At 35.4% G+C, this 72089-nt stretch overlaps 4 protein-coding genes and 1 pseudogene across 5 annotated transcripts; 3 read left to right on the top strand and 2 right to left on the bottom strand.

The window, feature by feature from the left end:
- Positions 1 to 10928: 10928 nt before the first annotated feature.
- Positions 10929 to 13787, top strand: LOC108997764 (3-isopropylmalate dehydratase small subunit 1-like). The gene is made up of 2 exons (XM_018974144.2): positions 10929 to 11803; positions 13442 to 13787. Exon 1 carries the CDS (start codon positions 11004 to 11006, stop codon positions 11772 to 11774), a length of 771 nt encoding a protein of 256 aa, XP_018829689.1. The 5' UTR covers positions 10929 to 11003; the 3' UTR covers positions 11775 to 11803; positions 13442 to 13787.
- A 591-nt stretch (positions 13788 to 14378) lies between these two features.
- LOC108997763 (alpha-dioxygenase 2-like) lies at positions 14379 to 21074 on the bottom strand. The gene is made up of 10 exons (XM_018974143.2): positions 20911 to 21074; positions 20517 to 20777; positions 18915 to 19064; positions 18444 to 18580; positions 17456 to 17669; positions 16920 to 17065; positions 16502 to 16729; positions 15234 to 15436; positions 14886 to 15129; positions 14379 to 14641 (listed from the first exon to the last, which is right to left on the bottom strand). The coding sequence occupies exons 1-10, from the start codon at positions 21037 to 21039 to the stop codon at positions 14416 to 14418; spliced, it is 1938 nt and encodes a 645-aa protein (XP_018829688.1). The 5' UTR covers positions 21040 to 21074; the 3' UTR covers positions 14379 to 14415.
- An 8276-nt stretch (positions 21075 to 29350) lies between these two features.
- Positions 29351 to 32431, bottom strand: LOC108997770 (guanine nucleotide-binding protein subunit beta-like protein). The gene is made up of 2 exons (XM_018974149.2): positions 31390 to 32431; positions 29351 to 29714 (listed from the first exon to the last, which is right to left on the bottom strand). Exons 1-2 carry the CDS (start codon positions 32266 to 32268, stop codon positions 29613 to 29615), a joined length of 981 nt encoding a protein of 326 aa, XP_018829694.1. The 5' UTR covers positions 32269 to 32431; the 3' UTR covers positions 29351 to 29612.
- Positions 32432 to 42048: 9617 nt separating this feature from the next.
- LOC108997771 (peroxisome biogenesis protein 3-2-like) lies at positions 42049 to 48410 on the top strand. 2 transcript variants are annotated; one of them, XM_018974151.2, is made up of 8 exons: positions 42049 to 42188; positions 42412 to 42464; positions 42845 to 42997; positions 43122 to 43321; positions 43703 to 43833; positions 45939 to 46066; positions 46771 to 46998; positions 47726 to 48410. In XM_018974151.2, exons 2-8 carry the CDS (start codon positions 42451 to 42453, stop codon positions 47976 to 47978), a joined length of 1107 nt encoding a protein of 368 aa, XP_018829696.1. In that variant the 5' UTR covers positions 42049 to 42188; positions 42412 to 42450; the 3' UTR covers positions 47979 to 48410. The 2 variants fall into 2 exon arrangements, with proteins under 2 accessions (XP_018829696.1, XP_018829695.1); XM_018974150.2 differs by having other exon boundaries at positions 42049 to 42464.
- Positions 48411 to 49804: 1394 nt separating this feature from the next.
- Positions 49805 to 68392, top strand: LOC108997773 (annotated as a pseudogene).
- Positions 68393 to 72089: the final 3697 nt, after the last annotated feature.

Here is a 72089-nt window from a genome sequence, read left to right as displayed (position 1 = left end):
CTCCATGTGGTACAAGTTTTAATCTTCTTTAATTAATGTACAAGTATAATCATGAGTAATCTAAAATCTTACAATTGATATGCCACACAATGTTTAATGGTGCATGCAGGCATTTATGGGATATTTATAATTGATCACCCTCATGGATTGCATTTATGAGACAAAACAAGTATGCGTGTTTCCCTTTGTGACTTTCGGAGATTTTGCAGGTTATTTGAGACATTATGTAGCAAAGCTTGCATGAGTTTTAGAGATATGATACTAAAATATAGATAAGAATATTATCATTATATTAATGTCTGCTTCTGTAGTATTTCCTAGAAGTTAGTACATTTACTGTGGCTTTATTTTCTTACAATTCTCTACCAAAATGTGATACAGTGTCATTATTCCATTTTTACATTTTATGTTTAGTAAGAACATGGTGCCTATATGTGGGATCTCAAATATCTGCAATGACTTCATTCCTTCTTTTATAAGTACTAAATTACTATGTTATTTTTTATATTATTTTTTCGAATGTTAAGAAGGACAAGGGGTGCAATATATGGTTAGGGTCTAATAATTCAAGGTTTTTGGGGACTTGCTGGTACGTGGGCATGTGGTGATTTATTTGCTTTTTTTTTTTCATTTTACGAGTAAGGCTAGTCTAATAATTAACCCCATTGATATTTGTTCTCTAATTCTTTGAGTATGTATTCCAGAACTGATGATAGCTATTAAATTGTTGTTAGGTAAATTGACATTGGCTGCTAGTGCTGATGGTCCACATCCAATTCGGCCCCAAAAAAATGAAAAAGTAGCTCAACGTAGAAGTATATTATGTGGCTCCTTTAAAAGAGTGTCAGATATTGTTTGTTCTATAAGATATCTTTGGTTTTGTACATTGGTGCTATGAGCATGAAATAATAGCAATGATGGTAGAAAGGTTCATCAGAAAGAAACTTGTTGGTTGGTAGGCAGGTGCTGCTTGGTTTCTTTTGGTTTCACCTATTGTCAAGTTCTTAGCAATAACAACCCTATTAGTTATTTCAGGGGGCACTTACAAATTTTTTTTATGTTTATTTTTTGTGGAATTCATTTTGTAAGCTGCTAGTTTACTCAGTGAGATAATGCTTTTGTATATATAAAGATTCTTAACTCTATGAGGTAATTAATGTTGCACTGGAAATATCAAATAAAATAGTAGTAGTATTTTGGAGCGTAGACATCAACAATATGGCATGGGTTTTGTCGATATATGAAAAACAAGATGAAACTTATTTTCTACCAGTTTTGTTAAGGTTAAATCATCAAATTTTTATTCAAGCATAATTCAATTTTTATTCGAGCATGTATGGCTTCCAATTTTAAATTATTTTAATTTTAATTTTCATCCAATTTTGTCAGTGTATACATGATGGTATATATGTGCACCACTAGTAGCCAAACCAGGTTGTGCAAAAAATCATTTATAAATACAATTTGATCTAATAATAGAGAATGTTAACTTGTGACCCTAATATGAGGGTATACAGTAATTGTACTATACATAAATACATTATTTAACTACACGTGTGAATATGTACCCACAAAAATATGATGGTATATAGTAAGTCTCTAACATCATAATAAAAAAGTAATAACATATGAACAAATGATGGCTGGTGCTGACAGTTTTGGAAAGAGAATCAAAATGACAAAATTGATCTGCAAAATCTCACCGTCACCCCACTGGCGTGAGTTTTGAGAGACAGAAGCTGGACCTGTGTGGGAGAAGGAAAAATAAAAGCGCTAAAACCAAGTTTGCATTACCAATGTATGAAAATTGAAACATCTATCACGCCTCTAATGAGTACTAGCTAATAAAGACACATTGTTGAAGCCACACAACTGGCCTGAGATATTTCTTCTGGACAGTTCTCTTTCTAATTATCAAACTCTATTATACTTAGAAAAGTTGCACTCCGAAGTCAAGCTTCCACTTGCAAGCCTGTACAACTTGGTAGGCCTTCTTCTTACACTATCTTTTTACACATATTGTTGTTCAACTTCAGTGATGTTAAACCTCCATATGCAGTACTAGAGATCTCTGAGTTTAATTTGCTTACATTAGGAAAGTGTTTAGAGATTCTTGTGCACCATAAATGGTTCATTCAAAGAGAGAGAGAGGCAAAGGATGAGTTGGACCAAGGCCACGAGTGTTGCCTCCTATCGGACAACACTTGCAATCAAAAGCACCAACTTGGACTTTGCCTCCAGATGACTCCACTCAACCTCCAGATGTTGTAAGTTCAGAATTTTTGGCTCCCTGTAATTCTACAGATGTGAATACAACATCTGAGGGTAAGTACAATGTTTTTCTACTCGTTAAAATTTTCATAAACACATTAGGATACACATTTGATAGCATACTACATGACAATTTGAAGATTTCTATTGTTGGTATAGTACCAAACTCTAGTAAACGTGATATGAGTGTAACCAAAGAGATGGAGTTTAAAAGGTTGCGAAAGTATTGCAAGATACCACTAAAGATAAAAAATGGCAAGATAGGTCCATCATGCAACAATAGGATAGTCTACACAACAAGAGTGATGTGGATCGTCAAGCACCATGCAAAAATAAGGCATGTTGGCTAGAGTGTCGTCGACGTCAAGGAGAAAGATGAACTTATTGATCGTGTTCAAGTATGTTTTTTATCTTGAATTATTAAATGTAGAAGTTGATCCAAATGACAAAGATTATATAAATATAGAGTATAACGGTAGATGACACATTTTGCATGTTGTATATGACATGGGTTTTTAACTCAATCTAACATTTACCATTGCTTTGTCATGGTACATGAGTTTTTATCACAATCTTAGCAAATATAAATATGGAACATAGGTTTTTAACACAATCTTAACAAATTTAAATATGGTACAAGGCATTTTAACACAATGGAATTCGTAGGCTAATTTTGTGTTGGATTAGACTAAGAAAAATCATCGACGGACAGTCACAACTCAGCTATCTTGTGCATACAATGCATTTCATTACATGTTGCACCGGAAATATTTGAAATATGCAACACATGAAGAGGCAGTAGTTAATGGAGGTTTGATGGTAGAGCAGCCAGTTTGAGAGTGGTTCTGCAGTCGGTGGGTTAGTGATGAATTCAAGGTAAGCATTAATAATATGATATTGTAGGATTTATATATATATCTTGGTAAAAAGTGTTTTAATTTAAAAAAATGGCAACATCTGCATTAGAAGAAGATGATGTATAGAACATAGAGTCTTGGCAGTCGATGACATATCTTTTTAAATTCAGCAAGTGGTAAATGGCATGATGAGATTACTCTTAAAAACAGTGGGACTAGTTTATATTTAAGTTATAGAGCACCCTATTGATCGTCTGAAAACAAGAGCACCCCCTCCCCCACACACACACAGTGCCATAATGTTTTCTATTTTGTACAAAATAATTAAATGATGAGTTTTTAGCTAAAATAAATAAGGGAAAAAATATATTCTGTATAAAACAACTAAACTAAAAAGTTGTTTGTTTTGATGGCTTGATAACTTGATTTCGTGTTTTATTGTAGAAAATATACAATCAAAATAGAAAAAATAGGCGTAAACAAAGGGTTAACCACACAAGCAGAAGGATGTCATTTGTTGTATTAATGGAAAGAAGGGTATCAAAATTTTTTTCATATCCAAATTTGTTGTCAACAAAGTTTGCATTTTATTTGAAATGGGATGTGGTAAATTGATTGATTTGCCTATTTATGAATATTAGAAGGACAAGAATCTGATTGATTTTACAACGATGCGCATTGGTCAAATAAAAAGGACAAATTCATCACACAAACCATGAAAGAGAATTATGTGAGCACAACCTTATTTATGCATAAATAGTTGGCACTACTAGTGTTATTGTGAATTGTTTAGTGTATGGTATTGCGATATTGTGTTTTTGTCTCTAAGTCTTAGTTAAGAAATCATCATCCTTATATGCCCAATAAAGTACCAGCAAAAAGGTTACATGCTTAATTTAAGGATAGAATATTGTAAATTGTTTAGTAATATTCAAAATTGGTGAGCTGAATATATAAACCTGGCATTATTTTAGGATGAACTAGTTAGCTGATAGAACATAATAAGTATGAAACTTAAAAGCTAAGCCTATCAGAGCTTATAACATGGTAATGGTGAAAGTTCTTCATACCACAAAATCAGATGGTTGAAATGATGAATGCCAAAGAGCCAGAATGTCACACTAATGAAGCAGCAGCATCCATATTTAGAGAGGTTCTGGGACATAGGTCAAGTTATTCTAGAGAGTTAGGCCACTCTGTTATGCCCAAATCATCTATAGTTCTTGAAGTATCCAATAAGGAGTATGAACTCCTTGTTGAGGAAAATCAATAGAATAGGGAAAATGCAAAGTATTACCAAAATCGGATTAAAGAAATTGAAGGTGGTTTCGTGGCTATGAGGGACCATATGCGGGAGTATGAGCAACGTATAAACATTAGAATGTTAGAACTGGAGATAGAATTAGAGTCTCAGAGAGAGACTCAATCCACAGATCCTTAGCCACACTAATGTCAGCAGTTACTCATTTTGTATTTTGATCTACACTTTTGCTACACTTTTAATGAAGGTGTCATGGAGAGAATATTTGAAAGTAATATTTTATTCAACACAGCTAGGAATTCTTCTCTTGTTGGAGAGGGTAAAGAAAAAGAGGTAATTTGGTTTCTTGATCTTTTATAAATTCAGATTGTAGAAATTGCCTTGTATTTTCCTTTTCAGACAGCTCTCTCAATACTAGTTGATGATAAAAATACGTGTAAAAGGGAGGGATAGTTTCACTTAATTTGTGTATTTTGATTAGTGTTAATGTTTGATATGCTCTGTAAGCTACGTGAGGGTAGGCATGATTTGGTTGCACCAGAAATAATTGTAAAGAATTAAAAGAGTTACAGTTAGGGAATTTTTGGCCTCACATTCCTTATCATGTTAGGGAGGTTTTCTGGTCATGAATGGCATCAAAGTGAGCGTTGTTTGCTCAAAATAAAAGTGAGTTTCGATTGTTTTATGTTCAAATTGTTTGATTGATTTCTAAATTTTTAGGACAATCTGTTGTAGACTGTCAAAACTTAAGAGTTAAGATAATGTTAGTGAGATTTTCAGAGGATGCATGGTTTAACAACATCATTGAAGGCCTTATTAGTAATCTCAGATTGGATGATAAGGACCACGTGTTAATACACAAGGAGAAGTATGAGTGCTTGAAATAGGAAGAACACTATAACATTCAAAAGAGTTTCTAGGTTATCCATGAAAAACTATGTTGAGTGAGACTAAAAAATAGGCTATTAATGTAGGGTAGTAGGTGATCAAGTACACTAGCATGGCATCTGTGAATCTAATCTAAATATATATAGTGCACACCAAGAATGAATATTCATATCTTCTGTAAATAACTTATACTGATTGACCAGACTAAATATTCCCAAAATAGGGTTATTTTATTGCATGTTATTCAATTCCATGGATGGTAGGTAAATTGGCCATTGAATAAGCTAACAAGTTTTTGAACTAATAAGTTTTTTCTCATCTAAACTAACAATTACATGGGTGCTATTCATGTTTTTTGTTTAAATGGTTTTTTTGAACTAACAAGTTTTTTCTCATCTGAAAAATGTTCTAGTAACTAGAGATATGGTGTGATCAGCTTTTGGCCCATCATATGTTATAGTCGAAATGAAAAACTTACTACTATCATACACAAGTTTGTTCATGCTCCTACGATCAATACGACGTAAAGAAAATCTTAGGTTGAAATTTCAAAAATAATATAGATTAGGAAAACAACAAATTTTAGGCTTGTATATAATTGGATGTTGTATATAAATTGCAAAAACATATGAATTTGTACTAGAAATAAATCTCATGATGATAGATGAACCAATAAGAAGGTTCGGATCCAATATCCTCACGAGGATATTGGATCATATGAAGTACAATTGCAGTGAATAAAAAATGAAGCATTTTTGTAGTAGTTTGGCCATTGAAAGTACTTCTCCTACAGGATAGAACATTCAGTGCAGAGTTCGTTGTGATGTTAACAAGTTATTCTAGAAAATGGTTATGCATGTATGCATGCTATGGTTTGACTTTATGTCATTGTATATTGTAACAAGTCAATTCACCTTGTAAGGGTAGTGCTAATTTGGTTGTGTTCTAGCCAAGACCCCAACAACTCCTAGAAACTAAAGATTCTTCTGTGGAGTATGTATATGTAGAGATTTTGAGTACTGTTGGCATGTTGAAATAGCAAGTATTTAGCATTGTGGGAGTGTTAAATTGGTGAATGAACGTGAATGACTTTGACATATCAATTACTATATACATGTTTGACATGGTTAATTCAGTTTATATGTAGTATCGTGTCAAGTCTTCAATGCAATTAGGTTCTTTTGTATCATTGGTAGAATCGTGATATATGCAATTTAGTAGAATGATGACATATTTACACACACACACACATACATATATATATATATATGCATATGCAGTCATACATACAAGAATTATATAGATAAAATTCATTAGGATAGGGATAATGTGAAAACCTTATGTGCAAACCCAATAGAGATCTAGAAGTGAGAAATAGGGACCAATAAATTGTTAAGTGTCAAACCTTGAATGTTTATGGTGCCAAATTGAAAAGTAATTGTTCCAACCCTGCACTATGCTACTAATAATCACCTTGAATGTCGATTAGGGGGACATTTCTACATATCTACATATTTGCCAAATTGTGGGACAAATTGAGAGTGCCTAAAGTAGTTGATTCGGCAGCCCCTCAATTTTACGGCCAAACACCATTGTACACGATTAGCCACAATTGTATTTATGGCTTCTATTACGCCGAAAAAGGCATCCCCTTTTGCGCCGAAAAATCATGCCCAAAAACCCAATGAATTCGTTGCAATTTAAATTACTTTCGCTCGTACCTATTGCATTGCACTGTACTTGTTCAGCGATATGTTCGATGCCGTAAATGAGTTTTTCGAAGCTGAAACTTTTGGAATTTTTTCCGACGTGTGAGGAATCGCAGCTAACTTTCCCAGCGACTTTGAAATCACCGATACAAATCCTGTTGTGCGACGAAACAATTTAGTAGGTAGCACCACTGATCTTGCGGTGAGAAAATCAATCGGAATCATGGGATTTGCGACAAATACGTAAGCTGCTTTTTTGCAGCTAAAATCGACAAGAATGGCCTTGGGTTTTTATGAAGAATCGTTAAGGCGAAAAAATATGCTGATGTCAGGATGATTTCCTGGCAGTCTCCTTGTGCTCAATAAAATGTGGTAAAAGTTAATTTGCAACGATTTTGGGCCTTATTCCAATGACTTTAGACTACCCAAAACATAATATTTCTTTTAGTGAATGGCCTTAGATTTTTACTAGTAAAGCTTGTATTTCGAGCCACTAGTTGTCTTTTGCTGCTAGCTAGGAGTTTTCTTGTGAACTAGAAATACACTCTCACGTTGATTTCTCTTCTTTAGCCTAAGATCAACTCGTATGATCATGATATGGAAGCCTTTAAAGCATCAAAACTCATTTTAGAACCACTGGTAAAGATCAACAAATCATCAACAGATAAACTGTGAGACACATAATTGCAACCCCCCAAAACTGATTAAGGTGTAATAATTAGATTTTGTACAAGGTTACTAAGGTCCCTGCTCAATGGTTCTTCACTTAGCATGGAAATGAAGGATTACAAAGGGCCACATTGGCGCAATCTCTTACTCAAAGAGAAATAATCAGATTGAGTACCATTTACACAAATGGAAAACTTAGGCCCCATAAAGCAGTGTTGTAAAAGTGACACTAATTACAGCTGGACTGAACCCAAATCCACTAAGAACTATGTGTCAAATAACTTCAATCCACCCTATCAAAATCCTGGGTCATATCCAAAGTGTGGCATTACTTCTTTTTTGAGATAATATCAAATTAAGATTCTTAATTTGATATTTTATTCATATGATTATCAAATCAAATGAAGAAAATAAACCAAACAACTGCCTACGTCCTTACCTCAAGTTGTATTTTAATAAGGTTCAGTCACACTGCCTACGTCTTCACCTCAAGCTACTTCTTGAGGATTCTCAAATTCATTATTCAATCTCCTTTACATGGAGATAGAAACCTATTACACATTTGAGCAACACTGCTTCAAATAATTCGTGTAGAACACATTTTATACTTATAATTACCTTCCAAATGATGATTCAACTATTCTCCATATAGAACTCTTACTGCACTCATAAGGGTGACACAAACCTTTTTTAATTTATACAAGAGTTGATAGGGATTTGCTATTTCAAGTTTATACAAGAGCTTATATGGATTAGTTGTATAAACTAATCTTGTATTTTTATTTTCTAAAAGATTTTTTCTATTTTTGGATTTGCTATTAGAAGGCCTTTACACCACACATCATTCACATGTCATATTTTTATTTATAGAATTCAAAATTTTAAATTATTTTTTCAAATCAAATTATATCACGTGGATGGTATGTGGTGTAAAGAAAAATTTTATTCATAAGCTTCATACACTACACACCACCCTTTTTATGTTTTTTTTTTTCTCTTACCAAATGTGTGGTATATAGATGATGAGTAGAATAATTTAATTATTTTAAGAAGAATAAAAACAAAAAAAAATTATGGTGTGTGATATATGAAGCTTGTGAATAGTAATGCTTGTGGTATAAATGCCTTCAAAAAAAATTATTATTTGCTATTACTTATAACATTCATTGATATCACATGTTTAAATGGTTTAAATATATATATATATATATATATTTATCATATAAAAGGCATATTTAAAAAGGACATCCAGAATAAAGGGTAACCATATCAATTGACAATTAATATAGAACTATATATTCCAAAGAAAAAAGCATAGAAGTACTAAGTTACTAACACATTGGTTGTGCCACATTGTGCATTCTTTTAATCGCAAGGTGGGCTACTTTTTCATATCTAAGGGTGCAAATCGGTCGGTCCGATCTAGTCCGATGATAGATCGAACATTTTCGATCCATCATTTTCTTGGATCAGATTGGACCGAACACCCATAGGGACCCGTCGGTCTGCTCAGTCCAGCTCAATTATTTTTTTAGTTTTATTTTTATTTTTTTAAATCAATTAATAAAAAAATATTTAAAATACTAAATTAAAATTAAGTAACTTATTAATGTGAATTATGTAACTAACTCAATAAAAAAATATTTTATATGGTCAATGATAATAAATTATATGAAAATTACATTATTAATTTATATAATTATTGTATAATTAGCTAGTTGATATTATATATTAGTTAATTGATAGAATATTAACAAGTATTAATAACATATTTAAAATTTTATATTGTTAATGGTAATTGGTTATATGAAAATTACATAATAAATTGTACAATTATTATATAAATAATATATATAATATATTTTTTATTTTTATTTTTTATTCGGTCCAGTTCGAGGTGGGAAAACTCTAGACCGGGACTGAACCAAAACTTTTCAGTCCTCTAAAACATGGATCAAGACCGATAGATCTCAGTCTCAGTCCAGACCAAAACGACCTGTCCGGTCTGGACTGACCATGTATCACCCCTATTCATGACTAACATAGTAGTCCATTCTCATTTTTCTTGAATAACATTAATAAATAACCTTTTTAGATTTTTATTAAATAAATTTGTCTTCTAAGATTACTAATAATTATTACATCAATTTTTAAAAGAGTACTACTATATAGCAGCCCATACACCACATTGATCCTATCATTGTTTTTTCCTTCCATTTTTCCATTTTTTTCATATTCTCATTTGATAAATGATAGTTGCAGTTGTGAGTGTGCGAGCGCCGCGCAATCAATTTGAAAAAAGTAAATAAATACGATATTCATATAAAAAAATTAATTTTTTAATATTGGAGTACTCCACTCTTTTTTAAATCGACTGTACGGTACTTTCGCATTCCACGACTGTATATAGCATTACTTTTCTCATTTTCTCATCCACATCTCTGTCTCTCTCTCCTCTCAAGCTTTCCACTCTCTCTCTTGCTCTCTCTCTCTTTGAGGAGAAGGAACAGAGGGGGATCTCGATGAACAGATCTCGTGTTCGTCAAAAAGAGAGGACAAAGAAGGAATAGATGAAAGACAAAATTTTGTGTTCATCGAAGATGGGGAAGCCTAAACTTGAGAGAGGGAGAGAGTAGAATGGGGAGGAATGAGAGAAAATTGAAAGGGAAGGGGGAAGAAAAAAGTGAGAAAAGCTTGTGAATTTTCATTCTAAGGGAGACTTGTGACCTGGTATTTAGACTCGATTTTTTCCTTTGGTGTGCAATGTGTTGTTTCCGAACTGACTATTGAGCAGAATTTTTCTTTTACAAATACATGGAAAAAAATATGATTCATAAGTATACTTATGACGTTTAGAAAAAGAGCAGTGTTATACATATGTATTATTTAATGCACAATATTATATGTGCTGAATGACAATTCAATTTTATTAGTATTTTATTTTTTAATTTAAATTTCAAATTTTAGATTTTACATATGTTATAAATTTCAACATATCAATATATATAATTATGTAAATAAAATTGCAACTATAAGAAGCATTTTACTTATAAAAAATATGAGCGATGCAAGTGACAAGATAATTTTACAATTTTTTCTTAACATGTCTTAAGGGGTTATTTTCATAAAATAATGATAAAACTTTATTTTTGACAAAATACCCTATTTTATCATTATTTAAAATAAATATAAATAAATAAATCTTAGCTTCAAATCTCTTATGATGACGTGGCACATTCCGTACATAATACCATAAGTACCTGTTTGGTCCATGTGACACATTATTCTATCGCAAACTTCACTAACCCACTGTTCGTGACTCTGCTGGTTCTTTTGACCGGAATAGAAATGGCGGCCTCCCTGTCGTGCTCCCCAAACCCTACCTTAACCAGAGTCACCGTTTCTCCCAGATCCTCTCTCTCTCCCACTGTCCCTCACTTCCTCAAATTCCTCGCCACAACCCCATTCCACCCCTTTAGACCCCTCACCGCTCGTTCCCAAAGCTCCTCATTCTCCTTCGCCGCACCTCGAGCATCCGCCGCCGCCGACGACAAGTCATCCTCAACCTCCACCTCGTTCCATGGCATATGCTACGTCGTCGGTGACAACATCGACACCGACCAGATCATCCCCGCCGAGTACCTCACCCTCGTCCCCTCCAAGCCCGACGAGTACGAAAAACTCGGTTCCTACGCCCTCATCGGCCTTCCCGACTCCTATACCACTCGTTTCGTGGAACCCAACGAGACCAAGACGAAATACTCCATCGTCATCGGTGGCTACAACTTCGGCTGCGGCTCGTCCCGTGAGCATGCCCCCGTGGCGCTCGGCGCTGCTGGGGTCGCGGCTGTGGTGGCGGAATCCTACGCGCGCATCTTCTTCAGGAACTCGGTGGCCACGGGGGAGGTGTATCCTCTGGAATCCGAGGGGAGAATCTGTGAGGAGTGTAAGACCGGGGACACGTTGACTATTGAGCTCGCTGAGAGCCGTCTGATCAATCACACGACCGGCAAGGAGTACAGGTTGAAGCCGATTGGGGACGCCGGCCCCGTCATCGAAGCCGGTGGCATATTCGATTACGCCAGGAAGACCGGAATGATTCCCTCCATTTCGGCTTAGAATGGCCCGACAGTACGGTTCCACAAGAGGTAAAATTCATTATTCATGTGAATAATATTTGCTGGGATTGAGGTTGCACAATTTGGGGCCTTTTGCTTGCTGCATTCTTTTTCTTTATGTAGATTGTTAATTGGGATATTGTGTAAATACAAATAGATCGAATTGATGCAAGTTAGCGTGGCTTTAGGTATCGATATCATTTTTCCTTTTGGGTTTCTTGTTCTCATTTGTTTGCCATTTTTTATTTTCTCTTAATCATTAAGTTGTTTGGTAGGCTACATTTGCTTCTGATTTCTACATGTAAAGTTTATGAATTCATGTTGTAAGGTGGAGGAGTATGGATATGATTACTTCCTAGAGTGTGGTTTTGTTGTGTTTAGAAGCTATCCAATGACGTATTATATTTGAATATTCTTCTGATAAATTTCTAGTCTGTGGGATTTCAGTCATTAGTAAGTTTTATTCTGATATGATGTATATTATCAGTGGTACGGTTAGGATCGATGATACAATTTTTGTTTGGCTAGTTGATGAGAAGTTGGTTGGAGAGTGGTTTATCTGCTAATGTGATGGTTATTTGGACTGAAAGAAGCTATTATGATCACATCTCTTCCAGTTGATGCAAGAGTGTAAACTATGAGATATCACATTGGTTCTCTCCTTTTTCAGCGAGATATTTCTTCTCCATGTTTTATGTGCTCTCCCAGCTTTTAGCCGGTGGATGTCCTGCTTTGCTTGGATGTAAAAGTTATACTTTTTTTCATGGAAACTGTTGTGCTTGGTTTTTAATGCTTGGAGTATGAGATATAGAGTATACTTGAAAACCATTGTAGGTGGTAGATTTGAGATTATTTATTTCAATGATATGCTTTTCAGAGTGCGGAATATGTAATTAAAGTGATTGCCAAATGAATTTTTCGTGCTATGTTCAGTTTAGCATTCAAGGAACTTGTAGACCGGGGTTTACTCTGCAGGAGTGGGTCCGAAGGGTCCTACCTTGGAGAGGTTCCCTGACATAAAAAATAAAATAAAAAATCATTCAAGGAACTTGTGGGATCTTATTGGATGTAATTAAAGTGATTGCCAAATGAATTTTTTGGCTCAGAATTTCTCGATTGAAATATTTCTTTTGTTGAAATTTTCATAAACTTAGTTGGTCTCGGTTATGAAAGAGTAATGATACAGTCTTAGGGTGTGCAAGTCTCGCGCACTCCCTTTGAAAAAAACAAAAAAGTGGGGTCCACTGTTAAAAAAATGACCTTTTTCATGTGGATCCTAGATTTACCTACTTTTTTTTAAAGGGAGTGTGCAGGACTTGCACACCCTAGGACTACAAATATTATTGTTCGTCATGAAATTGGCTTAGAGATAAGGTTAATCTGTAGCTTCTGTAGTAGAACTATATTTGTTTGTCATAGTATCATTCCTTTTTTTGAAGAGAGATCTTCATGTATCCAGACTGCTGTATTTTAGATTCTCACTATTGAATTGCCTGTATATTGAACCCCAGATTATTAGAATTTAAATGTGAAAAAGAATAATAAAAATGATAGGATTTATTTATCAAAAAAAAAATATCCTTGTGCATTTCATTTATGTAGTAATAAAAATCAACTACAGATCCAAAAAAACTTATGTAGTAACAATTCTTTGTTTCTTGTTTTCAGGGCCTTTCTATGTATTGCATGTTGCTTGTAGCAAAGGTTATGATGTTCGCGGATCTTTTCTTCCTGATAATCAGACAGTAGAGCTGCTTTGTTCTTAGGAGTCTCTCAGTAATAAAGGACTATTCTTCCTGAAACAAGCTGTATCTTCGTGTTTTATGCCTGTTTTCACTCAGACTTGCAGCAGTTGATAGTGTAGTGTGCTATATATCTTATCTTCAACGAATATTGCTGTTATAGTTTTGATACATCCTCATAAAATCTTGGAATCTTTGTTTTAAGTTTCCTTATCTTAAATGCTCTGTAATCCCCTGCATTAATGTCAACATGGAATCCTGTTTCTCTTGAATTTTAGGACATACCATTTTCGTTTCTAAACATGGAAGCTGCCATCACCACCATTCCCTAAGGAGGTTGAAAGGCTCTACCACGATCAACTCTTGCTAGCTACAAGCTCCATTTGTTAAAAATATGAGATATATCTTGATAGCTGCACTGGAGACGTTAGACTTCACATACAATGAGTCTCTACAATAATTTGTAAAATGATAATATGCAGATATAGAAGCATTAGCATTTCATAACTTGATCCGTATCAATTAACCCATAGGGGTTAGCTCAAGCGGTAAGGGTCTTAGATTCGAACTATTGGGCGCAAGCAATTTTAAGGGGTCATGTTCTATTGGTGGGAAAAAAACAATGATATACTTGATCCGTGTGATGGGGATAACTTTAATCAGGTTAAAAGTTTATAATATCAATCAATCTCTTGATTTAGTACGTGTATTTTCATGTTTGACCTATAATCTTGATGGTCTATTCTTCTTTCCTATAATTCTTTTTTTCCTTTTCTAATACAAGAGTATAACAAGATTACCACCCTCGGGATTACTCGGGATGTTGTTCTCGGACATCTGGTGCCAATCCAAAAAATACAAGATTACCACTGCACATTGGAAATGCTAAATAGAACATCATTATGAAGCCGATCGTAAGTACAATGGTATATAGTTAGCCGGAGTTGGCATTGAATCCCACACTGAGAATGCACTGGAACACCTCATAAATTTTCTTGTCATTTCAGGGAAGTGCCGATCGATCACATCCTTCAAAGTCTCAGTCTTGTTAACCCAATCTAGACCTTTCTCTGTGTAAGTCTTGCAGTTGAAATTGGTTGTGAAAAAGCGATCAGCTTCTAGCCTCCTAACCAACATTATTGTACACAAGAAAAGCATGAAGTGTCTGACAACAAATCCGAAGTCTAATTTTGATCGAGCAAGAAATGGAGTATGAGAAGTGCTACTCATCAACCCCACATATGTCGTATAATTATTAAAAACTATTTACTATCTTTTACTTATATGTCAATCATTTGATGCTACGTCAGTAAATGACTAAAGAACGATGGTTAAAAGAATGGTAAATAACGCTTTTAGATGGAGTATACCTTGAAGCAATTAGTAGGAAGATGAAGAAAGCAGTCTCACTTATGGCAAATCCTCTGATCTTCTTCTCTGCATGCAAGCCAACCAGCAGATCAAGCTTCTCCATATCATCTCCATACAACTCACGGAGTGCATCAACAACATCATCATCGTCTGTCAAATCTTCCCACTTGCTAATAGGAATCAGTAGTAAGTTCCTCCTGAACTCATTGTACCTAGCAACTCCTCTCTCTCTATCTCTATAGACTAATCAATCATGCAATATTTATCAAGTTAGATCTAGCTATGTTTGTTGAGATATTAAAGAAAATGGAAACTATGTATAGAAAATGAAGAATGAGATGGATTACTTTCCATGGTTGCCATATCAACTGGATCTAGTCTATCTTCACCATTAATATCATGGGCTACTAGGTTTCTCATCCATGATGGATAGTTCCATAATGTGACTGCCCCACAAGCCTGATGACCCATTGATACCAACATTTGTTCCATTCCAATTCTTGATAGGCTTCTCTCTCCTTCACTACCCACCAATTTCCTCATAGGTACCCTGGAGTATCACACCAAGTCAAGTTAATCATGTACTGTTTCTGGCCTGGCAACATTCATTTTGTGTTACAGAACTGCTTTCCCTTTTCTCCCTTTTCTCCCTTATGTTTTCATTTTAAAAAAGAAACAGAAAATTAATTATACTTCTTTTTCCATTTAAATGATTAGGAAAAAGACTTTGCTATATACCATATCCTTATAGCATTTCTATCTCACTATGCTGACGTGACACTACTACTATAACTATTAGATCAATTCCTATATTTTAAAGAAAGATTAAAGGATCAACTGACAATGGCACCTCAATATGATAGGATTTAAGTGTAGAAGATAGCATTAGTCATTAAGAAAACCTAAATGACAATATTAACACAAAATACCAATACCACATGCCCTAAACAATTTACCTTAAGAGGGCAGGGGAGTAGATTATATCCACCCCAATAATTTTAATACCCTCACCTCCATTTAATATAATATATCTTAGTCTTATATTTATATATCAAAAAGGTTTTATAGATTTGAAAATCCTGAATCAGCACTGAGTTTCACCGAGTCTGAGTTCCTCCTACCTTGTGCTGCTCTCCTCCTCCTCCACCTCCAAATGACAGTATCTCTCTATGTGGCTTCTGGTTTTAAATGTGGCATGACACCGCCATGCACAAGTCTGTTTCCTTCTTTCTTCGTTTGGGCTTTGGGTTGATTTGGATTTCAATTTATGGGATGCTTTGGTTTCAATTTGGCTTTTGAATTTTCAGTTTTTAGGTGTATTCTTGATTTGGGTTTTGAATCTTCAATTTAGTTGGTGTGTTGTTGATTTGTCTTTCTTTCCTTCTTTCTCTCTCTCTCTCTCTCTCTCTCTCTCTCTCTCTCTCTCTCTCTGTGTGATCTCGTTGTTTGAGTGTATGTTTGAGTTGGGTTCAAATCTTCAATCTTTGCAGAATAATAATTCTACTGATTGGTTGAAAGCTCTTTTTTTTTCCAACTTTTTCTTTACAGCAAAATGCAAGAAAACCATTAAAGGTATAAAAGAAACTGCAATGTGAGAAGAGAAAAGAGGAAGTACTCTTCTAGTACAGGAGGGCATTTGTCCTCTGAAGTTGAAGATGTAATGTCCCTAAGGACAAAGTTTTCGGGTAGAAGTGAATGCATTCTGTAGACACTAACAAACTCTTCAGTCATTGAATAGGGAACACCATGATCTCTCGGCTTCTTAAGACCAACTAATCCACTCAGTATGGGTCCCAGAATATGTCCAAATAAATCCTTAAACTTCTTCCCCAAAAGTCCATACCTGCAAGGAAACATGCTTCATGTTTTGATTTCCACCAAATCTAAACTGAGAACGATTGCCACCAAAGTTGCACCAAACAGTACTCTCAAATTTGTTGGATTTCTTTTTTTTCTCACAACTTGCACAAACCTCTGTGATTACCATTACTTAAATAAAATAAAAGCCATATATTTTTAATTTATTATCTTACCAGTTGATCCTCATCCCTGCCAGAAGAGTATCTGTTTTCAAGAGTTCAACAGTCCAATCGATGGTGTGAATTTTAGCAATGACAGCTGAGGTCACCAATCTGGCATGCCTATACAGCTGCTCATCAACCAGATCAGGATAATGTACCTAAAAGCAAAGAGCAATCAACTAAATCACTAGTTAAACAATATATATTTCCATGTTAGAAAGTGCGTACATTATCAGATTGGTGATTCCATATGAAAAAAAAAAAAATTATGCAACAGAAATAAAGCATTTTGATCTTAAGAGCAGTAACATTGCAAGTTTTCTGAAAAATGTTGGTGTAAAACCAAGGACTGAAAGAGCAATGTTTTAAAAAGCTCTTTAAATGTGTCGTACAGTTGGTATGACTGAGAATGATAAAATCAAAGATGAAGAACGTCATTTCTCTTTGTAAAAATTAGATGTCGAAACTGTTCAAGTACATAAGTATCCACTTTCACCATGGGGAAAAAGGATCATAGAAGTTAAATGGAAACAAATTAGCATACGTACTTTTAGCATGTCACATATAGCATTGTGCTCTTTGACAAATAAGGCTTGTAGAAGAGAAAAGCCAGCCCAGCAATTTCGTACATCGCCTGAGATAGGAATACCTTTCTCATCATGCTGAAGAAGCCCATCTTCTGAGATCTTCAACTTTCCATCTTTGAATGTTCTCACCCTTTTCATGCCCTCATTGTTATTCCCATATATCACACTCCCATCCCTAATCATGTCAAAAGAACTCCACTTCTCTCAAAATGCATATATTCTTTTGCAATGGTTTGTTTTCTGCCAAACTAGAGGAGTTCCAGTTTGGCAGAAACTTGCCACAGAAGGTGAGTTCCAAATGTAATTGAAATAATTAGTTCTAGTTTTTTCATTGGTTCAAGTTTTTAGGACAAGTAATGATTTATAACTTGGTATCAAAACAAAGATCCTAAACTTGAGTCCTGACTCCATATTTTATTCTCATTTAATTATTTGAAATAAGTAAATTTATCTAATCCCATCAATTTTAGTTTTTGCATCATGTTTCCCGAAAATCTTAACGAGCGTGAAATCCTCCCTCTTCTCTTTTATGTTTTTTTCATTCTGCTTATTAACATGTTGAGCAAATTGGAACACATGATATGACATTGTTTACAAAGACAAGCTTCATTTGCAGTTCTATCTGTAATTAACTAAAAACTAAGTTTTTTCTTTGATAAATATTTTTAGTCAATTGCATATGGATAATTCCACCCAAATGCTTTGTTTGGTTGCTGAGGAAAGGGAGGAAAGAAAAGTAAACATTGGATCTTACATTCTTTGACGTGGAATTCCCAGTTTTCAAAAAAACTGTTCTCATTTTCTTCCATTTTCTATGCATGCAGGCAGAGCAAGGATCGAATGCAAACTCGTTCAAACTTGTTGAAGTAAGTTGTAAATTTGAGCAAGCACTCTTAATGGTGTGTTCATCACTGATAAGACTAACAGGAAATACTTCCAAATTACTTACCACCAAGGAGTCCTTGTATTCAAAGAGCCAATCTTTGGATGAGGCGAGCCTGTGGGAACTTTTTTGGTCTTAAAAAACTTGAATGAATTCAAGGGGCACTCACTTGAAATCTCTTGATCAAGAGCACTGATTTCCACCTGTTTAAAAGAATTATGAAACAATAATTTCTCTTGCTTAATTGATGAATATATGTGTCTAAACAGATTGTTATTTGTTTGAGCCACATGATGGCTGCCTCTCAATCCCGTAGTATCAAATGATTGACAGATAAGTAGAAAGTAATAAATAAGTACTGTTCAATCAATTAGATATCAATATATATATATATATACATCCTTATGTTGCAATATGATTGTTGAAAAAAAGTCCTCACTTCAGGCAGAGGAAGACCATAAAAAAAAATCTATATATGTTGCAATTTACTTGCTAGAAAGCAAGCATAGAATGAGATAATTTGGAGTCAAAACTAACCTGTTCAGTGTCCTCCAAATGATCAATCCAGTCATGAATCATGAACTGAATCCATGAGCAGGCTATCATGTTAAATTGATCTCCATTGTCAATGAATTCTTTCCTCGCCAAAAGCTTTGTGGCTACTACTGTTGGATGAGGCTCTAGCAGCTGTAGAGAAATAGATAGGAAGCATTTGTTACCATACAGTATAATTTCAAGTGAAGAAGATTAATACTATGTGTGCTTAAATAAATAAATAAAACTGTCATTTGTTTTGGAAAACTTAAAAGGGAAAGTAAATCTTGACGTCCAGTATCATTTTTTCCAAAACTTTGTCATCCAAATTATAATATGTATCAGCAATATCCATATTCAGTTATTATTTTTCAGAAATATATATGAATAATATTGGTTTAGACTAATTATTAGTTGTTAAGGTCGATAAAATCGGTATAATTTTATCGATTACATCATGATTGAGCATGTAAATTATCAAAAGAGTGATAATTTATTATGTAAAATTGAAGATTTTGTAGTTGAGTTTGTTAATAATATAACAATTTAGGGTAAAATTTTCTGAACACAAATGTCAACCTTTTTTTTTTTTTTTTTAAGGCGAGGTCAAAGCCTCTTATTATTAAAACTCCCTCACTGAGGTGGAGGAAAACCATAATTACACGATTCATCAAAACCAAAATTACATCAATGTCAAATATAAGAAATTCTCAATTTATCCATGCGAACTAAACCCCGAAGACTCCCTTGCACCGATTGATCATCACCAATAAAATCAGCTATTCTATCTTTAGAACCTTCTTTTGCTAAGAAATCTGCCACCATATTTACAACTTATATAATCATGAACTTCTGAACACACTTATAATGACAGTAATCAGTAGGAACTGTACTTGAGAGGCTGGGGATATATGCCAACTCACTCAAAAATATCAAAATATATATGTATGTATCTATGTATATGTATGCAGTATACTCACCCAAACGTGTGTGTTTATTTGTATTTGTTGTCCCTTTTTTAGCACCTTTCATTTAGGAGGGGGAAGGCCCTCATCAATGGTATACTGTGCTATCAAAATCATTAATAAACAGGTCAACTGCTGCACATAATCACTTTTTACTCAAATATTATAAATTGCTTGAAGGTGCTGGAATGCTATATATCTTTAGTGGGCGTGTTGATATGGATTCCCTTTAAAAGATGCCATCAATTAATGAGCAGTACTTCACAATGGAATATTGCAGGATTAACAGAAGATGGTAGATTAAGATGCCAAATTCAACACAGTTCGTGAATTTATAAGGAAGATAGATATACAACACAGTTTTTTTATTGATGGAGTATGTTAAGATCAGTTTGGGAAGAATTCTTGGGTTTCTAGGCCTTAGACAGAGAAAAGGGAATAGGGAAAGGACTTGTATCATGACTTATTCCTGAAGTGAAAGAACAAAGTAATCTTTGTTTGCTTGGCAAAACCTGAAGTTTTAGGTTCCTGTCATGTAGAATTACTACCAATAACTACTTTCATGCAAGACAGATCCCAATTCTAACATCACAAAAAGGTGGTTAGTAAATTTATAATTAGGATGCAACACATGACTTACCCCATATTGTGAAGTTGATGGAGGCATGTTCCGACCAAAAAAGGTTCCTTGGCTACCCACTGTGTCATCACTAGGGTGATTGCATGTTCCGTCTGCCGTCCGATAGGCGAATTCGTCGGCATCATATGTCCGGCCATTGGTTCCTCCGACATGCAACAGATTATAACGTTGGTGCAGGTGTCTTCTGATCCCTAAATAAGCAACTCCAAGAATTACCGGAAGTCTATGCCATATCCCCAGCTTGTCCACGAAATGCACAACCTAATATAGAAAACCATGAGTCAAAGTACTAATAAAAAGAGTATAATATCTCACATTACACACACACACACACACACATATATATATATAAGTGATTGATCAAACATATATGGGTTGAGACATTTGTACTGACATAGAACAAAAAAGAGTCTAGGAGGGTCATTTTGGCAACGAGATGCTGAAGTTGTGGGTGGATGAAGGGTGAAGAGAATAGACCAGAGAATGCCATAATGTGCAGAAAGAAAGGGAGACTTTCCTGCATTTTTTTGAGATCAATTAAACTGATCAGTTTGAAAGGACAATAATTGATCAGAGGAATAGGGAATATCTCATATATAAAGTTGCTGTACGTTGCACATGACCATGTAAAAGGGGTGCATGTAAAGCTGCCAAGCCAGCTACTATCTGAATAGCAGAAGACAAAAGTGTACAAATCGCGGCCCCAATATCCCTCCATTGATTAAAAGCTCCATGATGTTATATTGGATATATATACATATATATGTGTGTGTCACATTTTTTGGAACATATATATTTGGGATCATAGTAATCCAGCCCGGGAGTCCCTTTTTTGGGGATTGAATTGGGTTATTAAAATGGAATTTAAAAAAGAGCAATGTTAGTACAATTTTTATTATATAAGTCTAGTTAATTTTATCTTTAAATTTTTTAAAATTATAATAATATCCTTCTTAAAATGATACTTTTTTCTATTTAATGAATGGTTTTCACGTGCAGTTTCTGAGCGGGGATTGTAAATAGAATTTCTCTTTAAAAAAAAAATTTAGAATAAAAAATAAAGTTTATTTAAGATCATTAGTATCAGGAAGTGACAGAAATAAAAGAAAACAAATACAGAAAGAATAAGAAGAATAAGAAAAGAGAGAGAGAGATCAGAGAGTCATGCTTAAAAAGGAGTTGAAGTTTTATAAACTTCAGAAGTACATATTTCAAGTTAATATATGCACATTATATAGCAATGACATTGATAAATAAATAAATAATATCAAAATCTAAGTATAAAGCTTTTAGAGAAAAATTGATAATATAAAAAGTGGAAACTACGTATCTTCTTTTTGTTTTTATTTGTTGTGGAATTAAGGAAATTAATTAAGCAAATGCATATATTTTTATTCTCTAAAGTTCTCCTTCAAAATTGAAATTTTTCAATGTCAAAAAACTTTCTAGACAAATTTTAAAAATGAAAAATTAAATAATGTGTAAAAATCAACAAAGTAGGGTACGGAAGATATAAAACAAAATAAGAGAATTGAGAGAAAGAATATTGGTGTCATCACCTATTTCAATTACCTTGGATAGTATTGAGTTTAAATGAAATGAGTTGAGATGAAAGTTAAAAGTTGAATAAAATATTATTAGAATATTATTTTTTTAATATTATTATTATTTTAAAATTTGAAAAAGTTGATTTATTTATTATATTTTGTATAAAAATTTGTAAAAATTATAATGATCAATATAAGATGGGTTGAGTCCCTTTCAATCTAAACTAAGCTTAATTGGTTAGATTCAGGGTACTCAAATCTCTCCTCGATCCAGCCATCCCATTGCATAAAAATAAACCATAAAGCTAGATATCAAGAATATAGATGGAGGAAGAAATCAAGAAAAAATGGTAATAAATTTAGTATTTTTTAAAGTAAATTTAGAAACTAATATGTTTCATATGATACACTTATATTAAATTTAGTTTTACAATCTAACGCACTGCATCAAATTATATATGTCAGTTTGTAAATTTACTTTTATGAGATATTTTGTAGCTAAAACATTTCTCTTCATTAAATATAGTATTTACCTTTAGGAAAGGTTACATGCATGTATTAATATTCATTAAATACCCTTTTTGTATGCCAAAATTCATTCAAGATCGATCATTAATTCGTTACCCTTACCCGAACGTTACATGATGTACTGAAATTCATTAGTTTTAACTCTAATAATAAATTAAAGTATGTGTACGATTAATATTCAGCATTAATTGCTTCTATTCATTCACTTCAATCTATTTGAAGGTCATCGAGGAGTGCTAGATATTTGAAGGTCTTTAATTACACTGCACACTATTTATATAATATAATTTATTTTATAAAATTTAGATTTTTAAAATTTATATATCTTCTAAATATAATTATGCCACGTAAAAAGTGTGTAGCGTAAAAACTTTCAAATATAATCATTCATCGTCATAAAAAACTTCTAATTCTACAATCGAATTGCTGATCAAACACTCTAATTATCTTGTGGCGATGTTTATAAGTCAAATAAATTAAGACAAATTACAAACTATATTATATATTTATATGCTTAAATAGTTCATTGATAATTACCCTAAGAAGATTATTATTATTATTAAAGTCCCTATTATATCTACCTAGATAGCTAGCTACGTACGTACCTCGATCTCTTTCACTGTTGAGAATTTTCCATCTGCATTTTTCTATTTAATTTGTGCCATTAACGTCAATTGATAATAACATGAAACAGCATTAAAAAGTCAATGCAAACTCATGAAACGAGTTTAAACTTTAAGCTTGCTTTCATTTATGGATCGATCCGGAACAACGACGTTAATGAGTTCCTGATCTTATATTAATGTGTTATTTGCGTTAAAACTCATTTACTTTTCTGGATTTGAATCTTCTAGAGATCATCACGTTGAATCGATCGTTGATCTAGTACTGATCTACTAAACTCTAAAATTAAAGTTGGATAGAGATAATTAATACATAAAATAAGTTTCACGTCATTATTGGCCATGCATTAATAATATTGTTATTTGAAAAAATTACTCGATGGCTGTAAAATATTTATCTCTAATTAATTACTTAAAGACCTAAACTTTGGACAGAAACTACTCTAGGATATCTAAACCCAACTCCCAATTTATATCGGAGTGTACGTCCATGGTACTCATGCACCCTTTCTTTTTCATATCTTTGTTGACAATAGTCATGAAATACAATGCATATTTCTTTGTTTAGATTAAAAAAAAAAAAAAAAAAAAGATGAAAACAAAACATGAATGTCTAATTTTTTGTGGGAGAGAACCTGAGGTGACACGTTTATTTAGGCTCTGTCTCAATACATAAACGGATTTATCTCATTTCATCTCATCGTTATAATTTTATTAAATTTTACATAAAATATAATAAATTTTTAAAATTTTTTAAATTTAAAATAATATTAATATTAAAAAATAATTTTTATTTAATTTTTATCTAAAATCATCTCATTTTATTTTATCTCATCTCATTATCGAACGGAACATTAATTAATATTTAGAAAGGAATGTCCCTTTCAAAAAATCTGAAAATGACACTAGAGTTGCTGCTGCATTCTGTTCTTTGTTAATTTTACTGCAAGTAGCTGTACTTAATTATAATCTCTCTCCACAAATAACTTCATTGAGTTCCTTCGTGCTAATAAGTCAAAGATATAGTACTCTACCAAACACGCAAGAAAACCAAGCAAATCTGTTTGTTTATAATTCTAATTTCTAATATCAGGATATTTTAGAGCACGCTCTAATTATCCTAACTTTAGGGCCTAGAGCGAGCGATTCAAAAAAAAATAGGCCATAAAATATTTGTAAGACAAAATTAAATACTCAACAAATGTTTGATTCACTTTATAGGTCCATCTCTTTTTGGAGTCTCCAAACAATAAAATTCAAGCAAGAACTTTAAAGAATCTTGATCCAAAGTATAATATTTTAGACCCTTTTATGTCCCACCATAGTCACTGCAATATCATAACATGCAAGGAAAAACAGCTCATGCAGGATCAGAAATGTCAAGGGGGGCAAAACAGTATTACGTCTCGTTTGGATAGTGATATTAAATGAGATAATTTGTGAATAGTAATGAAATTATTTGAATTAAGATATTTTAAAGGATTTTAAAAAATGAGAGAGAAAAAATTAAATAAAAATATTATAAAGTTAAAATATTATTAAAATATTATTTTTGTTTTGAGATTTAAAAAAATTAAATTTTTTTTATATTTTATTTAAAAGTTTAAAAAATTTATAATGATTAAATAAAAAAATTAAAGATTTAAAATTAATAAATATTTATATTTGTGATATTTAAATATTTTAATTTATAATATTTAAATATTAAGATGAGATAAAGATTTTTAGGGGTGTGCAAAATTCCAAAAATTTCGACTCCGACTTCGTCGGAGTCATCGGAATTCGGAGTCGGAATTCGAAGTAGCTCCGAATATCTATTCGGAGTCGGAGTCGGAGTCGGAGCTCCAAGAAGCTCCGATTCCGACTCCGAAATTTTTTTTACTGTACACTTGCGCTCGAGCGAGGTGTCGAGCGCAAGTCGAGCACACGTTGTATTGAACATTGGCTCGAGCGACATGTCGAGCGGAAGTCGAGCGAACCTCTCTGGAAGAGTTCTGCTCGAGCGACAGGTCGAGCGGAAGTCGAGCGAACCTCTTCCAGAGAGGTTCGCTCGAGCGAAAGTCGAGCGGAAGTCGGAGCCCAGCCCTAAAGATTTTTACCGTCCAAACCAACCATGAAAGAAAGATTGATTCCGTAAAAACTTGGGAAAAGTGTGTTGGAAACTTCAAGGTTTCAATCGGTGCCAACCAAATGAATGATTGGCAAGCTTGGTCCCAATGCTTTCAGCCTGAAGAACGGGGCACAGACGAAGCTAGCTAGCTAGCTAGAGATCTCAAGCCCCTTCAAAGTCAATTACAGTTGGTTACCGTTAACACTATGTTTGTCCTGAGATTAATATAGATGCATAAAAATCTAGCTAAAAAATCAATCTCAAAGAAAAGGATTAAATGGCTAATAAATAAGAATAGAGAACTAATACTTTTAGAAAAAAAATAATGATATACATACAATCATTTACACAACTAAATATGTTTTAAATTATGAATATTTTTGTAATTTTTTAACGCATGAATGAGCGTTTAATTTAAAAAACACCATAATTTGATGGATGATTTTTTCTTTTTCTTTATTTTATTTTTTCTAAGAAATATGATGTCAATTTTTTTCAATCCTTCAACCTAAGCTAGTGGACTGTCTATTCAATTGTCGTTATAACAACTAGTAAAAAAAAAATAATGCTAGATATAAGTCTTAATTATACACGTTTTGAACAATCCTTTTGTAAAAATATGGTTTCCACCAAGAAAAAAGAATGAGTTTTTCACACTTTTTTTTTTATAATGGAGTTTATTTTTTTAAAGGGCTTGTGCGAAACTTGTGCATGGGTTGGTTTAAATTCAGAGATAAGATGAGATAGTTTTATGTGAAATATGAAAGTTGAAAAAATATTGTTAGATTATTATTTTTTTAATATGATTATTGTTTTGGGATTTCAAAATATTAAATTGAAATTTGATAAAGTTGAATTGTTTATTATATTTTGTAAGGAAATTTGATAAAATTGTAATAATGAGATGAGATGAAATACTTTCCGAATCCAAATGGAGCTTGAGTTTGTATATATCTTTTTTTCAAAGAGAAGTCCCGAAAATTAAAAAAAAAAAAGTCCAAGTAGCATGGGTTCATGGATGGTAAATGACCTTTTGATTCATAAGGGAGTGTGAGATATTTCTTGTGGGAGTGCCTTCGAGAGGATATGGTTGTCTTTTGGGACATCTGCTATCTAGTCAAGAGGATATATGGTTGTTATTAATAGCCATGATAAGTGAAACTCATCTCACTACTATTTATTATTATTCACAAATTTTACTACTCATCTCACTATCATTCTTATTGGGAGTTGCCTTTGAGTATTAATTAGATTGTTCATTTCGAGACTTTGAGCTTTTTCCACTGTCAATGGAGCTGGCTTTTGCTTATTCTACATTGGGTTTATGAGGGGGTAATCCCCAGGGCCGGGCAGGGCCTAGGGAGTAGGCCCGAGCCTAGGTCCAAGGGTAAGGTCTGGGCTGGGCTGAGTCAGCCCAGGAGGCTCAAGAAGAGAAGTAATCGGGCAAGGCACACTGACAAAAGGACAGGAGGTAAGGCATGACAGTTTGACACCATAACTGGCCAACAATCAGGGACATCCCCTATCCTTAACCCTGTTGTCCAGATAGCGTAGAAGGACAAACGTGTTTAACCAGGATCACACCACATTTAATGGAACAGAGACGGGCACGCCATGACAGGAGTTACGTCGTATTTAATGCATCCTAGGGGTTGGCACACTACAACATGCCCCTTGGGTGTCAGTGACAGCCGTGATCAGGCCTAACAGGTCTGCATAGAAGTAAGAAGCTGGTAGGGACACCCAAATTCCCAATCCCAGTACAGAGCTCCACACCTGTTACCTCCACCTCGAGAGTCACCCCGGCCAAATATAAATAGGGGTGTAAATTTAAACCGGACCAGTTGATCCAGTTTCTATATTATGAAAATCGGTCGGATCCAATCCAGTTTCGGTTCCGTAGTTTCCGGAACCGAACCGGACCGGTTGGAAAAAATATATATATAAATTAATTTTATATATTATGCAAAATATTTATATATAAAAAAGTTTTATATATAATATATAATTATATATTAAATTTTTATATATAACATATTATAATTTATAAATTATAACATAAAATGTTAATCTTAAAAATGAACATTTGTAATTTGTTTGATCATATGCTATTAATATAATTATATATAAGATAATGTTATTATAATTTATAAAATAAAAGTTTAATCTTGAAGATGAAAATTTAATTGATCATATGCTTTAAACATAATATATATTAAATTATTAATAACATTTATCATAAAAAGTAACACTTTATTATATATTTTTTACATTTTAAAAAAATTGAAAAATCGGACCGGACGGGACCGAACCGGAAACCAGTAAAACCAGAGATACCGATTTATGAGGGCAACCGGGACGTAATCGATTTTGAAAAATGAAAAACTGGTACATACCGGTTCGGTCTTAGATTTTGTCCAAAATCGGATCAGACTAAACCGATTATACCCTTAGGTATAAATACCACTTCCCTCAGCCGCGAGGGGGGTTACACACACTCTTGAATACTTAAACTCTCATCTTTCTTGATTATTTCTCTCTTCAGCTCCTACACTGAAACTAACTTAAGCATCGAATGTACCATTGCTCCCGAACCCCCATTCCTCATCTCAACAGGAACCAGGTCCAAGCACAAAAGCGTGGAGTTGCCAAGGCCGCAAAACACAACATCAATAAGGTTCACTTGGATCGATGACTCTTACATGTCCATGCATGTACTAGGACCTGGTTTGAAGCTTTTACGTGCATGTAAAAGAAAAAAGACTCGATTTGATTAAGTTTGCTCTAGTACATTTGGATAATGAGATGAGATAAGAATTTTGTGAATAATAATTAGATGGTTTGTGAATACTAATAAAATAGTTTGAGTTAAGATATTTTATTAAATTTTGATAAATGAAAGGGAAAAAAAAAAGTTAAATAAAAATATTATAAAATTACAAAATTGTTTGAATATAATTTCTTTTTTATTTTGAAATTTGAAAAAATTGTATTATTTTTTGTATTTTATTTAGAAGTTTAGAAAAATTATAATAATTAAATAAAAAGATTGACAATTGGAAATTGAAAAAATATTTTTAGTGTTTAAGTGATATTTGATAAATAAATTCTGAAAAATTTTAAAATGCATCTCATCTAACTTTTCAAACAATCCCTAATCTTGGAGTTGGATTAGTTGAGAGAAATGTCAGTCCAAACGGTATTTGATTGGGCTTTAAGCTAAACAAATAGAAGACAAAGTTCCTACAAATAGAAAGCCTAAAAAAGGGGAAAATCACATAGAAGTAGACGAGGGACAAAGCTAGAAACATTTCGATCTTTATGTTCGTCATTTCACGAAATTGGGAATTTACTACAATTTTTTTAAATTTCTACACAAAATATAATAAATAATTTAAAATTTTTAAATTTTTAAATAATAATAATATTAAAAATTAATACTTTATTTAACTTTTAACTAAAATCATCTTAAGATCCGACCTAAGCCTGTTCTTGGCCCCGTGCTGCCATCCTGTTCACGTCCAGAAGATTTGGGAACCCAAATGGTTCAAAGATAGAGCATCTCTTTATTTCCCAGGGCCTCTTCAAAGCCCCAAGTCGGGGCAGATAAAAAGGTTTTGAAAATAAAAAAGAATGGAACTTGCCCACATTTATATGTGACGCTTCAATGCTCTATCAATTAATGGAAAAAACTTCATTCCATCTTTATTTGTATGTGTATCCAAGTCTGAAGGCTAAAATGGATAGACTGTAAACTTTGTTTGTAGTATTCCTATAAGAAAAATTATATACACGACACTATCATCTCACTATGTAAGATATAACTCGTTTACTATCATTGGACGATCCTTCATTGGATGATCTTTTATCATCCAATGATGATAAATGTATCCCATCTTATATAGTTTGATAGTAGTGTGGTGTATAGCATTCCTATAATAACTTGCAACTTTGTTGGCTCAAGGAGTCCATATCATCATCTGCTGTTAAGAAAGAAAAATAGAAATAACCTACAAGGAGCTAATATCACCACAAACAAAAGAGCTCATATATATCTGCTATCAAACTAAGGCATGAAAGCACAAAAACTTCTTATCCAATATTGGGAAAACTAATATAATATCTAATGTAAAAACCAAAATCAAAACATTATTGGCCTCAAAGCCATAATAAGCAAAAGTTTTAGCGTAGCCAACAAAACCCTAAACTTTGAGAACTACTAAAAGATTAAAAGAGTAGCCGGGTTGTCCTCAAAACAGAAATTGCATACAATACTTCTCAAGTTTTACTAGTAACGACCGATACCCCAAACTCTGATAATACCATCGGTATATCCGCTGAACAGTGTACTACCATCAACACTCCAGCTCAAGCTTGTGCAGTAGATAATCTATAAGTCAATAGCAAAAAATAAAAATAAATTCCACTTGAAAAAAATATAAGAGCATTAACGCACCAATTATAGAAAACAATTTGATAAACAGAACTTGTATCCTTCACATGAGTATCTAAACCATCCACAAGCAACACAATTCCCAATGTATCTAAACCATCCTCAAGAAACACAAACTCTCAATGTATTATTAGTCAATTACCTGACAGGATGGACACCCTAACTTTGAGTGAATATTTAAGAATGACAAACTTATCTTTGTCATGGTTTGTCATTCAATATAAGATATATTAACCTCCTTCAGCAAATCAAGTCATTCAATAACAGAACCTTACTTCAAGGAACAATACACACTACTTTATCTTCAAAAAATATCAGATAAATGAGATACTACATATCATGTCGAGGATATCATACCAAATCTATACAAAATAATACAACATTGATAACATATAGATTGGGACTATACTTGGTGCTCTTTTAATGAAGCACTGGCAATTACAACACCATCTAAAACACTCAACAGACCATGGAAGGGCCATGAAACCTTTTTAAAATGAAAAAAAATGCTAACATGGCACAACCCATCAACCATTGAATAAACAAGAGTTGATCCAAGAGTTTTTGATAGTGCCACATCACTGTGGAATAAGAGTATGATGAGGGTGTAATATAGCAAAATCTTTCAAAATTACTTTCAAGCTCAAACAATAATTTATTTTTTTAACAAGTGATAGAGGATTCTATTGCTAAGGAATACAACAATTCGTAAAGTGAACACAATACTAAACCAATGGGTTTACAAAAGTTTGAATAGAAAAAGGCAGTTCAAAACATAAGTATAAACAGAAAAACCAAGGAAACAAAATAGCATCATCTCAAAGCCCACATGTAAAATGCAGCTATAAGACAGATAACAACAAGAAACCAAGCCAAAGTTGGCATATTACAAGAAAGAAAATCCTTATCACAGATTCACATAAATTAATCATTCTCATAATACCCTACAAATTATGGAAAACAATATTTTGATGATTGCAATCGGCCCATGGTGGTTACATCAAATTAGAAAGGGGCAAAATCAAATGATGTCTGCAAGGGTTAATAGTCCGAGAGGGAAAATACCAATAAACAAAATTGCAAACAAAAAGTTAATCCTATCATCTCGAAAGTAAGATCCCACTGGAAAGAAATTAAAGTTGAGAGCAATACAAGTTGCATTCTAATAACCAGAAAAAGACTACATGGTTGAAAACTACCAATTACATTTGTATATATAGTATATTTTGATTAATGCTAGATAAAATCCTAGAATGTGCAAGCACTCCCTAAGAAAGTGAACACCATGAAAAGTTGGATTTTTAGCGTGGGTCCCAAATTTCTCCTACTTTTTTCAAAGGAATGAGCAGACGTGAGCATTCTAAAACTTTATAAATCATTTCCCGTTTAGATTTAATAAAGTAATTTGACAATTTAAACAATCGCCAATATGCAGTGAGCAAAACATACCTATCAATAAAAGGTATATATACCAAGCATTACACACCAGATCAGTATAGCACGCCCATTTAGCAACCAATTCCAACAAATAAACGAAACCCAATAAATTAACAAAATAAACAAAACCGAATAAGCCAAATCAACCCAATTTTTTCCCTGAAAGGAAATATACCTTCTTCTTATTGGTATTAGAAGTGTTGTCGTCCGCCTTCTCAGCCTCAGTTTTGAGGTCCACTTTGAGATCCTCCACAATGCTCTTGCTCTCCAAGTCCCAGATCTTAATGCTTTGCTCGGTCGCCGCACACAGCCAGTACCTATTGGGGCTGAAGCACAACGCGTGAATGATCGCGCCAGCGTCAAGCGAGTAGAGCCTCTTCCCCTCGGCCAAGTCCCAGAGCAGGATCACCCCATCCTTGCCTCCGCTCGCACACAATGAACCGTCCGGCGACACAGCCACTGTGTTGACGTACCCACCGTGACCCGCCAGCGTGTTCCTGAGCTTGCAGTTGGTCAAGTTCCATACTTTCACGGTCCGATCCCACGAGGCCGAGACGATGGTGGGCTGAAGAGTGTTGGGGCTGAACCGGACGCAAGAGACCCAGTCGGTGTGGGCGTCCTGATCCTGGATGGTGTACTTGCACTCACCAAGTGTGTTCCATAGCTTAATCGTGCGGTCGCGGGATGCGGAGACGATCTGACGGTTGTCAATCGAAAAGGCAACGGAGAGAACATCCTTGGTGTGGCCCACAAAGCGGCGGGCGGAGACGCCGGCCTGAAGGTCCCACAGTCGGAGCTCACCGTCCCAGGAACCCGATAGAGCGAACTGGCCGTCAGAGGAGAGCACCACATCCTCGACGAAGTGGGAGTGACCCGTTAGCCTGCGGCGTGGCACGCCGTAGGTCTTCTCCTCCTTGGTGAGGTGCCAGACGATGATCGACTTGTCACGGGAGGAAGTGACAATCATGTCGGAGTTGTCGATTGGGGTGGCGATGGCCGTCACCATGTCGGTGTGGGCCCTCATGGTACCTCTGAGTACAAGTCCTTCCGACATCGTTGCCCCTTGAAGTTCTCTGTTTCGCTCGCTTGGCTGCTGTTGCTGCTGCCTCCTATGGCTTTCAGGAGGAAAATGAGTAACGAATTGTATTTATATCAGAGAGAGAAAGAGAGGAGAGTATGCAAACATATTTGCCCTAGGGTTTTCTAAACCCTATCCTAAGGATTGTTTGTAAACCTGTACAAGCTTATTCCTACTCCGCATTTACCTGTCCTTTGGTTTTTTTTTTTTTTCTCTTTTTTTTTTTAAAGAAAAAAAATCAATTTCATTCCTTAGAACACTCTTATTGGATTAGCTAAAAACTAAATCCAATGAGTATTTAACTATTAAAGAGTAAAATATATTCACATTAGATTAGTCAAATTCTAAATATTTAAAATTTAGCTACAGTGGCTTTCAAAAATTTTTCCAAATTTAAAGATTACTGTACATACATCAAATATATATTTTATTAATTATTTCTCTCTCTTTCTTTCTATCTCATATTTTATCACAATTGATATATTAATTTGACTTAGTAGTATATTAATTTAATAAGAACATGATTATTAATTAATATATAATAAGTAGAATAGTAAAATATGATAAAATTAAATAAATTAATAATTAAAAAAATTAAATATTTTTGAAATTAGTAGTTATTCATTACTATATAATGAATAGATGTATAATCTAATTTGGAGATTTAATGTGAATAATCAAAACTAAATTCATCTTATATTATTTTATTATTATATAATAAAAAAATAGCTATTCCAATGTAGAGATTTATGTGAATGAAATTGTCAAAAGTTAAATTTCTCTTACATTCAACAAAACTGTCCTTTAACTTTAGCTAATCCAATGAGAGTACTCTTAAGTAGTAACTAAGTTAATTGCTAAATCAATTTGACAATTTGTGTGGTTTGGCTTACAGAAAAATTCATGTCTAGAGTTTAGTGATCAAATTACTCTTAAATATAGTCTCTTTTAGGGAATATTTAGCAAATATTATAATTTACAAAATTCTCAAAATTTCTTATAACTACATTTTCAAATATCATTTAAATACAAAATATTTTTCAATTTTAAATTTTCTACTTTTTCATCTAATTATTATTCATACAAAAAGCAATACAACTTTTACAAACATTAGACAAAACATAAAATCAATACAACTTTTATAAATTTCAAAATAAAAATAATATTAAAGAATTAGATTCAAATAGTTTTTTAAATTTATATATCTACTTTCATAAACTCCAATACAATATTTATTTTAAAATATATTTTTATTCAATTTTTTATCTCTATTTTTTCAAAACTCAATTAAATATTTTTATTGAAATCATTTTATTACTATTCAATAAATTTTAAAATATTTTAAACATTCAAACATGCCCTAATGTCATTAACAAGTAACATGTAATAAGTCCGGAGAGGAGCCTCCGCAAGCAGTGGTGCTGAGAGACTAGAGGAAGGAGACGATGGAGAGGGTTAGGGATGAAACCCTAACCCACGTGCAATGCTTTCAGAAGATGAGGAACTGCCGAGGAAGTGAGGACTTCAGTTCCGTGTATTTGGCTTCTGAAGTGCCTAAGTGAAGTAGCATGGGCCGGGCTAGGGCCAAATTGTTATTTGAATTCCTTTGTTATTTAGTTTATGCACTGTTTTGGGAGCCCTAAAATAATTGGGCCTTTTATTTGATTTCAGTCATTTGAATTCTGTTAGTTTGGGTCTGTATTAAGGCTGGGGCCTTTTATTGAAAACCCTAGTATTTAAGTTACTGTAGCTACGTATGCAGGTATCGAAAATCTGAATGAAAACCTAGTTTCTTTATTTTTTCTTGTCTGCTTCTCACCTTTTTCTGGAGGTGCTCCCCCTCGAAGTGAGCTCTTTTCCCTGTGTGTGTGCTTATTTCCGTTTGGGTGTGTTACAAGTGGTATCAAGAGCCACTGATTTCTGGCACTATTTACAATGGCTGAAGGAACAAGACTCAACCAACTACAAGAGGGGCTCACTGCCCTAAAAACATCTTCAGAAAATCAATACAATGAAATGAAAAAAACATCTGATGCTAAGTTTTTACACTTAGAGACTGAAATGGCTACTCTCAAACAGCAAAATGAGATCATAGTACAACAACTTGCGATGTTAACAGCTGGAATGAAGCAAAAGCAGCCCCATGTCAGCTATAGGGACTCATCCTCTAGTGAGCAACTTGGGAACGACTTTGAACAAATGCAACTGCAACAAAATCTGCCTCCCCCATTCTAGCAACAACAACATCAGTACCAGCAGCAGCAAATCCCTCACAACCAGCAATTTCAATATCAAACTATGGGAGATGTGCAAGCTCGCACAGTAAGATTAGATTTCTCCATTTTTAATGGGGAAGACCCTGCAAGTTGGCTTTATAGAGTTAATCAGTTTTTCCATTTTCACAATACAATCTCACATCAAAAATTTAGGCTTACCTCATTCCACATGGTGGGAAAAGCCCTTTTTTGGTTTCAAGAAATGGAGGATACTGCCCAGTTTCGGGATTGAAACACATTCACTAGGGCCTTGTTGATTAGATTCAGGCCTAATGCTTATGACGACCTAATGGAAGCCCTCACTAGGCTGAGACAAGTGGGATCTGTCGAAGACTATCAAGCAAGGTTTGAGACCTTATCTAACAGATTAAAGGGCTTGTCGGACACTTACAAGTTGAGTTGTTTTTTGAGTGGTTTAAAAGATGAGATCCAGTTAACCGTTCGAATGTTCAATCCCACTAGCCTTACCACAGCATATAGCCTAGCCAAACTTCAAGAGGAAAAGGTTAACCTACCCAAATGATATCCCAGATTCAGCTTACCATACTCACCCGACCCTGGCATTTTAAAAAATCCTCCCACCCAACCGACAGATTATTCCAAAACCAGCCACACCAAGCCACAATTTCCCATCCACAAAATAACTCAAATCCAGATGAAAGAGTGAAGGGGCAAGGGATTGTGTTACCATTGCAACACCAAGTGGGTGCCAGGCCATAAATGTCAAAATCCCAAGCTCTATTTACTAGAGGAGGTACTACTGGACAGTGAATACAATGAGATCATTGTGGAGGAGTTGTGTGACCAAAATGATACAACCCAAGCTACCTTTGAAACCACCATTACTCCACCTAATCCAGAAATATCATTACATGTTATCAACGGATCTCATAACCCACGAACTATGAGGGTAAACGAGAGAGTGGGAAACCAGTGTCTCACTATATTAATTGACAACGGATCCACCCATAACTTTGTGGACCCGACTATCATTAAGAAATCTCACTTAGCTATTGATGACACTGAAAAAGTGAAGGTAAGAGTTGCTAATGGGGATCTCATTCCAAGTGAGGGAAAATGCAAAGATGTGAGACTTCTAATTCAGGGCACTGTTTTTATGTTGGAAGTCCAGATTTTGGTACTAGCAGGATGTGATATGGTGCTAGGTATCAAATGGTTAAGGGACTTGGGCTCGATTTTATGGGATTTTAAAAAGCTATCAATGAAGTTCTATTACGATGGAAAACAAGTGATTTTGCAAGGCCTTACAGCAGCACACATGATAGAAGAAGGTTCATTCTACAGCAATGACAAGTTCCAGAATAAGGGAGTTATTTTACAACTTTTAGAGGGGCAAACTGAATCTAACCAGCAAGCTAAAAAACCCATTCTAGCCACAATTCAGAACCTGTTGAATCACTTCAAATATATATTTGCCGAGCCAAAAGGACTACCACCCCCCCCCCTAACTCATGACCACGCTATAAACATCATACCAAGCACAAAACCCATCTCCATAAGGCCCTACCATTATCCTTACTATCAAAAGATGAGATTGAGAAGATTGTCCAGGAACTCTTAAAGACGGGAGTAATTCAACCGAGCCAAAGTCCTTACTCTTCCCCCGTCCTGTTGGTTCGAAAAGCAGATGGAACTTGGCGTTTATGCATGGATTACCGTGGGCTGAACAATGTTACTATCAAGGATAAGTTCCCTATCCCGGTGGTAGAAGAATTAATGGATGAGCTGCAAGGGTCAATGATATTTTCAAAGCTGGATTTGAGGTTCGGCTATCACCAAATCCGAGTTAAGCCCAATGATGTCCCAAAAACAGCGTTTAGAACTCATGAAGGGCACTACGAGTTCCTAGTAATGCCTTTTGGGCTTACTAACGCTCCTTCCACATTTCAAAGCCTAATGAATGAGGTATTCTGCCCCTTTCTAAGGAAATTTATACTTTTTTTTTTAACGATATTCTTGTGTATAACAGATCTGAAATGGAGCATGTTACCCACCTAAGGCTCACTCTTGAGACACTTAGACATCACTCATTGTTTGCAAAACACTCTAAGTGCAACTTTGGTTGCAAGGAAATATCCTACCTAGGCCACTTGATTTAAGCGGAAGGTGTGAAGGCGGACCCCGAAAAACTCAAAGTTATGATCGAATGGCCCTTACCAAAATCCCTAAAGGCACTAAGGGGATTCTTAGGATTAACAGGTTATTATCGACGATTCATTAGAGGGTATGGAGTGATTGCAGCACCTCTCACAAGAATGCTAAAGAAAGATCGTTTTTCTTGGAGTGAAGATGGCAAGGTGGCATTCCATAAGTTGAAGGAAGCGGTAACCCAACCCCCGGTTTTGGCCTTGCCCGATTTCACCATTCCATTCATGATTGAATGTGATGCATCCGGCACTGATGTGGGGGCTGTTTTAATGTAGCAAGGCAGACCGTTAGCGTTTTACAGCTATGCTTTAAAGGGCAGGGCACTCTCACTCTTGACATATGAGAAGGAATTTTTTGCACTTGTCTCCGCAATGTTAAAATGGAGACCCTACTTGCTAGGAAGGAAATTTATAGTGCGAACAGATCAGCAAAGTCTTAAACACTTGCTAGATCAGAAAATTGGGACACCAATGCAGCAAAGATGGATTACTAAGCTCCTTAGATATGATTTTGTAGTGGAGTATAAGCGGGGGTCTGAAAATAGAGCTGCTGATGCTCTGTCCAGAATGGAAAAGGCTGAGGAATGGACACTTATATTGATTACTTTTCCTAGTGTGGAATGGGTGGACGAGTTGAAACTAGCCTACGGTTCGGATGCACACTTGCAAGCCCTTTTAGAAAGCTACAACAAGGGCAACTTGAATCCTAGATACACCATCAAAGAGGGACTTCTTCTATACAAAAACAGGCTATACGTTCCTAACAATGAAGAATTCTAGCAAAAGCTAATGGAACTCTCGCACAGTAGCCCCTGAAGAGGGCACTCGGGGTACGACAAATCAGCCCATAGAATGCGAAGGGATTTCTTTTGGCCCGGCATGAAGAAGGATCTAAAGAAATTCATTAGAGCTTGTGACATGTGCCAAAGGGTAAAACCAGATAACATGCTGCCTAGTGGATTACTACAGCCCTTACCCATCCCTTCTCAACCATGGACAAACATAACAATGGACTTTATAGATGGCCTCCCAAACTCTCAAGGCTACAACAGCCTCTGGATTGTAGTAGACCGCTTGACAAAATACAGCCACTTTGTTCCATTGAAGCACCCATACACTGCCAAAACAGTCGCTGAATTGTTCCTCAAGCACATTTTCAAGTTACATGGACTACCAACATCAATTATGTCAGACAGAGATACCACTTTTACAAGTAAATTTTGGCAGGAACTTTTTTCACTCCAGGGTGTTCAAATGCACTTAAGTACAGCCTACCACCCACAAATGGATGGTCAGACTGAGGCTGTCAACAAGACCGTGGAGAATTACCTACGGTGTTTCACTTCAGACAGACCCAAGGATTGGATACTCTAGATTCCTCTTGCTGAGTGGTGGTATAATTCCACTCAACACCTATCCACGAAACTGACTCCTTTCAAAGCACTCTACGGTTATACCCCACCCCGAATCCTAGACTACATCCCAGGGACAGCTAGAGCGGACACAGTAGATCAAACTCTACGCAACAGGGATCAAGTCACTAAGCTACTCAAACAAAACATTCAGCAAGCTCAAAATCGAATGAAGAAGTATTCAGATCTAAAGAGAAAGGAACAAAATTTTCAAGTGGGAGATTCAGTATACCTCAGACTACAGCCTTACAGTCAGACCAGTGTAGCCCAACGAAGGAATCTCAAACTCGCTCCCAGATTCTATGGGCCATTCAACATTTTACAGCAAGTTGGTAGTGTCGCCTACACACTGGATCTACCACCATCTTCACGGATTCACCCCACCGTGCATTTATCGCAGATAAAAAAGAAACTTAGGTCAAAAATCACAGCAGTTCAATCCTTACCCCCACTTGATAACAATGGAGTCCTTTACCCTGAACCAGAAGAAATCCTCAGTCGAAGGATGCGAAAAGTAGGAAATAAAGCTAGAGTGGAAGTGCTTACCCGTTGGCATGGCTAAGAAGCTTTCGACGCTACTTGGGAGACGTACGCACAGCTGAAAGAGGATTTTCCACACCTTGCGGGCAAGGTGTTCTAAGAGGGAGGGTATGTAACAAGTCCAGAGAGGAGCCTCCGCAAGCGGTGGTGCCGAGAGACTAGAGGAAGGAGACGATGGAGAGGGTTAGGGATGAAACCCTAACCCATGTGCAATGCTTTCAGAAGATGAGGAACTGCCGAGGAAGTGAGGATGTGTTTCACTTCAGTTCTGTGTACTTGGCTTCTGAAGTGCCTAAGTGAAGTAGCATGGGCCGGGCTTGGGCCAAATTGTTATTTGAATTCCTTTGTTATTTAGTATGCACTGTTTTGGGAGCCCTAAGATAATTGGGCCTTTTATTTGATTTTAGTCATTTGAATTCCGTTAGTTTGGGTTTGTATTAAGGCTGAGGCCTTTTATTGAAAACCCTAGTATTTAAGTTACTGTAGCTACGTATGCAGGTATCGAAAATTTGAATGAAAACCTCGTTTCTTTATTTTTTCTTGTCTGCTTCTCACCCTTTTCTGGAGGTGCTCCCCCTCGAAGTGAGCTCTTTTTCCTGTGTGTGTGCTTATTTCCGTTTGGGTGTGTTACATAACAACACCTACGATCTGCCGATTATCATTTACAACATATTAGCATTGGTAACTTTCTAACATGTGTTAATTTTTAGGTGAGGTATTAAACTACATACTCATAAAAAGTAAATCTACAAATTAATGTGAGTTGTTGTGATACGTTAGACCTGTTTTATTATAAAAATAATTTTACAATCTAACGTACAATATAAAATTATATTAACTTGTAGATTTACTTTTATGAAACTTTTTTGTGGCTAAAACATTTATAAGCTAAAATTTTAAATAAGTTAAAAAAAAAATCTATAAATTCAAGCATGTTAATGAAATCAAGGTAATATTTTTAATTTTAAATAAATAAAAAAAGAGATATAGAGTATGATACTATAGTAGCCCTCTTTATTTCACGCTTGCAACCTGACTAAGTAAGGAACAATGAGTGAAAGAGAAGACCATTGTGGAGAGTGGGAGTGAATTGAGGATCCACGCTAACTTTGAGGTAGCAACTCATCTCCAACTCATAAAATGAGTTGCGAGCCAACCATCTTAGATTTAGACAGTGTGTTGAAATAAGATAAAATAAAAATAAAATATTTTTTAAATATTTTTTAAATATTTTTTTAAAATTTAAAAAAATTAAATTATTTATTATATTTTATATAAAAATTTGAAAAAATTATAATAATAAAATAGAATGAGATGAGATGAGATGAGATGAGTTGAGTTGAGATGCTCTATCAATCCAAACTATCAATTTCTCTCTTTTAGAGGGTGGTTGCATAGAAGGGAATTTTTTTACACCATTTACGTTGCATAATTTGGTTTATAAGATTCAAAATTCAAAATTTATCTTTTGAATAAAATTATATCAAGCGAATGATATATGGTATATAGTTCTCCAAATAGATTTTTTTTTTTTTTTCAAATCCATTTCATAGATACATGTATTTGTGTATTTTGGCAATAACATTCCTTTTCCTAAGCTCTAAAATTCATACTTGTTAATTATTAATTTTACATTTTGGATGAGATTTATTGCAAAAGGTTTAAAAAAACCTTTTAAAATATATTTTTTTCTTCATCTTTTTTCTTTTAGAAACGTTACAACTACAAAGAATGTGTACATAAGCATATAACAATTATTATTTTGACAAGTATGTAAACAGACAACAAGTACAACGTACATTTCAAAATAGTCCTCTTCCCCAATAAGTGAACTCTCTCAACGTGGTTCCGCCACGATTCAACTCGCATACAGAACTCTCTCTCGCAGCCGAAACCTAGAACTCTCTCTTGCAGATCCGGCTGGAGGGGTGGGAGCTTCGGCTCCCTTCCCCTTCCTCCCTCCTTCTTATTCCCTTCTCTTTCATGTAGTTTTTGTTTTGTATTTTTGTGTTTTTGTGTTTTTTCAGAGGAAATAAGTGCGAATCGCCGATTTGGGTCTTCCCGCCGCCACAGGCCAGCACGCGCCTCGCCACGGTGATGCCCTGCCGCCGATCTTAAAGACCACCGAATGCGGCACCAAACGGAACGGCAAGTAACCCGCACGCGCGGCTCGAAGTTTCGGCGTCGTTCGGCGCGTGGCCTCCACGCACCACCCGGGAGCCCTCTGCCAACACCACGTGCGGCGTTTCTGGAGTCGGTGAATCCGGGATCTCCAAGGTCGACTGGCGGTTCCCTTCCCAGAGTGGCGCGTGTACTGCACGCACCACAGCAGCCCCTGTGTCCTGTTTTTCTCTTGTTGCAGTGTTTTTCTTTGTAGTTTTATTTGTGTAATGTAGTTTCTAGGTTAATAAAAATCCAAAAAATTAGTTCCTTCGGACTTTAGTCCAAACAGAGTATTAGTCCCCCCTCCGCGTTGACGGGGTTGTTGGGGTTTGGTACACCCTACCCTGCCTAGTCGGGGTATGGGGCTTTGTAACCTCTGTCGTGGACAGAGGGGTATTTTCTCTAAAGATTTAGGTCTTTAGAGATTTACTGTCTGGATTAGACCATGTCAGTCATGAAAGTGTACTAGAGAGTTTTTAACGATTGTAATTGATTTGTTTTTCAAATCAACTTTGTAAGTCCTCTCTTAATGAAGGTTGACACTTGTTTACTCAAAAAAAAAAAAAAAAAGAAATTGGAGAAATATTATTTTATATAAAATTGATATTTGTTGTTTTAGAATATGAAGATTTTGTATATTAATCTTTGAAAAATGAAGTTAAATTTGAGATGCACATAACTAACATTACTATATTTTACAATATTTATATAGATCCTATTTATTATTACTTACACAATATCAACGCAGAAATCAATATAAACATTTTAATTATAAAAACATTTTATAAAAATAAATATATAAATTAACATAATTTAATATAATACATTAAATTGTAAAATTATTTTTACTATAAAATAGATATAACATATAAGATAAAATCATATTATTGATTTTTATAAACTTTTTTGTGACCCAAATATATATTTTCATTTACTTAGATCTTAAAAATTGGAGAATAAAACAGAGTCTAGAGATTTATCTCGTTTGGTTATGTAATTGATATTTTATTAAAATTTAAATAAAATATTTTTATAATAATATTTTTATTTTAAATTTTAAAAAATTTAATTTAATTTTTATATTTTATATAAAAATTTAAAAATTTTAATAGTTACATGAAATAAAATAAAATTGATTGGGAACTGTACAAGTGAGTTCTGGCGACTAGAAGTCTGAAAACAACCTTTATTCAGCTCATTTTCTACTTTTATACCTTCCTCGAAATAAAAAAGCAAGGTTAGATTGGGCTCGAAAAGCTCTTAACGAAGTGCACCCACCGTTCTCCCCCCTTCTCTGGAATCTTAAAGTTAAAACCCTCGAGATAAGAATCTCACCTGTAGGCTCTTACTCCCTCGTTCTCTTGCCCTCCGCTGTATTTAATTCCTTTAATCGTACTGTCGGCGGTTCCTACAAAGAGTGCTTGTAACTCCAAATCAGGAACCGGTCCCTCTTCATTATTATTTTTTTCTTTTCCTTTGAGCCAAAAAATTGCTATTTTTATTTTCTCTGATAACATTCCTTCTGTTGTACAAATCCAAATGGGTTTCTCAAAATCCAAGGCATAATAATGGAGATTTGGGTGGTTTTATAGCAGCAAGATGCTTTCTTTAAGGTCAGTTTTCACTCATATGTTGCATTTTGTTTTTGTTTTTAATTCTGGGTATCTTTTAAATTATGCTATTATTGTTCTAATTATCTATTTTCTTCTTTTGGTTTCTGTATTTGTCTTTCTATGTTGATTCTGTTCAGCCATTTTTATGGTTGAATTTGGAATAGTTTACTTTCTTTTTGTTCAATCAGTTGCTTCTTCATTCTTTGCGTTTGTTGTTTTATATATGGGTTTTCTAAGAAATGAGTGGTCTTATGCTTAGATGGTTTACCTCTCTTTGGGTTAATTGAACATGCCTGTGTTGTGATTGGATTGTGTCGGAAATAACTGTTCCTGAGCTCCAATTTCTTGTCACTGATCTTGGTATGTGTTCGTGGAGATAGGAATTTCTGGAGGAGGTACAGGAGGACGGCTTTTGTTACTGTTGGAGTTTTAGGGAGTGGATATTTTCTGTATAAGCTCTACAATGCCAAGCGGCATAGGGTCGCTGTTCTGGAGAGAGAACTCGCTGAGCGGGAGAAATTCATTAAGGCCCAGTTAAGAGAAATGACGATCTCATGTTTTATTTTTCTCCTTGGGGATCATGAATGTTGTTTTCAGAAGTATGTATTTTTTGGGTTCTAACATCTAACATTGCTTTGTCGTTTGCCAATATAATAGAATGCAAGCCCATTTTGACAACATTCAAAGAATAGCTGATACGACAACATTGCCTCATGCAATGGATAATTTAAGTCGTCGGATTGCAGAGGAACTGGACCACTCTCAGCTTACTGAGAGGCTCCAGAAAGCAAAGGGTCAACCGAACAGTTTGACACATTCAGAGAAGCTTGAGTTATGGGATAGAATCAAAATTCTAAGTATGAATCTATTATAATTTTGTGTTCATACATTTATTGTGCTTGTAATGTACTAGCTCATGTACATCGCATTTTATTTAAATTGATCAATTACTTATCAAAGAAGTAATATACTGTCTCACATTATGTTTTAAAAAATTTATATTAATAAGCTGGTGTGGATAGCACACCTAGCACACCTAGCACACCTAGTTAATTGCTTACGTGGCATAATTGATTTGGAATAAAAGCTTTAAAATTTGAATCTTACCTTTTAAGTGATGTGGATGATGTGCTCTACACACCGACTTGAGAATAGAATAACTCTTATGTTTTCTATATACTCAATGTATCAAAGATATTATACTTAACAATCTTTGTACTGGACTTATGTTTTCTTAGGTTTCACAAGAATGGTTTTGTCCCTTTGGGCAATGACAATGCTGAGCTTGTACATTAGAGTTCAAGTCAACATATTGGGGAGACATTTATATATTAATACTGCACGTGATCTTGGAAGCTCTTATTCACTTGTAAGCCCCTACCTTTATTCTCATTTTTTATGTTTCTCATCAGATATTGTCCTTTGGTTCCAGACATACCCATTTTGCAAATCCTGACAGAATTCTTCTCAGCTCAAGTAGTCTGGTATAGCTGATTTCTTTGTTTGTGGAGAAGTTGATTTTCTCCCTACTATGACTATGCTGTTCTTGCTGTGTTGTTATCAAGAAGAAATATTAAGTTGTTCAAATTGGCTGAAATGCTAGATTTTTTATGGAATATGCTAGATTGTTCAACAAAAGTTGAATGTTGAACAGCATATCCAACAAAAGAGAGTTTATTATTATACATTAACTGGCCTTTGGATAGGTGTTGTCCTCTTTTTACTTGTCAAAAAATAAAAAAAGGTGGTGCTGTTTTAGGCATTTTAAATATACAAGAACTTGCTAGATCGAGTGATGTAATTTAGGCTGTTGGTTTAGGATGTGAGATGCAGATGAATAGGTCTTATGTTTGAGGCAAGTTGTTTGCCTGGAGGAAGGAGTAACATTTTCAACTTTTTTTTTTTTTTTTTATAAGGAGTAACATTATCAACTAATGGAAACAAGCTAACTTCGTCCCCTCAGGGAAAAGATGTTTTAACATTATGTTGTCATGCCTCATGAACTGAGCTTTACTGAGAAAGTACATATATTACTTGGAAAAAGAGGCAGCACAGAGAAAATTTTTGCATGCAAATAAAGATGCCTTGAAATGGATTGTTAAAGGGGTGGGAAATTGATATCCTGAAATTCCTAACTATACTCTTGACAAAATATTTTGGTTTTTTACATGACATCACCTTGAGTAACTTCTTGTTTTGCAGCTTGGGGGGCAGTCATCTTAATTTCTTTGGGATGAACCAGATGTTTTCCACAACTGCAACCCCAAAATGGGGAAAAAACTTCTTTTCCTTAATGGCCATACATTGCCTGTGGGTCTGCTGTGGCATGTTATTACCGTTTACCTCCAATTGTTGCCTTAATGGGTCTATCAGACATGATTTGCAGAATCAGTAGTTCTTCTTTCTTATTGTTGGTAATTCTACCAAGTGAAGGACAGCTGCCTGAACTTCCATATACACATTGTATTGCTTTACCATGGATTCTGCAATGCGGTAGACACAATAAAACATCTCCTGAACAGACCATTTTCATGTACCTCATCTAAGGGCATTTAAGCCTGGGGAACAAGCAGCAAATCCCAGACGTACAAAATTAGATTTGAAAGCTTTTTATTAGTGAAAATTAGGTTTAGAACAATGATACGTTTATTATAGCTCTTGGGGAACTTTATCAGGTATACACATGGTACTAATATCGGGATCCCCATTTTTCAGAGTCCTGACTCAGTTTCAAAACCTTGGACATGCATACTAATTGCAGTTAAGTAATGGGGTAAGTGGGATATTATATCAGAGGTACTTTTACAGTAATGAAGCTGATCGACTTCCTAGTTTACCGAGTGTAATTTTTTTTTTTTTTTTGATTGGCACCGGGTGTCCGAGAACAAAGTCCCGACTAATCCCAGGGGCACAAGCCCTCGGCAAAGAGTTTCTCGCAATTGCACCTCGGGTAATTCAAGGGGAAGTTACCCCAGTCCAATGGCCTCTAGAAATTGTTTGCACCCAAGAGGATTCGATCCTTAGACCTAGAGGGAGTATACTACCAAGACCAAGGTCTTTACCACTTGAGCCAGGGTTGCTGAGTGTAATTTACTTTGGGAGAAATCAATGAAGCTGCATATTGCTATCTACAGCATATTGCCAACAATTTACTTTGCAGCATATTACTTAGTTACTGTCTGTATAGGGTATTAGACATCTTCAACAATTGCGTTGAACTTTATTTCTCAATAAACAGTCACTTCATTGTACTTCTGCATGACTGAATGATAGTAATTATTCCCCACTAGCATTCTATTTGTTATGTCCCACAACAAATATTTAATTTGTATTTTGGCTATTAATTATATGCTTGTGTTATAGACAAATCCCATGGGACCTGTTACAGGTTCATTCTTAAAAAAAATTGTGGCCCAAAGTGTCCCCCCTTTCTATTATTTTAAAATAGTCACTTTTTTGTTTTGTTTTATACAGGCGAATGCTGATACTATTGACCAGGATGATGAGCAGATGTATCTGGCTAGTGCTGATTTTCTCTCAAATTATGGGTTACCCACCTTGATTTCTGATGTGCAAGCAGCAGCAACAGAAATTCTCAAGGGGTAAGGTACCATGAACCATCTTGAAAGTTAGAAAGTTTTGTGCATATCAATCCAACAATTGGTGGAGAATTCATGTGTTAGTTCAATCATTTGGTTGCTGAATGCCTACTTGATGAACCTCCTTACTTCTTTAATGAGGAATAATGAAGGCCTTGAAATAGAAAAAAATGGGATGGAACAATTTGACTAGGCCGTCTTTCCAAGTGAAAGAGTTACATGTGTATGTGTGTGTGCACATTCATGTCTGTTCTTCTTGGTGGTCAATACTCAAGCTTAATGTATATACAGTTGATTTTTCGGACTAAATCTTGTCCACTGGTTTTCTGAATTTGGAACTCGTGGGGTTATCAATGCTATGCCATCAGACAGTCTAGTCTAATTCTGGGCTTCTTTTTGTATCTTCAAAACTTAAAACAGCCATGGGGAGCCCCTGGGCCCTGTATGACTTAAGGTGTGTTGGACTGGACCTTCACGTAAGATCCCCTAAAATGTGGCATATACCTTCTATCAATGAAGTTACTGAACATAAGCACATAGCAACTCAGATAAAAAAGGTGATGCGTTGGCTTAATTCTCCCCGAAAAAGACGACAAATTGTTATATAAAACAATATCTGGATATCATTTAATATTCTATTGTAAAGGAAAACATATACAATAACTTGTAGGAGATTTCTAATAGTTCGTTAACATTCTTACGTGCAGAAAGAAGGTAACGTCAGCCTTCAACACTACAGAACTTAATAAAACTATTGTGCTGATACTTGAAAGGTTCAAGAGCCTCAGAAGCCCCCATCACTGGGTAAACTACATTATGCCTGAGGATGCTAGATTCTACAAACTAGCTACAGCCTCCAGCAGTGACAACGAAATTCCTTCTGAAGCTACCAAATTTTACCAACTTATGATGGAGACACAAGCGGTGTTGGCAAGGTATCTTATTATTCCTGACATTTTTTGCGTGCTGTATGTAACTTAATAAATGGGTAGGAATTATTTTACATGATTCTGTTGTGTGGACTTACAAATCAAGTATGGATTTAGTGCACCAGTTGTTGGAGTATGTTTGGAAAACTCAGGACAAGGCATTACAGAAGCAAGTTTTAAACAATACATAAGCCATTAGATGGGGTCACGATCTCTCATATTCCTCTCGATCATGAATTTGGAAGGAAGCATTTGAAGAATATCTTATTATGACCCGTTGCATAAGTGTCTTCTTTTGGTTACCAGCCATGCCCTCCTCAAAAACAACAATATCGAATATTCAATCAAATACTTTCCTCTTCCAACATCCTCCTTTTTGACTTTTGTAGATGCTGGATCTGATTGGAAACATGCTCAAATAGAAGATAGAATTATCAACAAACTATACATGGCTCTCGTTATTTTCTTGTGTGCTTTTTTTTTTTCTTGCAGTAATTAAGACTCAAATAAACTTAGTGCATACCTTAATTTTCTTTTTCTTTCTTCCTCCCCACCCTCTTTCTCCTCCTGAATTCAAGTTTGACTTGATGTTTTTAGTCCTCCTAGAATCTTCCAAACATCCACTAAAGCTACTGTTTTGGTTCTTTCAGCAGTCAATGACTGATATCTTAAGGATGTGCAAACAAAACTTATTCTTTGTAATAATCTGGTTTTCTTTTTCTTTGTGTTGCAGTACCGAATTTGTGAGTATTGTCGAGATAGCATTGACAGCAGTGCTTGGAACTCTGATAGAAGATGTGGTGGCCCAATCTGGAGGCAGTCTAACATCAGGGATGGCACTGGCGAAACTTCTGGCTCGAGTTGCACAGACCGGTCCCATGCTCCTTGGCGAGCCTAGTACAAACCAGTTCATCCAAATTATTCATAGCGTTCCAGAAGTTGAAGTCTTTTTCACTCTTCTGTATGCAAACATGCCTACCCCATAGTTTAGTGAGTGAGCTTAATCATAATTTTTACTCGCATCTTAATTTCATTGCAAGGATATCACCGATGTAAAAATTTAAATGAGGCTGGGTTTGAGTTTTCAAAATTTACAACAATTTGGGAGGAATGAAAAAGAAAAATAAGGTTTAGAACATTAATTTTTTTTATTCCTCCTCTCTTTAGTAGATTGCTTCTGCCATCAGAAAAGTTTTCATCCTCTTACTGTCTTCCGTACTCCCTGAAGTTGAAGACACAAAGCTTTCATTATGGAGGTGAATGATGGTGTGTTGTAGTTCTTTCTGTAAAGGATCTTCCCTGTACTTAACTATGAAACTCCAACGGGTTGGTCTAGTGGTTGCACAAATTGATATTCTTTGTGAATTTGTGCGATAGTACCACTTTATAAAAAAAAAATACTGAAGATTTCTTTTACTTGAATTTCAAATGTTGCATATCCACTCTCCATTTAGAACAACAGAATTGTTAAAAACGTTGTGCGTGTATTATTATTTTTTAGAATTTGATCAGTGATGCATTTGAGGCTACATGCAGTTTCATAAGAGTAGCAGTTTCATATTAATGGATTTCAAACAAGTAATTGGTTAGTCACAGTTTGCAAATCAATGTCATATTTGAACTGTCATTGTAATGTAGATTCATTAGGCAAACCTATAGACAATGCAGATGCGTTTTACGAAGCAGAATCGAGTTTGATTTATCATTTCCTTTGCTTGACTCAATTAATGGTGCTTTAACTACAAAGTGATTTTACAAAAAGTAAATTCAGAAATTAAGTTAGATCTAATGTATTATATAAAATTACATCAATTTGTGAATTTATTTTTATAAAATCTCTTTGTGGCCGAAATTTTTTTAAAAGGAATCCAGTTGCAATTCCAAATCAATGCTTTTCTATAGACCTTTCACTAGAATACTTGTGAAAATAAATCTTTCACCCAGAATGAGAGTGGCATGAAGATACCCAATACTTGTATGTATGAAGAAATTTAAAGGATTTAGATTCACACAAAATATTTGATAAAATGGATGACCAAAAAATGATGAAACCAATTAGAAATATCATGATAATCATATTTTTTAGAAAAATACATTTTGCACGCTCAAAGTTTTGCACCCTAAACTGTCAAAATAAACTATAAAAAACTAAAAAAGAACACTAGTTGAAACAACAAGTGGCTTAATCTCGTTTGTTTTTACAGATGAGATGAGATGATAGAGTTGAAATGAAAGTTAAAAATTGAATAAAATGTTGTTAGAATATATTTTTTTAATATTATTTTTATTTTAAGATTTAAAAAAATTAAATTGTTTATTTTATTTTATGTTTAAATTTGATAAAATTATAATGATTAGATGAGATGAAATGAATTGAGAAGAATTGTGAAAATAAAATATATATAATTTTTGATAATTTATGGTCAAAATTGTAAAAAAAATTTAATATTAGATATTAGATATTTTTTTTATAGAGAATATAAGACAAACTTTATTTAGCAAAAAAAATAAAAGAAAGTTATAATTTTGAGTCTTTTGACAATGAAAAGAAAATTGCTCAAAACTCAAAAGAATAAAAAAAGAAGGAATAATACTATTCTTTTCTCTTTATTTTATCGCTCAATTTTATCGTTTTATTTTTTTAATTGTTTTTTAATTTATTTATTTAGTGATTAAAAAAATATTTTTAATAATATTATAAATATTTTTATTTTTTAAAAAAATACAGATATAAAAAAATAAAAAAATAAAATAAAAACTTATAACTAACGGTAGATGACAGCGATAAGTGACAACGGTGAGTGTAGCAGCACTGAAAAAGAAGTGCTCTGGTCTACAGTCTACACTGCATCACTCCGTAAGTTAGCCTATTTAGGTTGGAATTTGGAGAGTTTCAGGCCTGCAACAATGGCGAATCACAACGGAAACGGGGATATCCTAATGCTTGAAGCTCCGCCGCAGTCATCGGGCCCCATATGGCGTGGATTATCCAGCGCCGAAGTCATCGACGCCTTGCCCTACATCGACGATGACTACGCCAACCCTAGAGTCAAGGAAGAGGTGGACCGTTTGGTTGAGGAAGAGATGCTTTGGAGCTCCAAGAAGCCCGCCGACTTTCTCAAGGACCTGCCTCCTCTGCCTAATTTCAATTTCGAGGTTACTCTCGGCTTCTTTGATACTTGGGCTTTTCCCTTCTTTTTTTAGTCTTTGTTAGCTGAGGAATTTAGGATGTGGAAGAAAGAATAAATAAATTTAAATTCTGGGAGATATCTGTTAGGATGGTTCAGTGCAGGAGATTGAGAGTGGAAGGTTGGCATGTTACGAAGTGAAATGTATTACAGTGTTAAGAATAATCGAGTTAGGAAGCAGAAGTAAATACGGCATCGTATAGTTAGATTCATTTGTTGTGCACGTGTTCATTAATAGTTGAATTGTCTGTTTTAGCCTTACTTACAAATAGGAAGTTACAATATTACCCTTGCTGTAACAGAAATAACTGACTCATTTTCACATGAGTTCTTGTATAAAAACCTACGGAAGGCTATGAGAAAGGGATCGGAAGTATTATACAAAATTCATTTTCTTGGAGGTTCTGATCCCTCGAATGATCAGAAGTATTTCTTTCTTCTTTTCTTGTTCTAGTTACTAACATACTGTAACAAAGTGGCATCAGAGCAGTCGATTCTTGGAGATATTGGCCTGCAAGTTACTGGGTACGAGATGGCAGAAGGCACAAGATACAAAGATTTGGAAAAGCTGATTTTGGGCTTAAGGCAATCACAAGAGCAGCAGCAGCAGATGGTCGAGGACCAGCAAAGAAGAGTTGAAGACCATCAAGGTGCTTTGGAAGAATTAAGCACCAAGATGGATTTGTTGTTGGAGTCTGTTAAGGGAGGAAGAGTGGGTTCAAGAAATGGAAATGGTAATGGAAGTAACAGACATGAGGAAGAAAATTCTGTAATTCCTTTTAGAAGTATCAAGATTGACTTTCCAAGGTTCAATGGTGAGAATCCAACAGGATGGATTTACAAGGCTAATCATTACTTTGCCTTGCATCCCATGCCTGATGGTCAAAAGGTTTTAATATCTTCTTTCTATATGGAGGGCAGTGCCTTAATTTGGTTCCAACATGCGGAGGAAACTGGGAATTTCAGTACTTGGGAAGCATTTGTAGCAGCCTTACAACTGAGATTTGGTAATTTTTCCTATGATGATCCTATGGAAACTATTATTAGACTTAGACAAACTGCTTCTGTTGCAGCATACAAGTCCCAATTTAAGGGAATTTCTAATCGATTGAAAGGGTTGTCTAAACGTTATAAATTGAGTTGTTTCTTAAGTGGGCTGAGGGATGAAATAAGGCTGCCAATTAGAATGCTGCATCCACAAGATTTAAATTCTGCTTTTGGGTTGGCTAAAATTCAAGAAGAGTACATTAATAGTTCTCGAGGGAACTTTAAAAATGTAATTGGACAATACTCCTCTTATATGTCACATTCTGTAGGGAGTAATGCCTCTAATCCTCTAGGGAAAAATGTGATAACAAGTTCTACTTTTAAGAAGGAACCTTATGCTGGGAATAAGGGAGGAAATTTCAGAAGCTCTTTGCCTTTTCAAAAGGTTTCTCCAGCAGAAATGAAGGCAAGAAGAGATAAGGGCTTATGCTATTTTTGTGAGGAGAAATAGAATCCATCTCATAAATGTAAAAAGGCTAGAATTTACTTGATGGAAGGTATGGATCTATGTTCTGAAGTTAGTGAAAGTGTCCATGAGGAGCTGGTGGATATTAGTAATTCTGAGGAGTTTAAGTTGGAGTGTGAGATGCCTGAGATTTCCTTAAGTGCCATATTTGGTTCTTTAAGTCCAAGAACCATGAGGATCAAGGGAAAAGTCAAAGGGTGCCCTGTCATTATCTTGGTAGATACTGGCAACACTCATAATTTTCTTGATCCAATGGTAACCAAGAAAGTTGAGATGAATGTTGATATGAAGGAGTAGATAGATGTTCGAGTGGCAAATGGGGAGAGGGTAAGAAGTGAAGGGTTGTTACAAAAGGTTCAGTTTCAAATGCAAGGCACTGAATTTTTTAGTGATTTTTTTCTTCCATTGGGTGGCTGTGATGTAGTTGTGGGAATGCAGTGGTTAATTACTTTGGGGTCTATTTTGTGGGAATTTAATAATCTCACTATGACTTTTGAGGTTGATAAAAAACCTGTGATGTTGAAGGGTTTAAGCCCTAATAACCCTGAGTTGGTGGAGGAAGTCCAATTTTGTCAACTATCTGCAGTTGAGAGGAAGGGAATTTTTTTACAAATTGTTCCCAAGATTTTGATAAGAAGCTGCAGGTTGTGGATCCTAAAATTGAAGAGGTGTTGTTGAAGTTTCCTGGAGTCTTTGAGGAACCTAAAGGGTTGCCTCCTAAAAGGAGTAAGGACCATCATATTAATTTGAAAAAAGAAACTCAACCTATATCTGTAAGACCATACAGATATCCCTTTTATCAAAAGTTTGAAATTGAGAAAATAGTGCATGAACTTTTGACTGCTGGGGTGATTCGAAACAACTAGTCTCCTTTTTCTTCTCCTGTACTTTTGGTGAGGAAGTCAGATGGAACATGGCGTATGTGCATGGACTATAGGGCTCTCAACAAAGAAACTGTTAAAGACAAGTTTCCCATCCCTGTGATAGATGAACTCCTCGATGAACTGTTTGGGGCTACAATTTTTTCAAAATTGGACCTCAGATCAGGTTACCATCAGATTAGAGTGAGGGAAGAAGACATAGAGAAGACAGCTTTCAGAACACACCAAGGGCATTATGAGTTTTTGGTTATGCCTTTTGGCTTAACCAATGCTCTAGCAACTTTTCAAGGACTCATGAATGAGGTATTTTAGCCTTACCTTCGAAAATTTGTTATAGTTTTCTTTGATGACATTCTTGTCTATGGCAAAACTGAGAATGATCATTTACAACACTTGTTTTTGGTGTTGCAAACCTTAGCAAAAAACACATTGTTTGCTAAGAGAAGTAAGTGCCATTTTGGTTGTAAGGAGATTGATTATTTGGGCCATTTGGTCTCTGCAGAGGGGGTTAAAGCAGATCCCTCTAAGATTAAAGCTATGATTGAATGGCCATTACCCAAAAACATTAAGTCCTTGAGGGGTTTTCTTGGACTAACTAGTTACTACAGAAAGTTTGTGAAGGGATATGGTATTGATAACAGATTTCTCTTTGACTGAATAATTCATCCTCTCCCATCTCATTCATTAAATAGTCAAAATAGATTACATCCAATTAGCCATTCAAAAACTGACTTCCTATCCTATAGGGATTCAAATATTGGATAAGATTTGTTTCCCATACTTATCTACATAATCTAAATATTCAAATTACAAATCATATAAATCCTATACAGCTGTCCAAATATATCTATACCAGAAAATACATAGATAACATAGGAATTAATTCAAATAAATATAATCCACTAATATCCCCCCTCAAATTGATGCCGGTGTATCTACTAGCATCAATTTGCTAACTAGGAATTGATGCCGCTGTCTTGTCATCGCTTTCGTGAATATATCAGCTACTTGAAGATCCGTAGAGATATGAGGAAGAATAATCGACATAGCCTCATAGGCTTGACGAATATAGTGACAATCGACTTCAATATGTTTGGTACGCTCATGAAATACTGGATTGGCAGCAATTTGAATGGCACTAGTGTTGTCACCATGAAGAGGAGTTGGCCGATCTTGTGAAAAACCAATCTCTTGAAGAATGCCCCGCAACCACATCACCTCAGAGCATGCTGCTGACATAGCTCTATATTCAGCTTCAGTAGAGGATTTAGAAACACACTCTTGCTTTTTGCATTTCCAGGAGATGAGTGAATCTCCAAGAAAAATACACCACCCAGTTGTAGAACGCCTAGAATCTGGGCAACCAGCCCAATCGGCATCACTATAAACCATAAGTTGTAGAGAAGTGCCAGCAGGAAAAAATAACCCACGATTAGGGGTCCCAATCAAGTATCTAATAATACGACGAACAGCCACTAAATGCAAGTGCCTAGGAGTGTCCATAAATTTACTGACAATATGGACCGCATATGAGATATCCGAACGTGTGATAGTGAGATAGATTAGACTTCCAACAAGCTTTCTATATAATGTAGGATCAGAAAGTAAATCACCCTCATCCTTCCGATACTTCACATTGACTTCCATAGGAGTATCAACTGAAGTAGTCTCCCCCAACCCAGCCAACTGAACAAGGTCCTGGGTGTATTTATGTTGATTAATAAATAACCCATGTGGCTGATTGTGAACTTCCAGCCCCAAGAAATAAGTCAATAGTCCCAAATCTTTCATATGAAAGACCCTATGAAGATGCATCTGAACCTTTTGAATAAATTCAATATCGGATCCAGTAATAATGATATCATCCACATAGACCAACAGAAAAACAAAGCCAAAATCACTCTTATGAAGGAACAAAGAAGCATCATACGCACTCTGAGTGAATTGAAACTCAAGTAAGGTATTGCGAAACTTCTCAAACCAAGCTCTGGGAGCTTGTTTTAGACCATACAATGACCTTTTCAGCTTACAAACATCATTAGCTGAGGAAAGGGGCATACCAGAAGGAAATTTCATGTAAATTGTCTCTTTTAAATCACCATGAAGAAAAGCATTCTTCACATCCATCTGATGCAATTTCCAAGACTGAGAAGCGGAAATAGCAAGAAGGAGACAAACAGTCGTCATCTTAGCAACAGGAGCAAACGTCTCGTCATAATCAATCCCATATTCTTGTCTATTTCCCAAAGCTACCAAACGAGCTTTATATCTCTCAAGGGACCCATCTGATCTAAGCTTCACAGAATACACCCACTTACTACCAATAGGTGTCACAGAAGAAGGGCAAGACACAATATCCCAAGTGTCATTGACCGCTAGTGCATCCATTTCTACTTGCATGGCATCCCTCCAACACTCATGTTCCATAGCCTGCTTATAAGAGGAGGGAATAGCAATAGAAGAAAGTGTAGCTGACATAGAAGAATGAGATGAAAAACCATACCGATTCGGGGGTTTGGAGACTCTAGAAGTATGCCGGCGTGGTGGTGGATCATAAGATGTGTCAAGTGATTGATCAGGAGGCACGGGCGGATGCTCAGGAGGGGCAAAAAGAGCGGTCAGATCTTCTGGATGAGATGGTTTGCGCCTGGTGTAAACACAACCAGGTTTAAACCGAGCGGAAGCTAGTGTAGAAGTTGTATCTTTATCTGAGAAATTTGGCAACACACAGAAACTAGGAGGAATAGGGTCTATATGAGTATGAAAAAATTGTTGTTTGTCAAAGAACACCACATTGCGAGAAACTCTAATGCGTTTAGCTTGAGGATCATAACAAACAAAACCCTTCTGAAAAGAATTATACCCTAAAAAAGCACATTTGACTGATTGAGCAGAAAGTTTGTGTCTTTCGTGAGATGGAAGATGCACAAAACAAACACAACCAAAAGAGTGCAACTGAGAATAGTCTGGAGAGTGCCCAAATAGCAAAGAATAAGGAGAAACATTGTCTAATACTAGAGTAGGTAATCTATTAATTAAATATACAGCAGTAGACAAAGTTTCACACCAAAAACGAGAGGGCACACCCGAATCAATTAGGAGAGCCCGGACCATATCAAGAAGATGACGATTCTTTCTTTCAGCTACTCCATTTTGTTGTGGAGTATATGGACAAGAACGTTGAGAAATAATTCCTTGATCTTGAAGAAATATTTGAAACTCAGTAGATATATATTCTCCTCCTGAATCAGAGCGAAGAACCTTAATAGAGGTAGAGAATTGATTAGCAAGATAAGCCAAGAAACGCTTGAATACCGAAAATACTTCATTCTTAGTGCGAAGAAAGTAAATCCATGTAAAACGAGTATAATCATCAATAAACGTCACAAAATATTTATAACGATCATGAGATTCTATCGGGGCAATACCCCACACATCACTATGAATAACATCAAAGGCACGAGTGGCATGAGATCCTTTTGAAGGAAAAGGCAAAACTTTACTCTTAGCTAACTTGCATGTATCACAATCAAAATTTAATTGAGCAAGAGAATAGAGATCTTTATTTCCTATTAAACCAGAAGATGACAACTTATGAAGTATGTGAGAATTGGGATGGCCCAACCGCCTATGCCAATCCTTCACACTCAAAATACCAACATTACAAGAAAACGAAGATAAAGACTTTGACTCAACAGATTTGGAATCTAAACATAAAGGAAACAGCCGACCCTCTTTAGGACCCCTCGCGATCATCTTCCCTGTCACCTGATCCTGTACAAGACAACCAGAAGAAGTGAATGACACTCTACAATTTCTGTCAACTAATTGTCCAATAGAAATCAGATTGGTATTTAATGAAGGAGACACCAAAACATTATTTAAGGAAGGAGAAATGTCACCTACGGCAGTGATAGGTAGGGAACTACCATCTGCCGTGTGAATTTGAAGAGGACCAGAATACCGTGAGACATTAACAAGAGAGTTAGAGGTACTTGTCATATGATTGGTGGCACCGGAATCAAAATACCAAGGTTTAGAGGCAGATTTGGTTTTACCTGAAATACCAAAAGCTGAAAGAGCTGAGATTATCATTTGTTGGACCATTTCTGGTGTAATAGGAATGGAATTTTGAGAAGTGGAAGCTGGAACATGAGAGGAAGGGACCAAGGTAGAACTGGCAGCACTAGTAGCCTCAGCAGCAGCTGAATAGGCAGTTGCTTGGCGACGTGGCGGACGTATTGGGCAATCCTTGATAATATGTCCTTGCTTCTTGCAATAGTTGCAAGTTTTCTTAGAACAATTTGCAGCAAGATGCCCATAACCTTTGCAACTATAGCATTGAGTAGTGCTGAAATCCCTCCCTTTGATTTTTCCTTGAGCTGCATATGCCACAGGAGCTGAAGTAGTTTGTTCCATGGCTGTTTGAGTCATCAATCTTTGCTCCTCTCGAAATATCTCTCCCAAACACATATCAAGTGGAGGCACCGGATCTCGGTTCATCAGATTAGCACGAATAAATTCAAATTCCGGCCTTAGTTTCATAAGAAACTGTGCCCGCATACTTGCTTCATGAACAGCTTGAATATCGGCCAAACTTGTTGCTGGAATTGAAGTGTATACAATATCTGTATACTCAGCCCACAAGTTGCAAAAACCAGAATAAAACTCCTCCACAGAGAGAGCTCCTTGAGAGAAATTCGACATCTCTAGTTCAAGGTGAAATCTCCTTGCTGCATTATTCTGAGTGTACAGCCGCTTGAGATGATTCCACATATCACGAGCATTCTTGAATGAGCGTAAATTCAAGATAATGTGAGGATCAACAGATCCTAGAATCCAAGACATGACTCGGGCATCCTTGCTTTCCCAAGAAGCCCGCTGAACTTTGTCTTCTGGTGCCACACTACTCCCATCAATATGACCCCAAAGTTCCTTTCCTTTCACCAAAATTTGAAACTGAAAAGACCATGCAGCATAATTCTTACCATTGAATCGAACCAGAAGGGAATCTCTAATTTCAGAAGACATGATAGACAAGAAACCCTAGATGTAACAATCCTCACCAAGGACCAAACTGCTGCAGAAAACGTCGATAGTCTGAGAAGTGAGCACCCTCACACAGTACAACGTATCGCAGCCCAGAAAACAGTCACAGAAGGTGCCGATGACCTCAGAAATCCACAGTACACTCTGAAACAGAGTGCCGATAATCACCGAAACAGAGAAAATTGTTTTTTTTTTTTTTTTCCCGAAACAGAAGCCAAAGATCGACGCAGACAGCGCCGATAATGCACAAGGAACACTACGAGGTTGTTGAAAGTCACAAGAAACCCCAACCTTCAACTCAGACAATGCCGATAGTCACGCGGGAGGTCAAGAACAAACAAGGAAGGCACCGAGAAGCACACGGAAGACCAAACACGAACTCAGCCAGCGCCGAGAATGGATAACCCACAAAGAAATCCCCCGAGAAAGGAAAAAAATTCGTAGAAAAAAATTATGAACCTGCTCTTGATACCATAACAGATTTCTCTTTGACTGAATAATTCATCCTCTCCCATCTCATTCATTAAATAGTCAAAATAGATTACATCCAATTAGCCATTCGAAAACTGACTTCCTATCCTATAGGGATTCAAATATTGGATAAGATTTGTTTCCCATACTTATCTACATAATCTAAATATTCAAATTACAAATCATATAAATCCTATACAGCTGTCCAAATATATCTATACCAGAAAATACATAGATAACATAGGAATTAATTCAAATAAATATAATCCACTAATAATTGAAGCTGCCCCACTCACTCAGTTGTTAAGGAAGGATTCTTTTGTATGGGGACCCGAGGCTTCTAAGGCATTTGAAGCTTTGAAATTGGCTATGACTAATCCTCCTGTGTTAGCCATGCCTAATTTTTCTAAAGAGTTTTTAATTGAATGTGATGCATGTGGTAAGGGAGTGGGTGCTGTCTTAATGCAAGATGGGAAACCCTTGGCTTATTTGAGTCAAGCTTTGAAGGGTAAGGCATTAGATTTGTCTACCTATGAGAAAGAACTTTTGGCATTGGTCTTGGCAGTTCAAAAATGGAGGCCTTATTTGCTTGGGGGCAACTTTGTCATTAAAACAGACCAGAAAAGTTTGAAGTTCTTGCTTGAGCAGAAAATTGGAACTCTTTCACAACATTAATGGATTAGCAAGCTTCTTGGTTATGACTTCAGGATTGAATATAAGAAGGGGAAGGATAATGTAATTGCTGATGCTTTGTCTAGAAGAGAAGAGAGCTCTGAATCAGAGTTTTCTTTGGCTGCTATAACAGTACTTGATCCCATTTGGTTAGAGGAATTGAAATCTTCTTATTTGCTGGACAAGGAAATATCTTACATCTGTGAGAAGCTAAAAAAGGGTTCCTTATCCACTTCTGCATTTGAAGTGAAGAATGGCTTGCTGTTTAAGAAGACGATGTTATTTTTGTCTGCTTGTTCTCCACTTAAAAATCAGATTCTCCATTTTGTTCACAATAGTGCTGTGGGAGGTCATTCAGGCTATCAAAAGTCCTTGCAAAGGCTTAAAACAGATTTCATATGGTCTGGTATGAGGAAGGATGTGAAGAAACTTGTTAGAGAATGTTCTATATGTCAGAAGTGCAAAACAGAAAACGTGCTACCAACAGGTTTATTACAACCCTTGCTAATACCAACTTCTTCATGGAGTGATATCTCCATGGATTTCATTGAGGCCTTGCCACTATCAAAGGGTTTTTCTGTAATCTTTGTAGTGGTGGATAGGTTTACTAAGTATCCTCATTTCTTGCCCTTATCTCACCCCTATACAGCTGCTACGGTTGCTCAGTTATTCATTAACCAAATTTTTAAGTTGCATGGCATGAAGTTGAACTTTACCTTAGCTTACCATCCTCAATCCGATGGTCAAATTGAGATAGTAAACAAGGCAGTATAACAGTACTTGAGGTGTTTTGTGTTTAAGAGGCCAAAACAGTGGGTTCATTGGCTGCCTTGGGCAGAATATTGGTACAATACTTCTATACATTCTTCCACAGGAATAACTCCTTTTGAAGCTTTGTATGGCAGACCACCTCCTTCCTTGTTGCAGTATGTGGCTGGTACAACACAGAACCATGCTGTGGATTCTGAACTCAGATCAAGGGAAGAGATTTTGGGAATTCTTAAAAAAAATTTATTGGCAGCTCAGTCAAGAATGAAACAATATTATGATAACAAGCATATTGATAGACAATTTGTGGTAGGAGATATGGTCTATTTGAAGTTACAGAAGTACAAACAGAAAAGTGTTGCAGCCATTCCTTATCCTAAGTTGGCTCCTAGATTTTGTGGGCCATTTAAAGTTTTGGAAAAAATTGGTGAAGTTGCTTATAAACTGGAATTGCCTTCAGATGCTGTGGTACATCCAGTTTTTCATGTTTCTAGACTTAAGAAGCATGTGGGTCCTAATGGGAATGTGTCTCCTTCGATTCCTTTTGCTGATGTTCATGGGCATGCGAGAGTGGAGCCAGAATGTATCCTGGAAAGAAGAATGACACCAGTTAACAACCAGCCTTTCATTGAGTTGCTTGTGAAGTGGAGAGGAGCACCTCAAGAAGATTCTTCATGGGTACCAGTGGAGCAGCTTAGATTCCAGTATCCTGACCTTGTGGGCAAGGTCTTTTGAAGGGGAGGGAATTGTTAGGATGGTTTAGTGCAGGAGATTGAGAGTGGAAGGTTGGCATGTTATGAAGAGAAATGTATTACAGTGTTAAGAATAATCGATTTAGGAAGCAGAAGTAAATACGGCATCGTATAGTTAGAATAATTTGTTGTGCACTTGTTCATTTATAGTTGAATTGTCTGTTTTAGCCTTACTTACAAATAGGAAATTACAAAATTACCCTTGCTGTAACAGAAATAACTGACTCATTTTCACATGAGTTCTTGTATAAAAACCTACGGAAGGCTATGAGAAAGGGATCGGAAGTATTATACAGAATTCATTTTCTTGGAGGTTTTGATCCCTCGAATATCAGAAGTGTTTCTTTCTTCTTTTCTTGTTCTAGTTACTAACATACTGTAACAATATCCTGATATTAAGTTAAACTCAGGGTTTTTTCTGTTTGTAATGTGACTATAAAAGACAAAAAAAATCCTTCTTTGGCTGTTGAAGAAAGTGAAGAGAGAAATCTTGGCTTTCATGTTAAAATTGTGAGTTTTAGAAAACTGGAGAAGTTCATTAGAGTGTTCGTGTAGGTTAAACCTGTTTTCCTTTTGAGAAAATTGTGGAAACGACTGTTTATATCCTTAATGTGAATATTCTGCCATGCAAGGATTTCTTTGGAGGAGATCTTCGTTTACAAGGCCATATATGATAAAAACATAAAATTGGAGATTTGGCTTTCCTTTTTATTTTTCATTTGTTTCTTAAGTGAACGAACTTACCGTTATGGGTTTTCATTCTTTAATTTTGGGGTACGTACAACCTATTAGATTAAACAAGATTCTCTTCCAAAAGAGGTTGTAGAAAAAGAGCGGTTAATACCAGGGAGCAGTCCTACAAAGGAAATACACCAATGAATGTGTATAAATGATAGCATAGAGAAAGAAGCACTGAGTCTCTTACACAATCGTTTCAGTACTCAGATCGGTGGTTAGGGAAAGACCTCCATGGCCAAATACCTAGCTAATAGAAAGGGAAGCACTTAGCACACATACAGGATTCGCCTCACTATTCCTGACTGGCGGCAGGAGAGGGAGGACTTGGGGAGCTCAGCTGGGATCAGAGGGGAACGACCTCTTCTGGTAAACAGTTAGTTATGGACTCAGATGTAATGCTTGTACTCAATAGTTTAAGGACCAAGGATGAGCTATATAGAGGATAAGAGAAGGAAAGGCTAATTTGGACATGTTTTTATTTATTTTTCAATTATAGGAAATCTCCTGGCCATTTTTTATGATTTGTAGAAGTCGTAGCACACACATGTAGTCGTGATGATGTACTAAAGAGACAGAAGTGCTGTTTCTTCCAAAGCAAGCCTTGCACTTAACATGTTATTGTTTCTTGCTTGAATTTTAGCTTTTGTTATTTCTTTCCTGATTTTTTTAATGGTTTGATGTGTTATTCTACCCATTTTTGTTTCTAGCAGCATTATAGATTAATCTAAATGGCCAATTTAAGAACAAATTGTGATGTGAGGAATGTGAAGTAGCATGTCTTATTGTGGACTTTTGAATTTCAGAATCACCCAATGATTGCTAGGGAGTATGAGCGTGTGAGAGCTGGAAAGCCACCAATGCCTCTCGACAGGTCACGGTATAATTTAGAACCACCGCCAATGAATAAAAGGAATGATTAAACAGCTTGGAAGCAGACACTTCAGAGAGCTCAATGCTTGCTACAGTACCAAATGATCAGGTGGCGTGGTTATATTGTGGTAATGATCATAATTCTTGAAAATTTTAGATTCAACTCTAGTGGAACTTTGATTGCTGTTGGGAGGAGAATAATTGTTTTTTTCCTGTTATTGTGTGATGTTGATGTGGCCAAGGAAGTGCAAACACATATTGTAGCATGTACTTGTTTCAATCTGTCCCCGGCTTTTGCCTGGGTGTAATTTGTGCTTCAGTGAGATAAAGAATTTCTCAATACATAAGCTGTAAAATTACTCCGTGACGATAACTAATATGTATAATGTTATTATAGTATATACTTCAAAAAAAAAATTATTACAGTATATCGGTACATTATGCTTTGCCCTCAACAAATGCTCAGCATCCTCTGCCTGAAGTGGCTGAGCCATCCTTCTGTGGAGATTGTTATCGAATTTGCTTGTGATTACCCCGAGCTAAAATAGTTTGAATAGGCTTTTCCTTGTTATCTAAGTAATTAATATTACTTGGTTCCTTGTGACTCTTCTGCGATATTCTCCATTCAACGATCCTTTTTGTCTTACCAACCTACCAGAGTCTATGTACATTAATTTCTTTACTACAACTATAACATGCAGCAAGATCCTGATCATCAAACAGTTGTATGCGTTTGATTTGTTTTGTCTGCTTGAGTACAAAATATACATTCCCTGTACTTATAAGGAATATAATGGTTTCTTTGCAGTCTGGAAAATTTGGACCTGATGGTAAAATATGGTCCAGATCTCTGGAAGCAGTTCATCCAACGGTTGGAAGCACTTTTATTAAGGTTTGTTTGCAAGATTCCATTTCCAGTGCATTAATCATTTGCACTCATTATTCAGATTGATTCTCCTGCTTCAGTTACTTGTGTTTCGTTGATCATGTTAACTTGTTAAGTTTTTCCTCTCGTTCTCCTATAATCCCATAACTCCAACACTTTGAATTCTAACTGGCGTTTTTTTTTTAAAATGAGTAAAGCAAAATCCACTGATATTAACATTCTGTACTGTGCAACTGGAATGTTTTTAAATGTTCTTGACACTCACCCTGGCATTTTGGTTAGGACAATGGCGTGGTAGGTCCTTACTTCATCGGACATATAGCTCTTCTAGTGAACTGGATGCTTCAGCTGAGCTTAGAATTAGACACTTACACCTACGTGAGCCTTTGATTCATATCATGAACACCTTGATGCATTTTTCTAATGTTCTCAGGTGTGTGATATATAACCTAAGCATTATGGGGAATTGAGGTCAATCATGAAGCCCCCCACTTCTTCTCAAGTTTTGCACCTTTAGCTAATAGTATGCGTCAATCTTGATGATGCCCCTGAAGTATTATACTACATGCTGTAAATCTGTCATTTGTGACATGCATAAACTTATACTTGGCAATGCGTCAATTCAGTCCCTTTCTTAATGCATGTGAATGCTATAGGTAACATTGCCATATTTCAACCAACAAGTTAAACTTATAATATTTATTTTTTCATATTAGCAGTTAAACTTTAGGGTTAAATACATTGTTAATCCCTGTGGTTTGCCTCAAAATCAATTTACTTTGTGTGCTTTTTAATTGAACTTTTTATTCTTTGTGGTTTTAAGAAAGGTCAAATTGATCCCTCCGTTAAAAATCAATTAGTAAACCATTAATTATGTTGACATGCTAAAAAATAGTTTAAAACTTAAAAAACATGATTAAAAATAATTGAACTCGAAATTTAAAAAAAAAATGACAACAAAAACCTCCGAAAATAAAATTTTATTTATTTTTTAAAAAATCGCAAACTACTGAATTAAAGAAAATACCAGGGAAGGAAGGTATGAAGGTGGTTTGCAGCCGCAGGGCCACTCCAGGCTCTTGTGACGGCCCAGATCAGGCCGCTATGTTGTGCAGTTCTGGGAGCCACCCCCTGGCAGCCCAGATCGGGGGGCCCAAATGTGGCCACCACTTGTTGGGCGACATCTGGAGGGGAGTCCCTCCCCTTCCTAATCGATGGTTTTTTTAAAAGTATTTTTTAATTTTTAAAGTTTATTTTCTGACTTTTAAGTTTTATATTTTTTGAGATTTTGAATTTTTTTCATTTTTTTATATAAAGTTTTTTGCCTCTTTTTTTTTTCATTTATTTCTATATAAAGTTCAACCAAGCTCTATTGGAGAAATGATTGTGGCAGTACCAACATGGGGGGGGGGGCTATGGAAGTCCGTTATAGATTCACAGCTTAGGGAGGATGGTGCTTGATAAGATACGCGGTCCATATGGGGTGGGTTTTTTGGAAATACATTGGAAAAGGTTGGGAGATCTTCCGGAGACATGCACATATTGTGGTGGGCAACGGTTCTCGTGTCAGATTTTGGTATGACAAATGGTGTGGTGAACAAAGCCTCCAAGACACCTTCCCTGCCACTGTTGAGCTCGCACGAGCGAAGGATGCAGAGATAGCTAATTTCTTGGTCTTTTCTAGTGGCTCCCCCCTCAATGGAATGTATATTTCATTAGGGCAGCCCAAGATCGCAAGTCGGAGACTATTACAAAGTTCTATGCGGCATTGCATTCCATAAGTATGATTGAGGGTACCATAGATAAGATGAATTGGAGCCCCTCCAAGAAAGGTCGATTCACTATCAGATCGTTTCACCAAGTTTTAACGGGAATGTGGTCATTCTTAAAAAGCACATGGAGCAATTGAATTTTGAGGCGTCACATGGACTAGTTTAAAGCTTTATGTTAGATGAATATGACCACCATTAATTGATGTTCTTTCATGGTCTGTCTTGCTTGTAGTATTATTTTTCACTTGCTTCGTTGTTTTCCAGAATGCAAAAATTAGCTCAGGATCAAAATGTGAAGATTGAAACGGTGAATCGTGAAAGGAAATATCATCAGGTGATTTAACTTTTTTCCGTTCTCTCCCACCTTATATTTCAATATTTTGCTGCATTTTGATCTGATAATTAGGTTCCTTCTTTGATTTACCAGCAAAATAGTGCATTTAAGCTTAATGCTTTGTCTATACAATGGAAGGAGCTTTGTCAGAAAAATATTGAAATTCAAATTGCATGTACTAGCATTGAGAATCATATAGAAGAACTGAGGAAAGTAGCATCAAAGAGGTAATATGCATTGTTTTTTTTGGGTGTCTTCTCTCGTCTGCTAGTGTTGGAGCTTATTAGTTTTTATTCTTCTAGAGGCTGGAACTTGGAAGGTGATTTACAGAACGGTAGTGTGTTACACTTGGAATGATAAGGTATGCTCTCTTTCTTGATGTCATATTTCTTTTAGATTCAAGCTATGGCTCTATTATTTGTTCCGAAGATTTCACAATATTACTTATGAGTAATGCTTTGTACAAGTCCCAAGTATACAAACCTCGCGCAGACCCTTTTTAAAAAAGTGGACCCCACTATGAGAAAGTGTAAAAGATCAATTTTTTGGTAGGGTCTACTTTTTTACAAAAGGTTTGGGCGAAGCATGGACACCTTAGACTTGTATGTAGCATTACTTGTTACTTATTTGCATTTAATGGTTACTCTTTTAATTGTTGTCTGCAATAATGATTAGGGGAATATCCATGTCCCAGTGGGGATGAAAAAAGCTGAAGATTGCAATTGACATCAGATTATTGTGACAAGTATTGATTTTGCCTCTGCAGCCATGACATCTCGCCAGTGTTGGTATTTCACAGCCTCATGGAAAGTCTTTGGTTCAGTGTAACAGGAAAGTGCAATGGAAAAGTTGCAATAAGAGGGAGATAAGTGATCATATGATATGAAGGAAGAAAGAGAATAAGTACCTGACTTTGTAGAACCTTACTGGCTAGAAGAGTTGGTTTGGCGTGACGGCATGGCCAATTTACAATGGTAGTCTTGTAGATACCCTGGTGGATGATGAGCACAAGTGGAATGACATGAGATGGATTCGTTAGTGGGAAGTGAGATAGACAAAGAAGGCAGAGGGGTAGGCATATCAATGGAAACAATTGAATTTGGCAAGACAAGTGGACTCTTGTGTTCTGGTGGACTTGTAGTAGAAACTACAGCTGCAAAGGGAAAGGTACATTAGTGAAAAATGACATCTCTTGATATAAATGTTTGTCTGGTCTGTAAATTAAGAACCTTGTAACCCTTAGTAGGAAATGGGTATCCAAGGAAGACACAAGCTCGGGCATGTGGGTCAAACTTGGACCTGTTATGAGCAATGGTAGATGCATAATAGAGGCAACCGAAGACTCGAAGATGAGAGTAGCTTGGCTTAGAGTTAAAAAGAACTTCATAGGGTGAACGACCAGAGAGTAGAGGACTACACCATTTTGTTATGGTGTAGCAATGCAACTAAATTGGTGAATGATACCATTGTTAGCAAAGAAAGATTGCATATCAAATTCCAAGCCATTGTCACTAAGAGTAATTTTAACTTTGGAAGAGAATTGGGTTTCAATGAGTTTAATGAAAGAAGATAATAGAGAACGAGTATGTGATTTGTGACTCATGAGATAAACCTATGTACAACGTGTGAAGTCATCCACTATGGTTAAAAAATATTTGGAACCATTGTGAGAAGCAAGGGGCATTGGTCCCCATATGTTACAATGCAATAGTTCAAAGGAGAAAGTAGAATAAATTTTGTTGATAGGAAAAGAAAGACGTTTTGCTAAGGGGCAAACATTACAATGCTCATGTTTTGAAATAGAAATATTGAATACATCATTATTCGAAGATGATAAACGAGAAAAAGAAAGGTGGCCTAAATGTCTATGCCATAAAGTTGTTGAAGAAGTAGAAACAGAAGCAGAGTATGTGCGAGATGAAGAGGGTGGTAGCAAATGATAAAGGTCATGATGCCGCTTAGCCAAACCAATCGTCCTCCATGACAGCTGGTCCTAGATTAAACAAAAATCAGAGAGAAATATGAGACAACAAGAGTTAGTAGAAATGAGTTTACTGGCTTACATTAAATTAAATGTAAATGATGGAACACATAAAACATCAGTAAGATGTAGAGACGATGAAAGAGATATAGTGCCAATGTGAGAGGCAGTGACCGAGGTGCCATTGGGAAGATGGATTAGGTTAGATATGGAAGAAGTGATTGTGGTGAGAGAGGAGATTGAGGTGACCATATGGTCAGTAGCTCCTGTGTCAAGTACCTAACGACGAGGGGAACAAAACGTAGAAAAAGAATAGAAAATACTTGAGAGATTGGTGGAAGGCTGAGAAGAAGAAGGTTGTGAACTACCTGCAACAACGTGATTGACCATAGGTTGTGGATAGGAGGTATTGAGAAGACCAAGAAGTTGTTCACATTGCTCCTTGGTGAAAGGAAGTTGAAGTGTGGCAGTAGTAACATCAGTACCTAAAACTTGATTAACTGAAGATGGTTAATCAACAATCGATGTCCAGGAGGATAGCCATGAAGCTTGTAACAACAATCAGTCGTGTGGCCATGAATACAACAATGATTGCAAAAAGGGCGCTCGCGTTTAGAGGTTGAATATGAAGCACCTCTTTTAGACTCAAGAGCAAGTAGTAGGTTGATTGTTGTGGCTAAGTAGAGCAGCAAGTTCCACAATAGGAGCATTGAGGGAGGCAACTTCATGTTGACGTTCTTCTTGCAGAACAAGGGAGAAAACTTTATTGATAGGTGGAAGAGGATCCATCAAGAGAATCTGTCCACGAACAAAAGAAAAAGACTAATTGAGCCCATTTAGAAAATACAGGATCTGCTCCTCCTGTCGATAAGCTAGGAGTGTTTTGGAGGCACCACAAGCGCAGTGTGGTATAGGTCAAAAATTATTAAGCTCGTCCCAAGAACCTTTGAGTTGAGTGAAGTAGTGGCTGACAGATGTTTGATTTTGAGATCAGGAAGAGATAGCCTTTTGGAGTTGAAATATATGAGGAGCATTGCTTTGAGAAAAGCGTTGCTTGAGATCATTCCACATAGTAGTGGTTGTGTCAATGAAAATGATGCTCGCAGCAAGGTCTTTCGAGACAGAGTTTAAGATCCAAGAGAGAACCATGTTGTTATAGCGAGACCAGAGCTCAAACAAAGGATCAGTCCGTTGAGAGGGACAAGGGAGAGAACCATCAATGAAACAAGTTTTGTTCTTGGCACTAAGGCATAATAACGGAACCATCTATAGTAAGGATTGGCTCTTTGATACCATGACAAATATTGAAACTTGTGCAGAAAATTCTTGCTTTCTTTGTTGTGAAGTACATAGGAATATATAGATGTTACATATAAGGTAGATCTTGAATGTACACGATAAGGCATGATAACGGAACTACAAAAGAATATGTTTATCTTATCACAACTAATTTTATTATAGATAATGCTAAGAGACATATGGCATAATGACTCTAATAACAGTGTTTCCTGAGATTTTGTAGAACTCAGCAACATAATTTAATGAGCCAAGAAATCTTTGTAACTAGGTTTTATTAATGACGACATTAGGAAAAATTATAAGAAAATTGGATGGGTCTATTGATTGGACAAATTTGTCTTTCATGAGTATTATAACCTAGGAAATGAATCTCGATTTTTTTTATGGGAAATAGACTACATTTATTCATGAAAGTGAAGTTACAGTTGTGACTGATAAATACATAAAAAAATCCAGATTACAAGCCAACTACTCACGGTTGAGGTCCAACCAGTACACAAGTTCTTTTGTGACTTGTATGGTCTTAACTTCTAGAAATCTCTACAGACAAACCGTCTGAGAGACCACACTCTACCTAAAGTAGAGATTTCAAACCCCACATTCCAGAGGAGGAGAAGACTTTCACTCTATGCGCAAAATGTCCACTATTTCTTTTTTATTATTAACCTAAAACAAAGGAAATAATAGAAAACGTAAATGATACATGGCAAAATAGTGAAATACAGTTTGGAAAGATGTAGATCCGCTTTTTCAACCTTAGAGGAAATCAAAAAGTAAACACAAGTATTGTGGTAGCACCACCCTGGAAGTACAACGAACTGTCGAGTCTGAAGAAGCCGATAGCCCTGGTCCCAAAAATGTCGCGCGTGTTGCTCCCTTTGACGAGATTCTTCACCCGTCTGAAGGATCGGTACCTTGGGAATCTTGCGGTTAGGCGCGTGGTGGTGGTTGGGCTCTAGAGAACAACATATCGGTATTTCGCGAAAAACACACAAAACCAGAAAAAATAAAAGAAAACACTTTAATTTTCTTAGCAAAGACAACAAGATCATTTCTTTTGATGAAATCCAGAAACAAATACAAATGTTTTCAATGTTCATCAATAGATTTGGAGTAGATAAGAACATCATCAATATAAGTAATGGTAAAATGACAAAATGAATTGAAAATATCATTCATGATATTCTAGAATTCACTAGGAGCATTCTTAAGACCAAAGGGCATAACATTCCATTTATAATGTCCAAAAGGAGTGGTAAAATTGGTTTTGTACCTATCATTCTCACTAATCTGGATTTGTTAGAAACCAGATTTCATATCAAATTTAGAAAAAATCGAAGCGTCACTAAGTTTGTGGTTCAAGTCATTCTTATTGGGAATGAGATACCTAATCCATTCTAGTACCTTGTTTAGAGGATTGTAATTAATAACTAGGCGATGAGTCCCTCTCTCAATCTCAACATTTTTCTAAACACAAAAAGCAGTATAAGATCATGGTGACTTACTATGCCTAATAATCATTTTAGCGAGCAAGTCATGGATTTTATTTTTGAAAAATTCTAAAATCTCACTATTTATTTGAATAGGTTTGGCTTTAGTAGGAATATTCTTTTCAGAAAAATCTTTAACATAAGACAAATTAACAATATATTTCTTCCTATGCCACAAAACGTTAGGAAGATAAGAACACATATCATCAAGTTTTTTATCAAAACCATCGATTTTTTACTGTAACAATTTATGACATAATTATTTAGTAATTTTTTTTTTATATTTGATTTACTACTTTAGGAAATTTAAATGTTTAGTCTTAGTAGAGATAAAAGTAGTCAAACGTTTATCATTATCAATATCAAAGGTTGAAGCAAACTCAAACTTTACTTTCTACTCTAAAGAGTCAATAGTAATGACATCATGTTTAGTAAGAAAGTGATATAAAGAAGATATAAAAGTCATACCTAGAACACCTTATCTATAATATTTTTAACGAGAAGATAAGAAATTTTAAAACAAATATCGTCTTGACAAATAAGAGCATTATTTAGTTCATATTTAATCTTCATTTGAGTACCATTAGTAGAAAATAATTTTTCAGTAGACTTTTCATAATATTTACTAGGAATTATACCATCTTAGATACAATTTGTATAAGCTCCTAAATCAATCAAAGCAACAACTTTGAATTCAGATTCATGGCAAACAACAATATTTAATTTGAAAAACCATTTTAAAGGAGTGAAGCGATCTATCAAACATTCTTTATCAGTATCAGAAAGATATTCTTCATGACTAGAGGCAGCATCATCATCTTGCTCATTAGTATCGGAAATATTGTGTTGATCAAACTGTTTTTCAATTTTCAAAAGTATTAATTCTTGTTTAATAGAGAGCTATTATTAGTTTTGATATTGTTCAACTCACTCTTGAGTTCAACAATTTCTTTTTTGATAAAAATAATCTCATGCTATAAATTTCTTTGGATTTATTCTTTTTGAATCTTTCCAAAGTTTCAGGTTTAACAGGTTTCTCATGGTGCTCTTTCACCGTGGTTTTCTTGAGCTTTTAGAGATATCTTTCCTTGAGCTCATATTTGGTAATATGGCTAATCAAAAGATTTTCTTATTCTTCGTCCTTGGTGAGAACATTAATGGTTTTGCAATAAGAATTTTTACAACCAAATGTAATATTAGGAGAATTAGACTCTTCAATAACAGAGTGATAGTTAGAATCACTTGTACTGAATTCATCGATACCAGATGATTAAAAAGATCTCGATTCTAAAATACGAATAAGTTCTTCCTTAGCATTGTTAGCAACATTTACCTGATTTATCATCTTTCTCATCCTGCCAAGTTTTTTAGTACAGTCTTTACTAAAGTGGTCATATTTATCATAGTTGAAACATCTTCCTTTAGCAGGTTTAGAGGAAAGTGTTTTTTTTTTAAGGTCTTTTTGTAAAAATCATCACGTTTTTTAGACGTGTTACTTAAATTTATAAAACTTTTCAGAATCTTTGTAAACATGGCTTTAACTTTTTTGCCTGGAAGGGGCAAGAGGAGGTAAGCCAAATTGTTCGCATAAATCTCTCATTTCATATTTGACTTTCTTGGTATTTTTCAGCTGTTGTCGTAACATCTTTTGACGTTAAACATGGTGATATCAAGTTTTTTAATAGTACTGATAATTTCAACATATATGAAATTATCATAGTTAATCAAACTAGTAGCATTGGTAAGTTTATCTTTGACCTTATGGGCAAAAAGATGAGGCAGTCCATCAATAAATTTCTCATTCCAATAAGGTTTTCAAACTATCTTCCCTTAGCATTACTCTAGAAATGAAAACATTTGGATACCATTTATAATCAGACATAATAGGACATCTTAAATTATTCAAATAATCAGTTATAGGATTAGTAATATTAGAAGGGGTACCAATTAAATGTTTAATAATAGTGTAAATCAAAGTGTTAACACCACCAAGGGATACCCTGACCAATTGAAGTATAAAAAAAAGCATACCATCATCATCATCTTAACAACATTTCGGATGGTGTGTCTTGAATCATCATTAAGATGTTTATCCCACCAATGACGAAGAGTACTGAAAAATCCAGTAGCTAAATAATCAACAATTTTAACATGAGTAAAATTATGGTTAGTAACATAAGCGTTAGCATTCATTGTATTAAAGATTTTTTGTTCAGATAATCCATCAATGTTCCATTTATAAAGCTTATCAGAAGAAACAAAAAATTGTGTTTGAAATTTTTTTTTCTTAAAATTGTAAATCAGAAAGAGTATGTTTGGAATACTAATTTTTTGTTAAAACTCATGAGATTTGGTTTTCTTGAAAGCCTTTTTATCTCAAGTTTTACAAAATCAATTTTCTCAAAATTTTCTTCATTAAAAGATTCAATTTAC

The sequence above is a fragment of the Juglans regia genome, chromosome 15 (assembly GCF_001411555.2).
Source record: "Juglans regia cultivar Chandler chromosome 15, Walnut 2.0, whole genome shotgun sequence".
Classification (NCBI taxonomy): domain Eukaryota; kingdom Viridiplantae; phylum Streptophyta; class Magnoliopsida; order Fagales; family Juglandaceae; genus Juglans; species Juglans regia.
This window is presented reverse-complemented; position numbering and strand designations above follow the sequence as displayed.

Coding starts and splice junctions, on each gene's coding strand:
- LOC108997763 (XM_018974143.2), bottom strand. CDS start 21,039: ATGCAGGAAAGTCTCCCTTTCTTTCTGCACATTATGGCATTCTCTGGT. Junction 17,066..17,455: donor CTATATGTGACATGCTAAAA/GTACGTATGCTA, acceptor CTTTGCTTTTAG/GTACATTATCCTGATCTGGT. Junction 14,642..14,885: donor TTCCTACTAATTGCTTCAAG/GTATACTCCATC, acceptor AATGTTGGTTAG/GAGGCTAGAAGCTGATCGCT.
- LOC108997770 (XM_018974149.2), bottom strand. CDS start 32,268: ATGTCGGAAGGACTTGTACTCAGAGGTACCATGAGGGCCCACACCGAC. Junction 29,715..31,389: donor CTAATACCAATAAGAAGAAG/GTATATTTCCTT, acceptor ATTGACTTATAG/ATTATCTACTGCACAAGCTT.
- LOC108997764 (XM_018974144.2), top strand. CDS start 11,004: ATGGCGGCCTCCCTGTCGTGCTCCCCAAACCCTACCTTAACCAGAGTC.
- LOC108997771 (XM_018974151.2), top strand. Junction 42,998..43,121: donor GAGAAATTCATTAAGGCCCA/GTTAAGAGAAAT, acceptor CCAATATAATAG/AATGCAAGCCCATTTTGACA. Junction 46,067..46,770: donor GCAACAGAAATTCTCAAGGG/GTAAGGTACCAT, acceptor TCTTACGTGCAG/AAAGAAGGTAACGTCAGCCT.